This window comes from Oncorhynchus mykiss, chromosome 15 (genome assembly GCF_013265735.2).
Source record: "Oncorhynchus mykiss isolate Arlee chromosome 15, USDA_OmykA_1.1, whole genome shotgun sequence".
Lineage (NCBI taxonomy): Eukaryota > Metazoa > Chordata > Actinopteri > Salmoniformes > Salmonidae > Oncorhynchus > Oncorhynchus mykiss.
Window position 1 is genome coordinate 75,245,790 of NC_048579.1, and position 57,500 is coordinate 75,303,289.

The 57,500-nt window shown below is 40.9% G+C and overlaps 1 protein-coding gene across 2 annotated transcripts; it reads left to right on the forward strand.

Moving 5' to 3' along the window:
• Positions 1 to 15,579: 15,579 nt before the first annotated feature.
• Positions 15,580 to 26,818, forward strand: LOC118938859. Of its 2 annotated transcripts, none has more exons than XM_036945396.1 (6): positions 15,580 to 16,221; positions 22,269 to 22,340; positions 22,828 to 22,947; positions 23,360 to 23,413; positions 23,571 to 23,654; positions 26,290 to 26,818. In XM_036945396.1, the coding sequence occupies exons 1-6, from the start codon at positions 16,018 to 16,020 to the stop codon at positions 26,386 to 26,388; spliced, it is 633 nt and encodes a 210-aa protein (XP_036801291.1). In that variant the 5' UTR covers positions 15,580 to 16,017; the 3' UTR covers positions 26,389 to 26,818. The 2 variants fall into 2 exon arrangements, with proteins under 2 accessions (XP_036801291.1, XP_036801290.1); XM_036945395.1 differs by lacking the exon at positions 22,269 to 22,340 and adding an exon at positions 22,113 to 22,184 and having other exon boundaries at positions 15,581 to 16,221.
• Positions 26,819 to 57,500: the final 30,682 nt, after the last annotated feature.

A 57,500-nucleotide genomic window follows, 5' to 3' on the forward strand; every position in this document is an offset into this window, starting at 1 on the left:
TGGCCGTGGAGAGTGGACACCCTGGTCCTGTGGATCCTGGCCGTGGAGAGTGGACACCCTGGTCCTGTGGATCTTGGCCTTGGAGAGTGGACACCCTGGTCCCTGTGGATCCTGGCCGTGGAGAGTGGACACCCTGGTCCCGTCGATCCGGGCAGTGGAGAGTGGACACTCTGGCCCTGTGGATCCTGGCCGTGGAGAGTGGACACTCTGGCCCCTGTGGATCCGGGCCATGGAGAGTGGACACCCTGGCCCCGTCGATCCGGGCCGTGGAGAGTGGACACCCTGGCCCTGTGGATCCGGGCCGTGGACAGTTCCATAAGGACACCTTCCTTAAATGTGAGCAGCCATTTTGCTGCATTGGAATCCACCGTTGTACACATGTTATTTGTAGTTGTCTCCATTGGCGATCTGACAAGTTATCACACTCTCTTATCCAGAGACACTTCCAGTAGCGAATCACTACATTTTTTTTGTACTTTTTCATACAAAGAAGCATCACTATTGGATCTATTGGCAACATTTTGGTCCAATAAGCTCAGAGATTATAATGTTGTCTTTCCCCCTAGAACTCAACAACCCCCCCGGGGCATTCCCACAGCACACGCTGAAAACATTCACGGGTTTCACAACACACTGCGTGCCCTTGGTCCCATACTCCACCAGTACCATATATTTACAATACAAAAGCCATGTGTACGTGTGTGTATAGTGCATATGTCATTGTGTGTGTGTGTGTGTGTATGCACAGTCCCCGTTGTTCCATAAGGTGTATATTTATCTGTTTTTAAATCTGATTCTACTGCTTGCATCAGTTACCTGATGTGGAATAGAGTTCCATGTAGTCATGGCTCTATGTAGTACTGTGCACCTCCCGTAGTCTGTTCTGGACTTGGGGACTGTGAAGAGACCTCTGGTGGCATGTCTTGTGGGGTATGCATGGGTGTCTGAGCTGTGTGCCAGCATGGGTGTCTGAGCTGTGTGCCAGTAGTTTAAACAGACAGCTCGGTGCATTCAACATGTCAATACCTAGTGATGAAGTACATCTCTCCTTCCCTTTGAGCTGGAAGACAACATGCGTGTTATTAATGTTAACTGTGTACATCCAAGGGCCAGTCGTGCTGCCCTGCTCTGAGCCAGTACCTTTCTGTGGTACCTGCCCACACGACTGAACAGTTGTCCAGGCGCGACAAAACCAGGGTCTGTAGGACCTGCCTTGTTGACGGTGTTGTTAAGAAGGCAGAGTAGGGCCTCATCATGGACAGACTCCGCCCCCATATTAGCTACTGTTGTATCAACATGCTTTGACCATGACATTTTTACAATCCAGGGTTACTCTAAGCAGATTAGTCACATCAATTTTAGTTGAGGTTTATGGTATAGTGAATTATTTATCCCAAATACAACTGTTTTAGTTTTAGAAATATTTAGGACTAACTTATTCCTTGCCACCCACTTTGAAACTAACTGCAGCTCTTTGGTAAGTGCTGCAGTCATTTCAGTCGCTGTGGTAGCTGACGTGTATAGTTGTTGAGTCATCCGCATACACAGACACGCTGGATTTAATCAAAGCCAGTGGCATGTTGTTAGTCAAGATTGAAAAATGTGAGGGGCCTAGACAGCTGCCCTGGGTAATTCCTGATTCTAACTGGATTATGTTGGTGTGAGGCGGGTGAGGCCGGCATGGCGGGTGAGGCCGGCATGGCGGGTGAGGCCGGCATGGCGGGTGAGGCCGGCATGTCGGGTAAGGCCGGCATGGCGGGTAAGGCCGGCATGGCGGGTGAGGCCGGCATGGCGGGTGAGGCCGGCATGGCGGGTGAGGCCGGCCTGGGTGGTGAGGCCGGCCTGGCGGGTGAGGCCGAGATGGCGGGTAAGGCCGGCATGGCGGGTAAGGCCGGCATGGCGGGTAAGGCCGGCATGGCGGGTAAGGCCGACATGGCGGGTAAGGCCGACATGGCGGGTAAGGCCGACATGGCGGGTAAGGCCAGCATGGCGGGAGAGGCCGGCATGGCGGGTGAGGCCGGCATGGCGGGTGAGGCCGGCATGGCGGGTGAGGCCGGCATGGCGGGTGAGGCCGGCATGGCAGGTAAGGCCGGCATGGCAGGTAAGGCCGGCATGGCAGGTGAGGCCGGCATGGCAGGTGAGGCCGGCATGGTGGGTGAGGCCGACATGGCTGGTCAGCAGTGTGTGTGTGTGTGTATATTTTCATTTTCCTAGGTGGCAGTGGATGGATGGTAGACTGGAAGCTGAATCATTGTATCAAAGGCAGCTCAATACCTGCAACATAACTGATACCTACTGATAAGTATTGCTATATCCTGCCATTGCATTGCATTCAATTCATTGCACTTACCACTCTTATTGCTATACTAGAGCATAATAACTATGTGTGTTGGCCAGTAGAGCTGACAGTCAAGTCTATAGTGTCTAGAGTTTGCATGCTGCTTCCTGTGCTTTTGAGCAGGGGTCCTACTGTGGTTTCCATGGTGGCTAAGCCGGTGCCTGAACAGGGGTCCTTCTGCAACTGAGGCATGGTTTCAAGGGTGTCTAAGCCGGTGCCTGAACTAAACTAAGGCACCTTCATTGGACAGCATGTAGAGTCTCTCATCACAAACATAGATTACAAGACTCAGATACATTGAGAACAAGACTTGTACATATTGACGTGTACAAGAAGAGTACAGCACATCATAAAGACTATATACAGGTTTATAATACCTAATAAGGACAATATAAAGATATATATTACATCATAAAGACAATATAAAGGTATATAATACACTAGACAATATAAAGGTACATAATACACTAGACAATATAAAGGTATATAATACACTAGACAATATAAAGGTATATAATACACTAGACAATATAAAGGTATATAATACACTAGACAATATAAAGGTATATAATACACTAGACAATATAAAGGTATATAATACACTAGACAATATAAAGGTATATAATACACTAGACAATATAAAGATATATATTACATCATAAAGACAATATAAAGGTATATAATACATCATAAATACAATATAAAGGTATATAATACACTAGACAATATAAAGGTATATAATACATCATAAATACAATATAAAGGTATATAATACATCAGACAATATAAAGGTATATAATACACTAGACAATATAAAGGTATATAATACACTAGACAATATAAAGGTATATAATACACTAGACAATATAAAGGTATATAATACACTAGACAATATAAAGGTATATAATACACTAGACAATATAAAGGTATATAATACACTAGACAATATAAAGGTATATAATATATCATAAAGACAATATAAAGGTATATAATACACTAGACAATATAAAGGTATATAATACACTAGACAATATAAAGATATATATTACATCATAAAGACAATATAAAGGTATATAATACATCATAAATACAATATAAAGGTATATAATACACTAGACAATATAAAGGTATATAATACACTAGACAATATAAAGGTATATAATACACTAGACAATATAAAGATATATATTACATCATAAAGACAATATAAAGGTATATAATACATCATAAATACAATATAAAGGTATATAATACACTAGACAATATAAAGGTATATAATACATCATAAATACAATATAAAGGTATATAATACACTTTACAATATAAAGGTATATAATACACTAGACAATATAAAGGTATATAATATACTATACAATATGAAGGTATATAATACATCAGACAATATAAAGGTATATAATATACTATACAATATAAAGATATATATTACATCATAAAGACAATATAAAGGTATATAATACATCATAAATACAATATAAAGGTATATAATACACTTTACAATATGAAGGTATATAATACATCAGACAATATAAAGGTATATAATATACTATACAATATAAAGATATATATTACATCATAAAGACAATATAAAGGTATATAATACATCATAAATACAATATAAAGGTATATAATACACTTTACAATATAAAGGTATATAATACATCAGACAATATAAAGGTATATAATATACTATACAATATAAAGATATATATTACATCATAAAGACAATATAAAGGTATATAATACACTAGACAATATAAAGGTATATAATACACTAGACAATATAAAGGTATATAATACACTAGACAATATAAAGATATATATTACATCATAAAGACAATATAAAGGTATATAATACATCATAAATACAATATAAAGGTATATAATACACTTTACAATATGAAGGTATATAATACATCAGACAATATAAAGGTATATAATATACTATACAATATAAAGATATATATTACATCATAAAGACAATATAAAGGTATATAATACATCATAAATACAATATAAAGGTATATAATACACTTTACAATATAAAGGTATATAATACATCAGACAATATAAAGGTATATAATATACTATACAATATAAAGGTATATAATACATCATAAATACAATATAAAGGTATATAATACACTTTACAATATAAAGGTATATAATACATCAGACAATATAAAGGTATATAATATACTATACAATATAAAGATATATATTACATCATAAAGACAATATAAAGGTATATAATACACTAGACAATATAAAGGTATATAATACACTAGACAATATAAAGGTATATAATACACTAGACAATATAAAGATATATATTACATCATAAAGACAATATAAAGGTATATAATACATCATAAATACAATATAAAGGTATATAATACACTAGACAATATAAAGGTATATAATACATCATAAATACAATATAAAGGTATATAATACACTTTACAATATAAAGGTATATAATACATCAGACAATATAAAGGTATATAATATACTAGACAATATAAAGGTATATAATACACTAGACAATATAACGGTATATAATACATCATAAATACAATATAAAGGTATATAATACACTAGACAATATAAAGGTATATAATACATCAGACAATATAAAGGTATATAATATACTAGACAATATAAAGGTATATAATACACTAGACAATATAAAGGTATATAATACATCAGACAATATAAAGGTATATAATACATCAGACAATATAAAGGTATATAATATACTAGACAATATAAAGGTATATAATACACTAGACAATATAAAGGTATATAATACATCAGACAATATAAAGGTATATAATACATCAGACAATATAAAGGTATATAATATACTAGACAATATAAAGGTATATAATACACTAGACAATATAAAGGTATATAATACACCAGACAATATAAAGGTATATAATACACTAGACAATATAAAGGTATATAATACACTAGACAATATAAAGGTATATAATACACTAGACAATATAAAGGTATATAATACACTAGACAATATAAAGGTATTTAATACAGGAAGGAATAGTCCAGTCTCGTCTATGTGGCTACCGAGTGGTGCAGAGGTCTAAGGCACTGCATCTCAGAGCTTGTGATGTCATTACAGACCCTGGTTCGATTCCAGGCTGTATCACAACTGGCTGTTCCTGTGAGTCCCAAAAGGACGGAGCACAATTGGCCCAGCGTCGTCCAGGTTTGGCCTGGGTAGACCGTCATTGTAAGTAGGAATTTGTTCTTAACTGACATGCTTGGTTAAAAAAGGAGTACGGTGCTTTTGGCCTACACTTTAACAGCCAATCAGAACACGCTGTGACTTCCTACATGTTAAACAACAGGTTTTAGGCCCTTATTAGGATTACATAGCAGATATCAACAAACCAAATCAGAACGTCGTGTGTTGATCAGTTGATTGGGACTTCCTCACGGTAACGTGGCCATGACGACGGCACTAGAAGCCATTCCAATGGTCTACTTCAGAGCCAAAAACAAGTCCATAATGCCAACAACAACCTGTTGTCAGAGTCTTTGCCAACTCAGAAGTGGGCAGCTATGTGGCTGTATAGCAACATTAAAACTCGGCCGACTGACGCATGTGAATCACTCTAAAAGCCCCCCCCACACACACACATAATTCTCAAGATGAAAGTTGACTGAGGGTCCACCACCATACAGGTTGTTACCACCACATCTTCCTGCTACACCAGCACTGCTTTAAGACCGAGCCAATATATATCTATAAAATACATCATAAAGACAATATGAAGATATATAATACACTAGACAATATAAAGGTATATAATACACCAGACAATATAAAGGTATATAATACACCAGACAATATAAAGGTATATAATACACTAGACAATATAAAGGTATATAATACACTAGACAATATAAAGATATATAATACACTAGACAATATAAAGGTATATAATACACTAGACAATATAAAGATATATAATACACTAGACAATATAAAGGTATATAATACATCATGAAGACAATATAAAGGTATATAATACACCAGACAATATAAAGATATATAATACACTAGACAATATAAAGGTATATAATACACTAGACAATATAAAGGTATTTAATACACTAGACAATATAAAGGTATATAATACACTAGACAATATAAAGGTATATAATACACTAGACAATATAAAGGTATATAATACACTAGACAATATAAAGGTATATAATACACTAGACAATATAAAGGTATATAATACACTAGACAATATAAAGGTATTTAATACACTAGACAATATAAAGGTATATAATACACTAGACAATATAAAGGTATATAATACACTCGACAATATAAAGGTATATAATACATCATAAAGACAATATAAAGGTATATAAAATATCATAAAGACAATATAAAGGTATATAATACACTATACAATATAAAGGTATATAATACACCAGACAATATAAAGATATATAATACACTATACAATATAAAGGTATATAATACATCATAAAGACAATATAAAGGTATATAATACACTTTACAATATAAAGGTATATAATACACTAGACAATATAAAGGTATATAATACACTAGACAATATAAAGGTATATAATATATCATAAAGACAATATAAAGGTATATAATACACTAGACAATATAAAGGTATATAATACACTAGACAATATAAAGATATATAATACACTAGACAATATAAAGGTATATAATACACTAGACAATATAAAGGTATATAATACATCATAAAGACAATATAAAGGTATATAATACACTATACAATATAAAGGTATATAATACACTAGACAATATAAAGGTATATAATACACTAGACAATATAAAGGTATATAATACACTAGACAATATGAAGATATATAATACACTAGACAATATAAAGGTATATAATACACTAGACAATATAAAGGTATATAATACATCATAAAGACAATATAAAGGTATATAATACACTATACAATATAAAGGTATATAATATATCATAAAGACAATATAAAGGTATATAATACACTAGACAATATAAAGGTATATAATACACTAGACAATATAAAGGTATATAATACACTAGACAATATAAAGGTATATAATACACTAGACAATATAAAGGTATATAATACACTAGACAATATAAAGATATATAATACACTAGACAATATAAAGGTATATAATACACTAGACAATATAAAGGTATATAATACACCAGACAATATAAAGATATATAATACACTAGACAATATAAAGGTATATAATACACTAGACAATATAAAGGTATTTAATACACTAGACAATATAAAGGTATATAATACACTAGACAATATAAAGGTATATAATACACTAGACAATATAAAGGTATATAATACACTAGACAATATAAAGGTATATTATACACTAGACAATATAAAGGTATATAATACACTAGACAATATAAAGGTATATAATACACTAGACAATATAAAGGTATATAATACACTAGACAATATAAAGGTATATAATACACTAGACAATATAAAGGTATTTAATACACTAGACAATATAAAGGTATATAATACACTAGACAATATAAAGGTATATAATACACTAGACAATATAAAGGTATATAATACACTAGACAATATAAAGGTATATAATACACTAGACAATATAAAGGTATATAATACACTAGACAATATAAAGGTATATAATACACTCGACAATATAAAGGTATATAATACATCATAAAGACAATATAAAGGTATATAATACACTAGACAATATAAAGGTATATAATACACTAGACAATATAAAGGTATATAATACACTCGACAATATAAAGGTATATAATATATCATAAAGACAATATAAAGGTATATAATACACGTTACACTATAAAGGTATATAATACACTAGACAATATAAAGGTATATAATATATCATAAAGACAATATAAAGGTATATAATACACTAGACAATATAAAGGTATATAATACACTAGACAATATAAAGGTATATAATACACTAGACAATATAAAGGTATATAATACACTAGACAATATAAAGGTATATAATACACTAGACAATATAAAGGTATATAATACACTAGACAATATAAAGGTATATAATACACTAGACAATATAAAGGTATATAATACATCATAAAGACAATATAAAGGTATATAATACACTAGACAATATAAAGATATATAATACACTAGACAATATAAAGGTATATAATACACTAGACAATATAAAGGTATATAATACACTAGACAATATAAAGGTATATAATATATCATAAAGACAATATAAAGGTATATAATACACCAGAAAATATAAAGGTATATAATACACTAGACAATATAAAGGTATATAATACACTAGACAATATAAAGGTATATAATACACTAGACAATATAAAGGTATATAATACACTAGACAATATAAAGGTATATAATACACTAGACAATATAAAGGTATATAATACACTAGACAATATAAAGGTATATAATATATCATAAAGACAATATAAAGGTATATAATACACTAGACAATATAAAGGTATATAATACATCATAAAGACAATATAAAGGTATATAATACACTAGACAATATAAAGATATATAATACACTAGACAATATAAAGATATATAATACACTAGACAATATAAAGGTATATAATACACTAGACAATATAAAGGTATATAATACACTAGACAATATAAAGGTATATAATATATCATAAAGACAATATAAAGGTATATAATACACTAGACAATATAAAGGTATATAATACACTAGACAATATAAAGGTATATAATACACTAGACAATATAAAGGTATATAATACACTAGACAATATAAAGGTATATAATATATCATAAAGACAATATAAAGGTATATAATACACTAGACAATATAAAGGTATATAATATATCATAAAGACAATATAAAGGTATATAATACACTAGACAATATAAAGGTATATAATACACTAGACAATATAAAGGTATATAATACACTAGACAATATAAAGGTATATAATACACCAGACAATATAAAGGTATATAATACACTAGACAATATAAAGGTATATAATATATCATAAAGACAATATAAAGGTATATAATACACTAGACAATATAAAGGTATATAATACACTAGACAATATAAAGGTATATAATATATCATAAAGACAATATAAAGGTATATAATACACTAGACAATATAAAGGTATATAATACACTAGACAATATAAAGGTATATTATACACTAGACAATATAAAGGTATATAATACACTAGACAATATAAAGGTATATAATACACTAGACAATATAAAGGTATATAATACACTAGACAATATAAAGGTATATAATACACCAGACAATATAAAGGTATATAATACACTAGACAATATAAAGGTATATAATATATCATAAAGACAATATAAAGGTATATAATACACTAGACAATATAAAGGTATATTATACACTAGACAATATAAAGGTATATAATACACTAGACAATATAAAGGTATATAATACACTAGACAATATAAAGGTATATAATACACTAGACAATATAAAGGTATATAATATATCATAAAGACAATATAAAGGTATATAATACACTAGACAATATAAAGGTATATAATATATCATAAAGACAATATAAAGGTATATAATACACTAGACAATATAAAGGTATATTATACACTAGACAATATAAAGGTATATAATACACTAGACAATATAAAGGTATATAATACACTAGACAATATAAAGGTATATAATACACTAGACAATATAAAGGTATATTATACACTAGACAATATAAAGGTATATAATACACTAGACAATATAAAGGTATATAATACACTAGACAATATAAAGGTATATAATACACCAGACAATATAAAGGTATATAATACACTAGACAATATAAAGGTATATAATACACCAGAAAATATAAAGGTATATAATACACTAGACAATATAAAGGTATATAATACACTAGACAATATAAAGGTATATAATACACTAGACAATATAAAGGTATATAATATATCATAAAGACAATATAAAGGTATATAATACACTAGACAATATAAAGGTATATAATACACTAGACAATATAAAGGTATATAATACACTAGACAATATAAAGGTATATAATACACTAGACAATATAAAGGTATATAATACACTAGACAATATAAAGGTATATAATACACTAGACAATATAAAGGTATATAATACACTAGACAATATAAAGGTATATAATATATCATAAAGACAATATAAAGGTATATAATACACTAGACAATATAAAGGTATATAATACACTAGACAATATAAAGATATATAATACACTAGACAATATAAAGGTATATAATACATCATAAAGACAATATAAAGGTATATAATACACTAGACAATATAAATATATATAATACACTAGACAATATAAAGGTATATAATACACTAGACAATATAAAGATATATAATACACTAGACAATATAAAGGTATATAATACATCATAAAGACAATATAAAGGTATATAATACACTAGACAATATAAAGGTATATAATACACTAGACAATATAAAGATATATAATACACTAGACAATATAAAGGTATATAATACATCATAAAGACAATATAAAGGTATATAATACACTTTACAATATAAAGGTATATAATACACTAGACAATATAAAGGTATATAATACACTAGACAATATAAAGGTATATAATACATCATAAAGACAATATAAAGGTATATAATACAAAAGAAAATATAAAGATATATAATACACTAGACAATATAAAGGTATATAATACACTAGACAATATAAAGGTATATAATATATCATAAAGACAATATAAAGGTATATAATACAAAAGAAAATATAAAGATATATAATACACTAGACAATATAAAGGTATATAATACACTAGACAATATAAAGGTATATAATACACTAGACAATATAAAGGTATATAATATATCATAAAGACAATATAAAGGTATATAATACACTAGACAATATAAAGGTATATAATACACTAGACAATATAAAGGTATATAATACACTAGACAATATAAAGGTATATAATACACTAGACAATATAAAGGTATATAATACACTAGACAATATAAAGGTATATAATACACTAGACAATATAAAGGTATATAATACACTAGACAATATAAAGGTATATAATACACTAGACAATATAAAGGTATATAATACACTAGACAATATAAAGATATATAATACACTAGACAATATAAAGGTATATAATACACTAGACAATATAAAGGTATATAATACACTAGACAATATAAAGGTATATAATACACTATACAATATAAAGGTACATAATACACTAGACAATATAAAGGTATATAATACACTAGACAATATAAAGGTATATAATACACCAGACAATATAAAGGTATATAATACACTAGACAATATAAAGGTATTTAATACAGGAAGGAATAGTCCAGTCTGGTCTACCGAGTGGTGCAGAGGTCTAAGGCACTGCATCTCAGAGCTTGTGATGTCATTACAGACCCTGGTTCGATTCCAGGCTGTATCACAACTGGCTGTTCCTGTGAGTCCCAAAAGGACGGAGCACAATTGGCCCAGCGTCGTCCGGGTTTGGCCTGGGTAGACTGTCATTGCAAGTAGGAATTTGTTCTTAACTGACATGCTTGGTTAAAAAAATAAAAAGAGTACGGTGCTTTTGGCCTACACTTTAACAGCCAATCAGAACACACGCTGTGACTTCCTACATGTTTAACAACAGGTTTTAGGCCCTTATTAGGATTACATAACAGATATCAACTATCCAAATCAGAATGTTGTGTGTTGATCAGTTGATTGGAACTTCCTTATGGTAACGTGGCCAGGACAACAGCACTAGAAGCCATTCCAATGGTCTACTTCAGAGTTCAACAAGTTCATAATGCCAACATCAACCTGGTCTTCTTTAGAGCCAACAACAACCTGGTCTACTTTAGAGCCAACAACAACCTGGTCTTCTTTAGTGACAACAAAAACCTGGTCTACTTTAGAGACAACAACAACCTGGTCTACTTTAGAGACAACAACAACATGGTCTACTTTAGGGCCAACAACAACCTGTTCTACTTTAGGGCCAACAACAACCTGGTCTACTTTAGAGACAACAACAACCTGGTCTACTTTAGAGACAACAACAACCTGGTCTACTTTAGGGCCAACAACAACCTGGTCTACTTTAGAGACAACAACAACCTGGTCTACTTTAGAGACAACAACAACCTGGTCTACTTTAGAGACAACAACAACCTGGTCTACTTTAGAGCCAACAACAACCTGGTCTACTTTAGAGACAACAACAAGTCCATAATGACAACAACAACCTGGTCTACTTTAGAGACAACAACAAGTCCATAATGACAACAACAACCTGGTCTACTTAGAGACAACATCAACCTGGTCTACTTAGAGCCAACAACAACCTGGTCTACTTTAGAGACAACAACAACCTGGTCTACTTTAGAGACAACAACAACCTGGTCTACTTAGAGACAACATCAACCTGGTCTACTTAGAGCCAACAACAACCTGGTCTACTTTAGAGACAACAACAACCTGGTCTACTTAGAGACAACAACAACCTGGTCTACTTTAGAGACAACAACAACCTGGTCTACTTTAGAGACAACAACAACCTGGTCTACTTTAGAGACAACAACAACCTGGTCTACTTAGAGACAACAACAACCTGGTCTACTTTAGGGCCAACAACAACCTGGTCTACTTTAGAGCCAACAACAACCTGGTCTACTTTAGAGACAACAACAACCCTGGTCTACTTTAGAGCCAACAACAACCTGGTCTACTTTAGAGCCAACAACAACCTGGTCTACTTTAGAGCCAACATCAACCTGGTCTACTTTAGAGACAACAACAAGTCCATAATGCCAACAAAATCCCTGGTCTACTTTAGAGCCAACAACAACCTGGTCTACTTTAGAGCCAACAACAACCTGGTCTACTTTAGAGCCAACAACAACCTGGTCTACTTAGAGCCAACAACAACCTGGTCTACTTAGAGACAACAACAACCTGGTCTACTTAGAGCCAACAACAACCTGGTCTACTTTAGAGACAACAACAACCTGGTCTACTTTAGAGACAACAACAACCTGGTCTACTTTAGAGACAACAACAACCTGGTCTACTTTAGAGACAACAACAACCCTGGTCTACTTTAGAGACAACAACAACCCTGGTCTACTTTAGAGACAACAACAAGTCCATAATGCCAACAACTACCTGTTGTCAGAGTATTTGCCAACTCAGAAGTGGGCAGCTATGTGGCTGCATAGGAACATTGAAATGAGGCCGACTGACTGACGCATGTGAATCACTCTAAAAGCCCCCCAACACACACACACACTTCATTCTCATAGGAAAGTAGATTACGGGTCCACAACCCCACACCTTGTTACCACAACATCTTTCTGCTACACCAGCACTGCTTTAAAACCCGGCTGACGTTATGACCGAGTCATCACTGTCTCTGTCTCTGAGGCTGAGCAGGCCGAGCAGGCCACCAACATCACTGTCTCTGTCTCTGAGGCTGAACAGGCCGAGCAGGCCACCAACATCTCTGTCTCTGTCTCTGAGGCTGAACAAGCTGAGCAGGCCACCAACATCTCTGTCTCTGTCTCTGAGGCTGAGCAGGCCGAGCAGGCCACCAACATCACTGTCTCTGTCTCTGAGGCTGAACAGGCCGAGCAGGCCACCAACATCACTGTCTCTGTCTCTGAGGCTGAACAGGCTGAGCAGGCCACCAACATCTCTGTCTCTGTCTCTGAGGCTGAGCAGGCCGAGCAGGCCACCGACATCTCTGTCTCTGTCTCTGAGGCTGAACAGGCTGAGCAGGCCACCAGCATCACTGTCTCTGTCTCTGAGGCTGAGCAGGACGAGCAGGCCACCAACATCACTGTCTCTGTCTCTGAGGCTGAGCAGGCCGTGCAGGCCACCAACATCACTGTCTCTGTCTCTGTCTCTGAGGCTGAGCAGGCCGAGCAGGCCACCAACATCTCTGTCTCTGTCTCTGAGGCTGAGCAGGCCGAGCAGGCCACCAACATCACTGTCTCTGTCTCTGAGGCTGAACAGGCCGAGCAGGCCACCAACATCACTGTCTCTGTCTCTGTCTCTGAGGCTGAACAGGCTGAGCAGGCCACCAACATCACTGTCTCTGTCTCTGAGGCTGAGCAGGCAGAGCAGGCCACCAACATCACTGTCTCTGTCTCTGAGGCTGAGCCAGCCGTGCAGGCCACCAACATCAATGTCTCTGTCTCTGAGGCTGAACAGGCCGAGCAGGCTACCAACATCACTGTCTCTGAGGCTGAACAGGCAGAGCAGGCCACCAACATCACTGTCTCTGTCTCCGAACAGGCCGTGCAGGCCACCAACATCACTGTCTCTGTCTCTGAGACTGAACAGGCAGAGCAGGCCACCAACATCTAAACATCTTAACGAGTTAGATCTAATCGTTCTCCACACCACAATATCCACAATCAATTATCAATCAATCAATATTTGGCAGTGATATTTAATTCAGGTGTTTGCATTGTAAACAGTTCTGGGTGTGAGCTGATTGTGCAACTACATTCTTGTTTCATTACAACTATTTGTTGAAGAAAAGCACGTTACTTGTGGTTTCATCAGCAAATAGAATCTAGGACGCCGTATTCAAAGCAAACGCCTTCAAATGTCATGACCTGGTTAAATCGTCCCCGAGTCCACACACACCTTTCGCTTGTTTCACGTTGTAACTGCAACCCTGATACGTGAAGACATGATAAACGTACATACACTGTCTGTTATGATGCGCAATGTAGTTGTTTGGTGTTTTGTCCTGCACTGTACAGAGTACAGCTTCTCAGGACCCGGACACCAGAGTGGATCCACAGGAATGAACAAAGGGATAGAATATCTGCCCACCTCAGGTTTCAACGGGACACCAACCATTCTGTTGTCAGGTTGCACATTCCAGAGAGCAGAATGACAACATGCAGTGAAAGAGGGAGGGAGGGAGGGAGGGAGGGAGATGTGTGCACGTTTAGGTGTGTTTGTGTGTGTGTGTGTAATGTTACATCATCAGGAGGAGCTATGGCAGCGTATAAAGGTTAGTAGTGACTGTAGAGAGGAATGCCAGACCCACAGAGATTTCACCTGCGGAGAACAGAGCAGACCTGACTGACTCACCTGCTGAGAGGACGGGAAGAAGAAGGGAATCATTTGCTCAGTCAGTCTTTCAATCAGTCAGTTAGTAGAGTAGGAAACTCAGTGAGTCGATTGTACATCAGTGATTCAGAGATTCAGTGAATCAGATCCTGTATGTGCTGTAGGTCAGATATTTGGCAGGTCATTTGAATCAGGTGATTCAAACAGAAATTGAACGAACCAGGTGACCAGGTGATTCAGATAGAGACAAGGTGAGCAGTTGACCCAGTCGAAGCAGGCACCAGTTGATCCAATCGAAGCAGGCACCAGTTGATCCAGTCGAAGCAGGCACAAGTTGAACCAGTCGAAGCAGGCACCAGTTGATCCAGTATAAATATGCCCAGTTTGTCCAGTGTGGTCCCGTTCTCTCTGCTGCTGGTTCTCCTTCTGGCTGTTATGGGTCAGGACTGTGCTACTTCCCGGGTCCAGAGGGAGGCCCGGTCCAGAGCCCGGTCCAGGGTGTGTGGGAAGAACAGGTTCTCTCACTGTGTGGACCTGGCCAAACTGCAGGAGCTGATCCAGGAAGTCCAGAAAGACTTCGTAAGTACTGACCAACTGTAGTTACACATACTGTCTTCATCAGTAGACTACTGTATATATCTCTACACATACTGTCTTCATCAGTAGACTGCTGTATATCTCTATATATACTGTCTTCATCAGTAGACTACTGTATATCTCTATATATATACTGTCTTCATCAGTAGACTACTGTTTATCTCTATATATATACTGTCTTCATCAGTAGACTACTGTATATCTCTCTCTCTATATATTGTCGTCATCAGTAGACTACTGTATATCTCTCTCTATATATATACTGTCTTCATCAGTAGACTACTGTATATCTCTATATATACTGTCTTCATCAGTAGACTACTGTATATCTCTATATATACTGTCTTCATCAGTAGACTACTGTATATCTCTCTCTATATATATTGTCTTCATCAGTAAACTACTGTATATCTCTATATATACTGTCTTCATCAGTAAACTACTGTATATCTCTATATATACTGTCTTCATCAGTAGACTACTGTATATCTCTATATATACTGTCTTCATCAGTAGATTACTGTATATCTCTATATATATTGTCTTCATCAATAGACTACTGTATATCTCTATATTTACACTGTCTTCATCAGTAGACTACTGTATATCTCTCTCTATATACTGTCTTCATTAGAAAACTACATATACTGTCAGTTGAAGTGGGAAGTTTACATACACTTTAGCCAAATACATTTAAAATCAGTTTTTCACAATTCCTGACATTTAATCTGTGTAAAAATGTCCTGTCTTAGGTCAGTTAGGATCACCACTTTATTTTAAGAATGTGAAATGTCAGAATAATAGTAGAGAGAATTATTTATTTCAGCTTTTATTTATCTCATCACATTCCCAGTGGGTCAGAAGTTTACATACACTCAATTAGTATATGGTAGCATTGCCTTTAAATTGTTTAACTTGGGTCAAACATTTTGGGTAGCCTTCAACAAGCTTCCCACAATAAGTTGGGTGAATATTGGCCCCATTCCTCCTGACAGAGCTGGTGTAACTGAGTCAGGTTTGTAGGTCTCCTTGCTCGACATGCTTTTTCAGTTCTGTCCACATATGTTCTATAGGATTGAGGTCAGGGCTTTGTGATGGCCACTCCAATAACTTGACTTTGTTGTCCTTAAGCCATTTTGCCACAACTTTGGAAGTATGCTTGGGGTCATTGTTCATTTGGAAGACCCATTTGCAACCACGCTTTAACTTCCTGACTGATGTCTTGAGATGTTGCTTCAATATATCCACATAATTTTTCCGCCTCATGATGCCATCTATTTTGTGAAGTGCACCAGTCTCTCCTGCAGCAAAGCCCCTCCACAACATGATGCTGCCACAACCCGTGCATCATGGTGGGGATGGTGTTCTTCGGCTTGCAAGCCTCCCCCTTTTTCCTCCAAACATAACGATGGTCATTATGGCCAAACAGTTCTATTTTTTCTACAGCCATGACATCATTTTCTGGAATTTTCCAAGCTGTTTAAGGGCACAGTCAACTTAGTGTATGACCCACTGGAATTGTGATACAGTGAATCATAAGTGAAATAATCTGTCTGTTAACAATTGTTGGAAAAATTACTTGTGTCGTGCACAAAGTAGATGTCCTAATCGACCTGCCAACTGTATACTGTCTTCATCAGCAGACTACTGTATATCTCTCTATATATACTGTCTTCATCAGTAAACTACTGTATATCTCTCTCTATATATACTGTCTTCATCAGTAGACTACTGTATATCTCTCTATATATATACTGTCTTCATCAGTAGACGACTGTATATCTCTCTATATATACTGTCTTCATCAGCAAACTACTGTATATCTCTCTATATATACTGACTTCATCAGTAGACTACTGTAGTATATCTCTATATATACTGACTTCATCAGTAGACTACTGTATATCTCTCTATATATACTGACTTCATCAGTAGACTACTGTAGTATATCTCTATATATACTGACTTCATCAGTAGACTACTGTATATCTCTCTATATATATACTGTCTTCATCAGTAGACTACTGTATATCTCTCTATATATATACTGTCTTCATCAGTAGACGACTGTATATCTCTCTATATATACTGTCTTCATCAGCAAACTACTGTATATCTCTCTATATATACTGTCTTCATCAGTACACTACTGTATATATATCTATATATACAGTATACTGTACATCAGGAACTCTCCCCCAAAGACAATGTAGGATTCCATCCCCAACTACAACATTTTCTGTCAAGACAGAACTGCTGAAGGGGGTGGCATTGCAATCTGCTGTAGAGATAACCTGCAGAGTTCTGTCATGCTATCCAGGTGCCCAAACAGTTAGAGCTTTTACCTTTCCATCCTGCCCTGCCTTTCTAAAGTCTTCGAAAGCCAAGTCAACAAACAGATCACTGACCATTTCCAATCCCACCGTACCTTCTCCGCTATGCAATCTGGTTTCCGAGCTGGTCACGGGTGCACCTCAGCCACGCTCAAGGCTCTAAACGATATCATAACCGCCATAGATAAAAGACAGGAACTGTGCAGCCGTCTTCATCGACCTGGCCAAGGCTTTCGACTCTGTCAATCACCGTATTCTTATCGGCAGACTGAACAGCCTTGGTTTCTCTAATGATTGCCTCGCCTGGTTCACCAACTACTTCGCAGACAGAGTTCAATGTGTCAAATCGGAGGGCCTGTTGTCTCTGGCAGTCTCTATGGGGGTGCCACAGGGTTCAATTCTCGGGCCGACTCTTTTCTCTGTATATATCAATGATGTTGCTCTTGGTGCGGGTGATTCTTTGATCCACCTCTACGCAGACGACACCATTCCATACACATCTGGCCCTTCTTTGGACACTGTGCTAACAAACCTAAAAACGAGCTTCAATGCCATACAACACTCCTTCCATGGCCTCCAACTGCTCTTAAATGCTAGTAAAACGAAATGCATGCTCTTCAACCGATCGCTGCCCACACCCACCTGCCCGTCTAGCATCACTACTCTGGACGGTTCTGACTTAGAATATGTGGACAACTACAAATACCTAGGTGTCTGGCTAGACTGTAAACTCTCCATCCAGACTCACATTAAGCATCTCCAATCCAAAGTTAAATCTAGAATCGGCTTCCTATTTCGCAAACAAAGCCTCCTTCACTCATGCTGCCAAACATACCCTCGTAAAACTGACTATCCTACCGATCCTTGACTAAGGTGATGTCATTTTCAAAATAGTCTCCAACACTCTGCTTAGCCATTTTGATGCATTCTATCACAGTGCCATCCGTTTTGTCACCAAAGCCCCATATACTACCTACCACTGCGACCTGTATGCTCTCGTTGGTCTTTGCTAGGTAAAGCTCCGCCTTATCTCAGCTCACTGGTCACCATAGCAACACCCACCCGTAGCACGCGCTCCAGCAGGTACAGTGCCTTGCGAAAGTATTCGGCCCCCTTGAACTTTGCGACCTTTTGCCACATTTCAGGCTTCAAACATAAAGATATAAAACTGTATTTTTTTGTGAAGAATCAACAACAAGTGGGACACAATCATGAAGTGGAACGACATTTATTGGATATTTCAAACTTTTTTAACAAATCAAAAACTGAAAAATTGGGCGTGCAAAATTATTATTAAGTTAATACTTTGTAGCGCCACCTTTTGCTGCGATTACAGCTGTAAGTCGCTTGGGGTATGTCTCTTTCAGTTTTGCACATCGAGAGACTGAAATTTTTTCCCATTCCTCCTTGCAAAACAGCTCGAGCTCAGTGAGGTTGGATGGAGAGCATTTGTGAACAGCAGTTTTCAGTTCTTTCCACAGATTCTTGATTGGATTCAGGTCTGGACTTTGACTTGGCCATTCTAACACATTCTAACCATTCCATTGTAGATTTTGCTTTATGTTTTGGATCATTGTCTTGTTGGAAGACAAATCTCCGTCCCAGTCTCAGGTCTTTTGCAGACTCCATCAGGTTTTCTTCCAGAATGGTACTGTATTTGGCTCCATCCATCTTCCCATCAATTTTAACCATCTTCCCTGTCCCTGCTGAAGAAAAGCAGGCCCAAACCATGATGCTGCCACCACCATGTTTGACAGTGGGGATGGTGTGTTCAGCTGTGTTGCTTTTAAGCCAAACATAACGTTTTGCATTGTTGCCAAAAAGTTCAATTTTGGTTTCATCTGACCAGAGCCCCTTCTTCCACATGTTTGGTGTGTCTCCCAGGTGGCGTGTGGCAAACTTTAAACTACACTTTTTATGGATATCTTTAAGAAATGGCTTTCTTCTTGCCACTCTTCCATAAAGGCCAGATTTGTGCAATATACGACTTGATTGTTGTCCTATGGACAGAGTCTCCCACCTCAGCTGTAGATCTCTGCAGTTCATCCAGAGTGATCATGGGCCTCTTGGCTGCATCTCTGATCAGTCTTCTCCTTGTATGAGCTGAAAGTTTAGAGGGACGGCCAGGTCTTGGTAGATTTGCAGTGGTCTGATACTCCTTCCATTTCAATATTATCGCTTGCACAGTGCTCCTTGGGATGTTTAAAGCTTGAGAAATCTTTTTGTATCCAAATCCGGCTTTAAACTTCTTCACAACAGTATCTCGGACCTGCCTGGTGTGTTCCTTGTTCTTCATGATGCTCTCTGCACTTTTAACGGACCTCTGAGACTATCACAGTGCAGGTGCATTTATACAGAGACTTGATTACACACAGGTGGATTGTATTTATCATCATTAGTCATTTAGGTCAACATTGGATCATTCAGAGATCCTCACTGAACTTCTGGAGAGAGTTTGCTGCACTGAAAGTAAAGGGGCTGAATAATTTTGCACTCCCAATTTTTCAGTTTTTGATTTGTTAAAAAAGTTTGAAATATCCAATAAATGTCGTTCCACTTCATGATTGTGTCCCACTTGTTGTTGATTCTTCACAAAAAAAATACAGTTTTATATCTTTATGCTTGAAGCCTGAAATGTGGCAATAGGTCGCAAAGTTCAATGGGGTCGAATACTTTCGCAAGGCACTGTATATTGCACTGGTCATCCCCAAAGCCAACACTTCCTTTGGCCGCCTTTCCTTCCAGTTCTCTGCTGCCAATGACTGGAACGAATTTAAAAAATCACTGAAGTTGGAGACTTATATCTCCCTCACTAACTTTAAACGTCAGCTGTCAGAGCAGCTTACCGATCGCTGCAGCTGTACACAGCCCATCTGTAAATAGCCCTTACAACCAACTACCTACCTCATCCCCATTGTGTTTTTTGTTTTTCTGCTCTTTTGCACACCAGTATTCCTACTTACACATCCTTAACTGCGCATATGCTGTATCACTCCAGTGTTAATTGCTAAATTGTAATTTATTTAACCACTATTGGCCTATTTATTGCCTTACCTTACCTTACTTCATTTACACACACTGTACACAGATCTTTCTATTGTGTTATTGACTGTACGTTTGTTTATGTGTTTATTGTTGTTGTTGTTGTTTATGTCACAATGCTTTTGCTTTTTGAGTGGTAAAATCATGGGTACCCTTCCCAATGGTTTACCAGAGATAGATTCTATTTTTGATGGGTCATTACACTCCCAATGGTTTACCAGAGATATATTCTATTTTTGATGGGTCATTGCACTCTCAATGGCTAACCAGAGATATATTCTATTTTTGATGGGTCATTGCACTCTCAATGGCTAACCAGAGATAGATCATATTTTGATGGGTCATTGCACTCTCAATGGCTAACCAGAGATAGATCATATTTTGATGGGTCATTACACTCCCAATGGCTAAACAGAGATAGATTCTATTTTGATGGGTCATGTGTGAATGAGTCTGTATAGTGGATTGACATACTGTACCTGTTGTTTCCTTCACTAGACAAACACGTCTCATGATGACAGGATCCTGTTAAAGACAGTCACCTTTGACCATATCAAGAAGCACAAGAAGGTAAGGACTGACACAGAAGAAGACAGGCCACCCCTCAGAGCCTGGTTCCTCTCTAGGTTTATAATCTCCACCTGGTACAGCCAGACAAACACGTCTCATGATGACAGGATCCTGTTAAAGACAGTCACCTTTGACAAGATCAAGAAGCACAAGAAGGTAAGGACTGACACAGAAGAAGACAGGCCACCCCTCAGAGCCTGGTTCCTCTCTCTAGGTTTATAATCTCCACCTGGTACAGCCAGAAGAGGACAGGCCACCCCTCAGAGCCTGGCTCCTCTTTAGGTTTCTCATTTCTACCTGGTACAGCCAGAAGGGGACAGGCCACCCCTCAAAGCCTGGTTCTTCTCTAGGTTCCTGACTTGTAGGGACTTTTGCCACTGTGCTTTTGCCTCTGCATAGCTTGCTCATCTGGGTTTTACACCGGGTTTCTGTAAAGCACTTTGTGTGACATCGACTGATGTGAAAAGGGCTTTATAAAAAATACATTTGATTGATTGATCTGTTGGTGCTCTGGGATCCTGCATGAGTCTGAGACGAATGAGTGCAATGAAGAAGTTCCATCGACACCATGTCCATCGTGCTCGACCTCGGCAGCACATTTACTAAACACAATGTCCATTCTCCTGTTCTCTCCCATGTCCAGTACCACGGCTGTGTCCTGCTCAAAATCATTGACTTTTATCGGGAAGTTCTCCAGAGACAAGACAGAAATTATCCTGACCTCGGGGGCCTGCTGGATGAAGTGAAGGAATGCATTCACCCAGTAAGTGTCTCAAACATTATAACTGCCTCCCAAATGGCACCCTAGGGTCCATAGGGCTCTGGTTAAAAGTAGTGCACCATATATGAAATAGGGTGCCATTTGTTTTGGGGACACTTCCTATGTGAATTGCGTGAACCGTCTCTCTGTGACGGTAGAGCCTCAAACACAGACAGGATTTCCTGTGGCCCTTTTTTTGTGTTTCAGGGATTATGTTACACTGCTCTGTAACCCAGCTAGTGTCTGTGTAGAAGACTCTCACACTAAATCTGTCAAAGCAATTTATGACAACATCTGACAAAGTACATGTTTTTGTGTTTTTTTTAAATAGATACGATTGTTTGATTGGCTGATTGTTTGATTGGCTGATTGTTTGATTGGCTGATTGTTTGATTGGCTGATTGATTGATTGCAGGTAAAGATCTGTGAAAAGCTATACCAGGAAGCTGCTGGGAAGCCAGTGAATGAGGTAAACACAGGACGGCGCTGACAATCAAACACAAAAAGCACGTTAAAACAAGCTTCAACCGCAATTAAACAACCACACGGGGACACGTCAGCATGAGGTAATGAACGATAACCTAATATATATATATATTTAAACGTATTGTGTTTTATTTCCCCAGTCTAAGATAGAGGAAGATTTGGAGCTGCTGTCGAAGGATGCAGCCATACTGCAGCTGCAGAGACTGAAGGCAGCCAGTAAAAAGGTGTGGTTCCACGTTACCTCTTAATCACCAGTGATCACACATCAATAACACTCGAGATGGGTTACAGAGAACATCACGGTGTGTTACAGATACACACTGTGCAAGCACGCGTCATGGACTGGCCTTAATAGCTTGTTTCTAGGTTCCTCAATCAATCCATTTTTATTTTAGAAGGCCCTTTTGTTTTTTACATCAGAAGTACTGTTGTCACAAAGGTCTCGACAGTTACCCAGCCTAAACTCAAAGGTCTCTACAGTTTCCCAGCCTAAAGGTCTCTGTAGTTACCCAGCCTAAACCCAAAGGTCTCTGTAGTTTCCCAGCCTAAAGGTCTCTGTAGTTACCCAGCCTAAACTCAAAGGTCTCTGTAGTTTCCCAGCCTAAAGGTCTCTGTAGTTACCCAGCCTAAACCCAAAGGTCTCTACAGTTACCCAGCCTAAACCCAAAGGTCTCTATAGTTACCCAGCCTAACGGTCTCTGAAGTTTCCCAGCCTAAAGGTCTCTGTAGTTACCCAGCCTAAACTCAAAGGTCTCTGTAGTTTCCCAGCCTAAAGGTCTCTGTAGTTACCCAGCCTAAACCCAAAGGTCTCTACAGTTACCCAGCCTAAACCTAAAGGTCTCTGTAGTTACCCAGCCTAAACCCAAAGGTCTCTACAGTTACCCAGCCTAAACCTAAAGGTCTCTACAGTTACCCAGCCTAAACCTAAAGGTCTCTACAGTTACCCAGCCTAAACTCAAAGGTCTCTGTAGTTTCCCAGCCTAACGGTATCTGTAGTTACCCAGCCTAAACCCAAAGGTCTCTATAGTTACCCAGCCTAACGGTCTCTGTAGTTTCCCAGCCTAAACTCAAAGGTCTCTGTAGTTTCCCAGCCTAAAGGTCTCTGTAGTTTCCCAGCCTAAACCCAAAGGTATCTGTAGTTACCCAGCCTAAACCCAAAGGTCTCTATAGTTACCCAGCCTAACGGTCTCTGTAGTTACCCAGCCTAAACTCAAGGGTCTCTGTAGTTACCCAGCCTAACGGTCTCTGTAGTTTCCCAGCCTAAACCCAAAGGTCTCTATAGTTACCCAGCCTAAACTCAAAGGTCTCTGTAGTTTCCCAGCCTAAAGGTCTCTATAGTTACCCAGCCTAAACTCAAAGGTCTCTGTAGTTTCCCAGCCTAACGGTCTCTGTAGTTACCCAGCCTAAACCCAAAGGTCTCTACAGTTACCCAGCCTAAACTCAAAGGTCTCTGTAGTTTCCCAGCCTAACGGTCTCTGTAGTTACCCAGCCTAAACCCAAAGGTCTCTACAGTTACCCAGCCTAAACTCAAAGGTCTCTGTAGTTACCCAGCCTAAACTCAAAGGTCTCTATAGTTACCCAGCCTAACGGTCTCTGTAGTTTCCCAGCCTAAACTCAAAGGTCTCTGTAGTTTTCCAGCCTAAAGGTCTCTGTAGTTACCCAGCCTAAACCCAAAGGTCTCTACAGTTTCCCAGCCTAAAGGTCTCTGTAGTTACCCAGCCTAAACTCAAAGGTCTCTGTAGTTACCCAGCCTAAAGGTCTCTGTAGTTACCCAGCCTAAACCCAAAGGTCTCTACAGTTACCCAGCCTAACGGTCTCTATAGTTACCCAGCCTAAACCCAAAGGTCTCTATAGTTACCCAGCCTAACGGTCTCTATAGTTACCCAGCCTAAACCTAAAGGTCTCTGTAGTTACCCAGCCTAAACCCAAAGGTCTCTATAGTTACCCAGCCTAAAGGTCTCTATAGTTACCCAGCCCAACGGTCTCTATAGTTACCCAGCCTAAACCCAAAGGTCTCTGTAGTTACCCAGCCTAAACCTAACGGTCTCTATAGTTACCCAGCCTAAACCCAAAGGTCTCTATAGTTACCCAGCCTAAACCTAACGGTCTCTATAGTTACCCAGCCTAAACCCAAAGGTCTCTACAGTTACCCAGCCTAACGGTCTCTATATTTACCCAGCCTAAACCCAAAGGTCTCTATAGTTACCCAGCCTAACGGTCTCTATAGTTACCCAGCCTAAACCTAAAGGTCTCTATAGTTACCCAGCCTAAACCCAAAGGTCTCTATAGTTACCCAGCCTAAAACTAACGGTCTCTATAGTTACCCAGCCTAAACCCAAAGGTCTCTATAGTTACCCAGCCTAAACCTAAAGGTCTCTGTAGTTACCCAGCCTAAAACTAAAGGTCTCCATAGTTACCCAGCCTAAACCTAAAGGTCTCTATAGTTACCCAGCCTAACGGTCTCTATAGTTACCCAGCCTAACGGTCTCTACAGTTACCCAGCCTAACGGTCTCTATAGTTACCCAGCCTAAACCTAAAGGTCTCTGTAGTTACCCAGCCTAAACCTAAAGGTCTCTGTAGTTACCCAGCCTAAACCTAAAGGTCTCCATAGTTACCCAGCCTAAACCTAAAGGTCTCTATAGTTACCCAGCCTAACGGTCTCTATAGTTACCCAGCCTAACGGTCTCTACAGTTACCCAGCCTAACGGTCTCTACAGTTACCCAGCCTAACGGTCTCTACAGTTACCCAGCCTAACGGTCTCTATAGTTACCCAGCCTAAACCCAAAGAGCAAAGCAGAAGCACAGACAGGTTCCTCCAGCTAACACCATCTCGTCTGTTCCATCTCTGGTTGTGCAGGTGGTTGAGCTGTCCGAGAGGGCGACTCTGGACAAGGCCATGGTAGAGCTACAGGGTCTAGAGGACTACATTCAGGGGAGGGGCCTCCGCAGGAACTGAGGAAATAATCGGACCGCCAGGAACAACACACACACACACACACACAGACACACGCGTTACCGTGACTACATATACACAGTCCTGCGTTACAGTGACTACATTTACCGTCTTGATGTCACATTTACTGGTTTTACCCTCGTGAGCTGTCGTTGCTTGTAGCCATATTCCCTTAGACATGTTCTGACACGTCCCCTGTTGTTTGTCTATTTCTTCATCTACTTTGGATAACTGTAAACAATTTGATTGACTTGGAATTTTGAACTTGAACCAATATTCAGTTGGGGAGAATGTTTGTGTCCACTGTTGCTGCTAGTACTACATGTTATATTACTACTAGTACTACATGTTATATTACTACTAGTACTAAATGTCCTGTTACTACTAGTACTACATGTTCTGTTACTACTAGTACTGCATGTTCTGTTACTACTAGTACTACATGTTATATTACTACTAGTACTACATGTTATATTACTACTAGTACTAAATGTCCTGTTACTACTAGTACTACATGTTCTGTTACTACTAGTACTGCATGTTCTGTTACTACTAGTACTACATGTCATATTACTACTAGTACTACATGTCCTGTTACTACTAGTACTACATGTTCTGTTACTGCTAGTACTACATGTTATGTTACTACTAGTACTACATGTTATATTACTGCTAGTACTGCATGTTCTGTTACTACTAGTACTGCATGTTCTGTTACTACTAGTACTACATGTTATGTTACTACTAGTACTATATGTTCTGTTACTACTAGTACTACATGTTCTGTTACTACTAGTACTACATGTTATGTTACTACTAGTACTACATGTTCTGTTACTACTAGTACTGCATGTTCTGTTACTACTAGTACTGCATGTTCTGTTACTACTAGTACTGCATGTTCTGTTACTACTAGTACTACATGTTTTGTTACTACTAGTACTACATGTTATGTTACTACTAGTACTGCATGTTCTGTTACTACTAGTACTGCATGTTCTGTTACTACTAGTACTGCATGTTCTGTTACTACTAGTACTGCATGTTCTGTTACTACTAGTACTACATGTTCTGTTACTACTAGTACTACATGTTATGTTACTACTAGTACTACATGTTCTGTTACTACTAGTACTGCATGTTCTGTTACTACTAGTACTGCATGTTCTGTTACTACTAGTACTGCATGTTCTGTTACTACTAGTACTACATGTTTTGTTACTACTAGTACTACATGTTATGTTACTACTAGTACTGCATGTTCTGTTACTACTAGTACTGCATGTTCTGTTACTACTAGTACTGCATGTTCTGTTACTACTAGTACTGCATGTTCTGTTACTACTAGTACTACATGTTCTGTTACTACTAGTACTGCATGTTCTGTTACTACTAGTACTGCATGTTCTGTTACTACTAGTACTACATGTTCTGTTACTACTAGTACTACATGTTCTGTTACTACTAGTACTACATGTTATGTTACTACTAGTACTACATGTTCTGTTACTACTAGTACTGCATGTTATGTTACTACTAGTACTACATGTTCTGTTACTACTAGTACTACATGTTCTGTTACTACTAGTACTACATGTTCTGTTACTACTAGTACTGCATGTTATGTTACTACTAGTACTACATGTTCTGTTACTACTAGTACTGCATGTTATGTTACTACTAGTACTACATGTTCTGTTACTACTAGTACTATATGTTATGTTACTACTAGTACTACATGTTATGTTACTACTAGTACTATATGTTATATTACTGCTAGTACTACATGGTCTGTTACTGCTAGTACTACATGGTCTGTTACTGCTAGTACTACATGTTCTGTTACTGCTAGTACTGCATGTTCTTGTGTACTGTGTATATATTCCATATGGTTCTCTGGAGTGTTGCTCTCCTACAGGACTATATTACTGCTAGTACTACATGTTCTTGTGTACTGTGTATATATTCCATATGCTTCTCTGGAGTGTTGCTCTCCCACAGGACTATATTACTTTATTTGAAGTAAAGCCATAGGAAAACGTGTGTTTTCTCCAGATTGTCTGTACTTTCAGTGAAAGGTCTAATCTGTGACAGTGAATGCAGCCATTCAACTGTAGATTTATCACGCCAGCATATCAATGGATGTTTTTTCATTCTTTTTTTAATGAAAACCCTGTCTGTAAAAAAAAACACACAAAAAAACCACACTGAGGCCAATGAATGTATTACGTCTGTATTTAAACCTGTGTATCAATAAAAAGAGACGCCTGCAACACCTGACTCAGTACGGCTCAGTATCCTACAACCTAGTGGAAAACCCTTCTCCTGTGGACCTGTGTGCAGAGAGGGAGAGACCGGGAAGAGAGGGAGAGACCGGGAAGAGAGGGAGAGACCGGGAAGAAGGGGGTATCCCAGTTTGTACTCAAGAGATTCTATAAATCAGTTCGTATGTTAAATTCTATGGTTGTATGTGAAATTCTACCTACGGAGTAGGACCTGGTATCTACACTGGAACCAATCTACTATTCTAAACAGGATGAAGCTAAGAACTAGGACAAGGACAAAGATTCCAAAGATTCCAAAGATGATTTAATCACTCGAAGATTCCAATTCCGGGCAGAGGCCTGATGGAAGTTCCGGAGTGGAGTTTCCCTGTTTCCTCCCTCCATTGTTATTTCTATTCAAAGGTTGCACCTGCGTGTCATGCCATTGTTATGAAAGCTATAGTGCGATAGTGGTGGCCTAAAAGTTGTGACAAGTCATTCATTGGGGAAGTTGTCAAAATATTTAGTAGGAAAACAACTTTGCCCGCATTATCGTGTCGTCAAATTTACTTTAGACAGATGGCAATGTTGTCATAATAAAAGCTAGCGACTTTTGTCTAAAATAGCTAGCAATGCTAACGTTAGCTAGTTTTTGAAAAAATCAAGTGTGCTCCCGCTCAATCTTAGCTAGCTAGCTAACGTTATACTGCATTTTATTTATCTCCTGTTGAATAGCATTGTATTTCCAAGCCACTGTAATGCACTTTTGATGAAATCTTCATCAGCGCTCATAGACGATGCGTTGAAGGAGAATGCTCACTCGGGCATCAGTCCAAAAACAAACGTTGAAATATTATGACAAAATATACAACCTGTGAATTGTTCAGGTCACTGCTCCTGTAGACTGTAGGCTGCGGACTGGTTCAATATCAGTATTGACTCGGGCAGTGGATTGTACTGTACAGTGAGTCTGCCATCTACAGTACAGAGCAGGAGAATCAGTCAGAGCCAGGCAACAGAGTTAGAGCTCAAAAAAGACTGCAAATGAGGACGTGAAAAGGGTCTGTTTAGTTTGTCTTTGTGTGTGTGTGTGTGTGTGTGTGTGTGTGTGTGTGTGTGTGTGTGTGTGTGTGTGTGTGTGTGTGTGTGTGTGTGTGTGGGTGTGTGTGTGTGGGTGTGTGCGTGTGTCCGTGCATTGGGTTTGTGCGTGTGTGCGTGTGTGTGTCCGTGCATTGGGTTTGTGTGTGTGTGTGTGTGTGTGTGTGTGTGTGTGTGTGTGTGTGTGTGTGTGTGTGTGTGTGTGTGTGTGCGTGTGCGTGCTTGCGGGCGTGCGTGCGTGTGCGTGCGAGCGTGCGTGTGTGTGTGTGTGCGTGCTTGCTTGCGTGCGTGTGTAAGTGTGCGTGCGCGCGTGTTTATGTGTGTGTCCACAGGGAACTAGTGGAAACCAATCTATCAAGATGGAACAATGCATGAAGATATTAATTACTAACTGCAACACTGATCACCCTGCCCTCACAGGTATTGAGGTCACAAGTACAGTACACATGGAGCAGGCTTCACACAGGTACTGAGGTACAGTACACATGGGGCAGGCTTCACACAGGTACTGACGTACAGTACACATGGGGCAGGCTTCACACAGGTACTGACGTACAGTACACATGGAGCAGGCTTCACACAGGTATTGAGGTCACACGTACAGTACACATGGAGCAGGCTTCACACAGGTATTGAGGTCACACGTACAGTACACATGGGGCAGGCTTCACACAGGTATTGTGTGTGTGTGTGTGTGTGTGTTGCAGGCTTCACGTTGGTGCTGCGATGGCTATTGTAGCCTACATCACCAAACTTCCTGTTGTTAATGACAACGTCCTGTTTTCAGAATCACCAAACTCAAGTCCAGTTGTCAATGATAAACATCCAGTATGGAACGTGGCAGAATTGTGAAAAGTCATGGCTCATGTGGAATTTCTAAATGTCCAGGCCAGTCCCCTTCTGCCTGTACCTGGTGGAGATTAGAAACCTAGAGAGGAACCAGGCTCTGAGGGGTGTCCAGTCCCCTTCTGGCTGTACCAGGTGGAGATTAGAAACCTAGAGAGAGGAACCAGGCTCTGAGGGGTGGCCAGTCCCCTTCTGGCTGTACCAGGTGGAAATTATAAACCTAGAGAGGAACCAGGCTCTGAGGGGTGGCCAGTCCTCTTCTGGCTGTACCAGGTGGAGATTAGAAACCTAGAGAGGAACCAGGCTCTGAGGGGTGGCCAGTCCTCTTCTGGCTGTACCAGGTGGAGATTAGAAACCTAGAGAGGAACCAGGCTCTGAGGGGTGGCCAGTCCTCTTCTGGCTGTACCAGGTGGAGATTATAAACCTAGAGAGGAACCAGGCTCTGAGGGGTGGCCTGTCCTCTTCTGGCTGTACCAGGTGGAGATTATAAACCTAGAGAGGAACCAGGCTCTGAGGGGTGTTCAGTCCTCTTCTGGCTGTACCAGGTGGAGATTAGAAACCTAGAGAGGAACCAGGCTCTGAGGGGTGGCCAGTCCTCTTCTGGCTGTACCAGGTGGAGATTATAAACCTAGAGAGGAACCAGGCTCTGAGGGGTGGCCTGTCCTCTTCTGGCAGCAATTAGAAATTAGTACAAGGAGGTGTGCTCTCTCTGCTAAGCAATTAGCAATTAGTACAAGAAGGTGTGCTTTCTCTGCTAGGCAATTAGCAATTAGTACAAGGAGGTGTGCTCTCTCTGCTAGGCAATTAGCAATTAGTACAAGGAGGTGTGGTAATGTCTCAATACTCTGGATCGATGAACTCCTCAACAGTCATTGGGTCTGGCACGTGAGACTACAGGGGCTCTGCCCTGCATTGTGGTAGTGTCTTAATGCTATGGCCACTGCCCTATAAAGGAAATCCAGCATTATACTGGGTGAATGACAGATGCGAGTCTTTTTCAGAAGGATTTAAACAGGTACAGCCTACCCAGTGGGCAAAACTGGTTGATATGATGTCCTTTTTAACCCGTTTTGTTCTCTGCTTAGGGTTCCACCTGATCCAAAGGATACGTGTAAAGTCATGAGCTTTAAAATGCCTCTCTTATCAATACCCATGTTTACTTGACAATACATGTAAGTCTAACCCTTTAGCCTTAGCCTGACAACACCTTAGTTACTGTGTTGTGGAAGGAGTTGGTTGGTTTTTACGAGGTGTCTTCATAGCTCAGAAAAACCCTTCCTCTCTTCTCGTCACTTCTGATAAGCGTCTATCTGTCAGGGCTTACGATAAGAGTCACCCGGGCCGCCAGACCACAGGCTCAGCTGTATAGAGACCGCAGTCAACTCGGGTGGTGTTTCTTAGTAAGCAACCCAACCCCAGGGCTGCTAGGATGTAGCGCACAAAGGGGCTTCACAGCACAAACCACCTGTGTGTTTTTACCTTGTACCGTTCAGGGCCCTGAAGGTACACTAAATGGACTGTGTCTATCTAAAATGAAACCAAGAATGAACGAATGCAGAACCTACAACTTATGTCCTGTATGTCTGCATTGACACTCAGTATTTGATGGTACACTGGATTAGACCTGGCGCGGCAGTTATGGAGACATGCCACCAACAGCATAGCAACAGAACTCTGCTGTTCTAAAAATGGAAAAACCGTTGCTTGTCTTTCAGTGACACTTCTACGGAATTCTACTGTTCTAAAAATAGAAAACTGTTGCTTGTCTTTCAGTGACACTTCTACATCTCTCTCTCGCTCTCTCTCTCTCTCGCTCTCTCTCTCTCTCTCTCCTTGCAGACTGAAAGTGGTGGGCGAGCAAGTATCTCAGCAGTTTCAGTCTCACTTTGTCCACATTAAATGCACTCTGATACAACCAAGGCATGGTAGTCAGTGCAGGACTCAGTGTATACGTTCCTCATCATGAAGTTAGGTCCCATACGTTCACAATACCGCACGGTAACAGATCTCATCGACTTTATACAACAGACATTCACAATACCGCACGGTAACAGATTCTTATCTTCTTATCTAAGAGAGATTCAAATCCAAACAAAACTCCGGAGAGACGATAAGCAGACCAAAAATAAAACTTTCACATGCCCCTTTTCTTCACAGCATGTGTAACCGTGTTGAGATTACAGTACGATAGTCTGTGGTGAACCCACAGACGTTTAGTCCAATAGAAACTAACAGCAAATGATGTTGTTGGTTGCTTTTCTGCAATGTTTCACAGCGGTGAGTGGTTCTTCCTGCTTCGAGACGTTCTCATGTGATTTAACTCACGGCATCACATCCCTTCAGGTGGACTGTTAAGATCCTTTGAACAGTAGCCTAGTGGTTAGAGGGTTGGGCCAGTACCTGAAAGGTTGCTGGATCGGCTCCCAGAGCTGTCAAGGTAAAAAATATGTTGTTCTGCCCCTGAACGAAGCAGTTAACCCACTGTTCCTAGACCAGTTAACCCACTGTTCCTAGACCAGTTAACCCACTGTTCCTAGACCAGTTAACCCACTGTTCCTAGACCAGTTAACCCACTGTTCCTAGACCAGTTAACCCACTGTTCCTAGACCAGTTAACCTCACTGTTCCTAGACCAGTTAACCCACTGTTCCTAGACCAGTTAACCTCACTGTTCCTAGACCAGTTAACCCACTGTTCCTAGACCAGTTAACCCACTGTTCCTAGACCAGTTAACCCACTGTTCCTAGACCAGTTAACCCACTGTTCATAGACCAGTTAACCCACTGTTCCTAGACCAGTTAACCCACTGTTCCTAGACCAGTTAACCCACTGTTCCTAGACCAGTTAACCCACTGTTCCTAGACCAGTTAACCCCACTGTTCCTAGACCAGTTAACCCACTGTTCCTAGACCAGTTAACCCACTGTTCCTAGACCAGTTAACCCACTGTTCCTAGACCAGTTAACCCACTGTTCCCAGACCAGTTAACCCACTGTTCCCAGACCAGTTAATCCACTGTTCCTAGACCAGTTAACCCACTGTTCCTAGACCAGTTAACCCACTGTTCCTAGACCAGTTAACCCACTGTTCCTAGACCAGTTAACCCACTGTTCCTAGACCAGTTAACCCACTGTTCCTAGACCAGTTAACCCACTGTTCCTAGACCAGTTAACCCACTGTTCCTAGACCAGTTAACCCACTGTTCCTAGACCAGTTAACCCACTGTTCCTAGACCAGTTAACCCACTGTTCCTAGACCAGTTAACCCACTGTTCCTAGACCAGTTAACCCACTGTTCCTAGACCAGTTAACCCACTGTTCCTAGACCAGTTAACCCCACTGTTCCTAGACCAGTTAATCCACTGTTCCTAGACCAGTTAACCCGCTGTTCCTAGACCAGTTAACCCACTGTTCCTAGACCAGTTAACCCCACTGTTCCTAGACCAGTTAACCCCACTGTTCCTAGACCAGTTAACCCACTGTTCCTAGACCAGTTAACCCACTGTTCCTAGACCAGTTAACCCACTGTTCCTAGACCAGTTAACCCACTGTTCCTAGACCAGTTAACCCACTGCTCCTAGACCAGTTAACCCACTGTTCCTAGACCAGTTAACCCACTGTTCCTAGACCAGTTAACCCACTGTTCCTAGACCAGTTAACCCACTGTTCCTAGACCAGTTAACCCACTGTTCCTAGACCAGTTAACCCACTGTTCCTAGACCAGTTAACCCACTGTTCCTAGACCAGTTAACCCACTGTTCCTAGACCAGTTAACCCCACTGTTCCTAGACCAGTTAATCCACTGTTCCTAGACCAGTTAACCCGCTGTTCCTAGACCAGTTAACCCACTGTTCCTAGACCAGTTAACCCCACTGTTCCTAGACCAGTTAACCCCACTGTTCCTAGACCAGTTAACCCACTGTTCCTAGACCAGTTAACCCACTGTTCCTAGACCAGTTAACCCACTGTTCCTAGACCAGTTAACCCACTGTTCCTAGACCAGTTAACCCACTGTTCCTAGACCAGTTAACCCACTGTTCCTAGACCAGTTAACCCACTGTTCCTAGACCAGTTAACCCACTGTTCCTAGACCAGTTAACCCACTGTTCCTAGACCAGTTAACCCACTGTTCCTAGACCAGTTAACCCACTGTTCCTAGACCAGTTAACCCACTGTTCCTAGACCAGTTAACCCACTGTTCCTAGACCAGTTAACCCACTGTTCCTAGACCAGTTAACCCCACTGTTCCTAGACCAGTTAATCCACTGTTCCTAGACCAGTTAACCCGCTGTTCCTAGACCAGTTAACCCACTGTTCCTAGACCAGTTAACCCCACTGTTCCTAGACCAGTTAACCCCACTGTTCCTAGACCAGTTAACCCACTGTTCCTAGACCAGTTAACCCACTGTTCCTAGACCAGTTAACCCACTGTTCCTAGACCAGTTAACCCACTGTTCCTAGACCAGTTAACCCACTGCTCCTAGACCAGTTAACCCACTGTTCCTAGACCAGTTAACCCACTGTTCCTAGACCAGTTAACCCACTGTTCCTAGACCAGTTAACCCACTGTTCCTAGACCAGTTAACCCACTGTTCGTAGACCAGTTAACCCACTGTTCCTAGACCAGTTAACCCACTGTTCCTAGACCAGTTAACCCACTGTTCCTAGACCAGTTAACCCACTGTTCCTAGACCAGTTAACCCCACTGTTCCTAGACCAGTTAATCCACTGTTCCTAGACCAGTTAACCCGCTGTTCCTAGACCAGTTAACCCACTGTTCCTAGACCAGTTAACCCCACTGTTCCTAGACCAGTTAACCCCACTGTTCCTAGACCAGTTAACCCACTGTTCCTAGACCAGTTAACCCACTGTTCCTAGACCAGTTAACCCACTGTTCCTAGACCAGTTAACCCACTGTTCCTAGACCAGTTAACCCACTGTTCCTAGACCAGTTAACCCACTGTTCCTAGACCAGTTAACCCACTGTTCCTAGACCAGTTAACCCACTGTTCCTAGACCAGTTAACCCACTGTTCCTAGACCAGTTAACCCACTGTTCCTAGACCAGTTAACCCACTGTTCCTAGACCAGTTAACCCACTGTTCCTAGACCAGTTAACCCACTGTTCCTAGACCAGTTAACCCCACTGTTCCTAGACCAGTTAACCCACTGTTCCTAGACCAGTTAACCCACTGTTCCTAGACCAGTTAACCCACTGCTCCTAGACCAGTTAACCCACTGTTCCTAGACCAGTTAACCCACTGTTCCTAGACCAGTTAACCCACTGTTCCTAGACCAGTTAACCCACTGTTCCTAGACCAGTTAACCCACTGTTCCTAGACCAGTTAACCCACTGTTCCTAGACCAGTTAACCCACTGTTCCTAGACCAGTTAACCCACTGTTCCTAGACCAGTTAACCCACTGTTCCTAGACCAGTTAACCCCACTGTTCCTAGACCAGTTAATCCACTGTTCCTAGACCAGTTAACCCGCTGTTCCTAGACCAGTTAACCCACTGTTCCTAGACCAGTTAACCCCACTGTTCCTAGACCAGTTAACCCCACTGTTCCTAGACCAGTTAACCCACTGTTCCTAGACCAGTTAACCCACTGTTCCTAGACCAGTTAACCCACTGTTCCTAGACCAGTTAACCCACTGTTCCTAGACCAGTTAACCCACTGTTCCTAGACCAGTTAACCCACTGTTCCTAGACCAGTTAACCCACTGTTCCTAGACCAGTTAACCCACTGTTCCTAGACCAGTTAACCCACTGTTCCTAGACCAGTTAACCCACTGTTCCTAGACCAGTTAACCCACTGTTCCTAGACCAGTTAACCCACTGTTGTTTTAAATAAGAATGTGTTCTTAAATGACTTGCCAAGTTAAATAAAGGTAACATAAAAAAATACAAAATAAATTGATTGAATGAATTAATCAATACGGACAATATCTATTCACATGCAGTACAGGCCTACACAGTCATTTATCAATGACCTGTTATTCCCGCTGTAGGGTGACAGACTGTGTCAATATGATGATAATGGCATCGTCAACTCTGTGGTTGAAGGTTGGGATACGTGCATGATACATCCCAGGGTGGCACAGCGGTCTAAGGCACTGCATCTCAGTGCAAGATATGTCACTACAGACACCCTGGTTCAATTCCAGGCTGTATCACAACTCGGCTGTGATTGGGAGTCCCATATGGCGGCGCACAATTGGTCCGGCGTCGTCCGGGTTTGGTCGTCATTGTAAATAAGAATTTGTTCTCAACTGAAATTGGACTAGTTACATTTTTTTTTTTTTTTTTTACAAATAAATAAACATCAACACAGTCTCATTAGAATATGTCAAAATAGGGACAATGAACAATTGTAGTCATACTGCACGTCGCCCATGTTGACATATCAGTTATGTATGATTTATGATGGCAGATGCTTGGTTTCTATACACGTCTACCTTACATGACCTTTAACCTTCCCCCTCTCTCCTCATCTACATAATCGGGGAGACAGTTGCACCCTCTGCGGTGTTTCCGCGAGAGTTTTACCCATGTGTCACTTCCTTTGCAATGTCAGCAAAGAGTGTGTGGGAGAGTAACGCTCTTCTCACAGAACAGCTAACAGTGTTAAATGTACACTAAGTATCGTCTAAATTATAGATTGATAGGTCAACTTCGAGACGTCAATAAATCGATTGTAATGATCTCATTATTTGTGATATTTAACCATTGTTTTATTTTTTATTTTTTTATTTCATCTTTATTTTAGCATTAATACTGGAGTGATATGCAGATGATGATGTGCAAGTAGAGATACTGGGGTGCAAAAGAGCAAGAGGATAAATAACAATATGGGGATGAGGTAGTTGGGTGGGCTATTTATAGATTGGCTGTGTACAGGTACAGTGATCGGTAAGCTGCTCAGACAGCTGATGCTTAAAGCTAGTGAGGGAGATATAAGACTCCAGCTTCAGTGATTTTTTAAATTCGTTCCAGTCATTGGTAGCAGAGAACTGGAAGGAAAGGCGGCCAAAGGAAGTGTTGGCTTTGGGGATGACCAGTGAAATATACCTGCTGGAGCGAGTGCTATGGGTGGGTGTTGCTATGGTGACCAGTGAGCTGAGTTAAGGCGGGGCTTTACCTAGCATAGACTTATAGATGACCTGGAGCCAGTGGGTTTGGCGACTAATATGTGTTGAGGGCCAGCCAATGAGAGCATACAGGTTGCAGTGGTGGGTCGAATATGGGGCTTTGGTGACAAAATGGATGGCACTGTGATAGACTACATCCAGTTTGCTGAGTAAATGACATCGCCAAAGTCAAGGATCGGTAGGAAAGTCAGTTTTACGAGGGTATGTTTGGCAGTATGAGTGAAGGAGGCTTTGTTGCGAAATTGAAAGCCGATTCTAGATTTAACTTTGGATTGGAGGATCTTAATGTGAGTCTGGAAAGAGAGTTTACAGTCAAGCGTATAGACACCTAGGTAGTTGTAGTTGTCCACATATTCTAAGTCAGAACCGTCCAGAGTAGTGATGCTAGTCGGGGCAGAAGGGTGCGGGCAACGAATCGGTTGAAGAGCATGCAGTAAGTTTTACTTGCATTTAAAAGCAGTTGGAGGCCTCGAAGGGAGAGTTGTATGGGATTGAAGCTCGTTTGGAGGTTTGTTAGGACACAGTGTTCAAAGAAGGGCCAGATGTATATGGAATGGTGTCGTCTGCGTAGAGGTGGATCAGAGAATTACCAGCAGCAAGAGCGAATTGAACCCTGTGGCACCCCCATAGAGACTGCCAGAGGTCCGGACAACAGGCCCTCGGATTTGACACATTGAACTCTGTCTGAGAAGTAGTTGGTGAACCAGGCGAGGCAGTCAATAGAGAAACCAAGGCTGTTCAGTCTGTCGATAAGAATGCGTTGATTGACAGAGTTCAAAGCCTTGGCCAGGTCGATGAAGACGACTGCACAGTACTGTCTTTTATCAATGGCTGTTATGATATCGTTTAGGACCTTGAGCGAGTCTGAGGTGCACCCGTGACCAGCTCGGAAATTGCATAGCGGAGAAAGTACGGTGTGATTCGAAATGGTCAGTGATCTGTTTGGCTTTCGAAGATTTTAGAAAGGCAGGGCAGGATGGACATAGGTCTATAACAGTTTGCGTCTGGAGTGTCTCCCCCTTTGAAGAGGGGGATGACCGCTGCAGCTGTCTAATCTTTGGGGATCTCAGACGATACGAATGTGAGGTTGATTTAGGGGTTGCCACAATTTCGACGGATAATTTTAGAAAGAGAGGTTCCAGATTGTCAAGCCCAGCTGGTTTGTAGGGATCCAGATTTTGCAGCTCTTTCAGAACATCAGCTGTCTGGATTTGTGTGAAGGAGAGGCGGGGGGGGGGGGGGGGGGGGGCTTGGGCAAGTTGCTGCAGGGGGTGCTGAGATGTTGGCCGGGGTAGATGTAGCCAGGTGGAAAGCATGGCCAGCCGTAGAAAAATGCTTATTGAAATGATCTATTATCGTAGATTTATCGATGGTGACAATGTTTCCTATACTCAGTGCAGTGGGCAGCTGGGAGGAGGTGCTCTTGTTCTCCATGGACTTTACAGTGTCCCAAAACCTTTTGGAATTAGCGCTCCAGGATGCAAATTTCTGTTTTAAAAAGCTAGCCTTAGCTTTCCTAACTGACTGAGTATATTGGTTTCTGTCTTCCCTGAAAAGTTGCATATCGCGTGGGCTATTCGATGCTAATGCAGAACGCCACAGGATGTTTTTGTGCTGGTCAATGACAGTCAAGTCCGGGGTGAACCAAGGGCTATATCTGCACTTAGTTCTTCATTTTTGAATGGGGCATGCTTATTTAAGATGGTGAGGAAAACACTTTTAAAGAGCAACCAGGCATCCTCTACTGGCGGGATGAGTTCAGTATCCTTCCATGATACCCGGGCCAGGTCGATTAGAAAGGCCTGCTCACTGAAGTGTTTTAGGGAGCATTTGACAGTGATGAGGGGTGGTGGTTTGACCGTGGACCCATTACACACACAGGCAATGAGGCAATGATCGCTGAGATCCTGGTTGAAGACAGCAGAGGTGTATTTAGAGGGAAGTTGGTCAGGATGATATCTAAGAGGGTGCCGATGGTTACGGATTTAGGGTTGTACCTGGTATGTTCCTTGATAACTTGTGTGAGATTGAGGGCGTCTAGCTTAGATTGTAGGACGGCCGGGCCGTGTTAAGCATGTTCCAGTTTAGGTCACCTAACAGTACGAGCTCTGAAGCTAGATGGGGGGCAATCAATTCACATATGGTGTCCAGGGCACAGCTGGGGGCTGAAGGGGGTCTATAACAAGCGGCAACAGTGAGAGACTTGTTTCTGGAAAGGTGGATTTTTAAAAGTAGAAGCTCGAATTGTTTGGGCACAGACCTGGATAGTATGACAGAACTCTGCAGGCTATCTCTGCAGTAGATTGCAACTCCGCACTCTTCAAATCAAATCAAATCAAATTTTATTTGGCAGTTTTATCTTGTTAGAAAGTGATATAGTTAGGGATGGACATTTTAGGATTTTTGGTGGCCTTCCTAAGCCAAGATTCAGACACGGCTAGGACATCCGGGTTGGCGGAGTGTGCTAAAGCAGTGAATAGAACATACTTAGTTAACATGCATGAAACCAAGGCTTTTACGGTTACAGAAGTCAACAAATGAGAGCGCCTGGGGAATGGCAGTGGAGCTAGGGGCTGCAGGATTAACCTCTACATCACCAGAGGAACAGAGGAGGAGTAGGATAAGGGTACGGTTAAAGGCTATGGTCGTCTAGTGCGTTCAGAACAGAGAGTAAAAGGAGCAGATTTCTGGGCACGGAAGAATAGATTCAAGGCATAATGTACAGACAAAGGGTATGGTAGGATGTGAATACAGTGGAGGTAAACCTAGGCATTGAGTGACGATGAGAGAGGTTTGATAGAGGTATCGCGCTGTGCAGACTGACAGGAATTGAACGGGCTGAGGCTGGCTGATGTCTGAGTTAAGGGTGATGACCGCTAGCAGTGGCTAACTGACCACTAGCTAGTAGCTAGTTAACTGGCTAGCTCCTGATGGGGGTTCTGGTTCTAAAGCATAAAAAAAATAGTAGATCCGTACCACAATGAGTGAGGCGGGTTGCAGGAGAGTATGTTCAGTCCATAAGATGGAAATTGAGATTTTAAAAAAGATATTAAAAGAAAAATATCTATATGGGACGGGACAAGACAAACAGACGTCCTACTGCTACGCCATCTTGGATCATGGATCATTGTAGTTATATATCACGTAGATTAGTTGGTTTCATTGTGTTGTGACCGCAATCATTAGATGAATTGACCAGGCAAACGATCCCTTATAGCCTGGTTCCTCTCTGGGTTTCTCTGGGTTTCTTCCTAGGTTCTGGCCTTTCTAGGGAGTTTTTTTCCTAGCCACCGTGCTTCTACACCTGCATTGCTTGCTGTTTTGGGGGTTTTAGGCTGGGTTTCTGTACAGCACTTTGAGACATCAGCTGATGTACGAAGGGCTTTATAAATACATTTGATTGATTGATGAATTGTCCACATAGGACATACAGTATATCATTAACTTACTAGTTGGTGGACTATTGAATGACTAATGAAATGCATTCTGAATGGGGTTTTGTCAGTGTATGTATAGGTTTGTATGTATGCATTGGGGTTTGTATGTCTGTATAGTGCATGTATATATTAGTTTCAGCAACATCAGAGTTCTCGGTTTCAGTATCGAATGTAAAGGTCGCTGGAGTTGGTTATTCCCCGCCCCCCCCCCCTTGTGATTGGAAATCTCTAACCACAGCTGAGTAAACTCTGTCTGTTACATGCATTCACACACAAACACATGTATTTCACACGTTCTATTCTAGGCAGTGAAGGTTGAACTGTCAGTAGGACCATGAACCATAGGAGGGATGTAACACCTCTTGTAAAAGACAAGACTTACTGTCAAGCCAGGTACCGGCCTATAAGAGGTAGAGGTAAAATAGAACACACCGTGGGGATTTCCAAGAGACAGACAGACAGACAGACAGACAGACAGACAGACAGACAGACAGACAGACAGATGAAAACACTGCCCTCTGGTGTCTCATTCTCAAAAACCATATGTTCCCATCATTAGCATCTCCATCACAGCCCTGTAACCCACAATTCCAAATATTTTTTTGAGTTACAGTTCATATAAGGAAAATCAGTCAATTTAAATAAATAAATTAGGTCCTAATCTATGTAAGATGCAGCCCTGGATGGGCCTGGGAGAGCATAGGCCCACCCACTTAGGAGCCAGGCCCAGCCAATTAGGAGCCAGGCCCACCCACTTAGGAGCCAGGCCCACCCACTTAGGAGCCAGGCCCACCCACTCAGGAGCCAGGCCCACCCACTTAGGAGCCAGGCTCAGCCAATTAAGAGCCAGGCCCACCCACTTAGGAGCCAGGCCCAGCCAATTAGAAGCCAGGCCCAGCCAATTAGGAGCCAGGCCCACCCACTTAGGAGCCAGGCCCACCCACTCAGGAGCCAGGCCCACCCACTTAGGAGCCAGGCTCAGCCAATTAGGAGCCAGGCCCACCCACTTAGGAGCCAGGCCCAGCCAATTAGGAGCCAGGCCCACCCACTTAGGAGCCAGGCCCAGCCAATTAGAAGCCAGGCCCAGCCAATTAGGAGCCAGGCCCACCCACTTAGGAGCCAGGCCCAGCCAATTAGGAGCCAGGCCCAGCCAATTAGGAGCCATGCCCACCCACTTAGGAGCCAGGCTCAGCCAATTAGAATCTGTTTTTTTTTCCCCTCACAAAAGGGCTTTATTACAGACAGAAATACTCCTCGGCACCCTACTCTCCCCCCTCTGACAATCCCGCATGTGGAGTAACTGGGCTGGAGTGGTTTCACGTGGTCTGTGCTTGTGAGACGGGTTGGACGTATCGCCAAATTCTCTAAAACTATATTGGTGGCGGCTTATGATAAGATAAATGAACATTAAATTATCTGGAAACAGCTCTGTGGCATTGTGTTGCGTGACAAAACTGCAAATTTTTAGAGAGGCCTTGATGGAATATCAGACCTGGGTTCAACCCTGATGGAATATCAGACCTGGGTTCAACCCTGATGGAATATCAGACATGGGTTCAACCTTGATGTAATATCATACATGATTTCAGCCCTGATGTAATATCAGACATGGGTTCAACCTTGATGTAATATCATACATGATTTCAGCCCTGATGTAATATCAGACATGGGTTCAACCCTGATGTAATATCAGACATGGGTTCAACCTTGATGTAATTGTCCGACGGCACAAGGTGCACCTGTCTAATGATCACACTGTTAATTATTAATCAGCTTCTTGATATGCCACACCTGTCAGGTAGATGGATTATCTTAACTAAAGGATAAAATGCTCACTAACAAATATGTAACCAAATTTGTTCACAAACTTTGAGAGAAATTAGCTTTTAGTGCTGAAGGAACATTTACGGGATCTTTTATTTCAGCTCATGAAACATGAGACCAGCACTTTTCACATTGCCTTTATGATATGGAATATCAGACCTGGGTTCAACCCTGACGGAATATCAGACCTGGGTTCAACCCTGACGAAATATCAGACCTGGGTTCAACCCAGATGGAATATCAGACCTGGGTTCAACCCAGATGGAATATCAGACCTGGGTTCATCCCAGATGGAATATCAGACCTGGGTTCAACCCAGATGGAATATCAGTCCTGGGTTCAACCCAGATGGAATATCAGACCTGGGTTCAACCCTGATGGAATATCAGACCTTGGTTCAATCCTGATGGAATATCAGACCTGGGTTCAACCCTCACAGAATATCAGAGCTGGGTTCAACCCTGATGGAATATCAGACCTGGGTTCAACCCTGATGGAATATCAGACCTGGGGACAACCCTGATGGAATATCAGACCTGGGTTCAACCCTGATGGAATATCAGACCTGGGTTCAACCCTCACAGAATATCAGAGCTGGGTTCAACCCTGATGGAATATCAGTCCTGGGTTCAACCCAGATGGAATATCAGACCTGGGTTCAACCCAGATGGAATATCAGACCTGGGTTCATCCCAGATGGAATATCAGACCTGGGTTCAACCCTGATGGAATATCAGACCTTGGTTCAATCCTGATGGAATATCAGACCTGGGTTCAACCCTCACAGAATATCAGAGCTGGGTTCAACCCTGATGGAATATCAGACCTGGGTTCAACCCTGATGGAATATCAGACCTGGGGACAACCCTGATGGAATATCAGACCTGGGTTCAACCCTGATGGAATATCAGACCTGGGTTCAACCCTGATGAATATCAGACCTGGGTTCAACCCTGATGTAATATCAGACATGGGTTCAACCTTGATGTAATATCATACATGATTTCAGCCCTGATGTAATATCAGGCCTGGGTTCAACACTGATGTAATATCAGACATGGGTTCAACCCTGATGCAATATCAAATCTGGGTTCAACCCTGATGTAAAATCAGACCTGGGTTCAACCCCCTGATGTAATATAGCTAGATAGAAGTATTAGATCCAGAGAAATATAGAACTGAAGTCTGTCCTATTGATCCCCTCATCAGTAATATAGAACTGAAGTCTGTCCTATTGATCCCCTCATCGGTAATATAGAACTGAAGTCTGTCCTATTGATCCCCTCATCAGTAATATAGAACTGAAGTCTGTCCTATTGATCCCCTCATCAGTAATATAGAACTGAAGTCTGTCCTATTGATCCCCTCATCAGTAATATAGAACTGAAGTCTGTCCTATTGATCCCCTCACCAGTAATATAGAACTGAAGTCTGTCCCATTGAAACCACATGTTTGACTCCAATCCATGTATTATATTACAGCCAAATAGAATGAGTCCGTCCTCCTAAATCTCTTACCACCAGCCTCCACTGGTGTCAGTACTATTAATACTGGCAGCTGGCTCTGGTTGATGTTGATCAGTTTGAGGAGCAAGGGTTCCACCTTGTGGACAAATCTAGAACATCAGGAAGACACGTTTTCAGAGACAGACACCCACACACACGATCTAATGCAGTAGTTCCCTGACCTTTTCCTGTTACTGTACCACCAACTGAATGTGTTACTCTCTACCCGGAGTACCCCTGGAGTACCCCCTCTTGTGCATTGTTACCAGTAGGCCTATGGTCTAATGAGTCTTCTCAAGTAACCCCCGGTGGATAGACCAAGTACCCCCAGGGGTCCTAGTAAACCAGGTTGGGATCCTCTGGTTTAATGGATCTGATTGGGAACCACTGGTTTAATGGATCTGAATGGGAACCGCTGGTTTAATGGATCTGAATGGGAACCGCTGGTTTAATGGAACCACTGGTTTAATGGATCTGAATGGGAACCACTGGTTTAATGGATCTGAATGGGAACCACTGGTTTAATGGAACCACTGGTTTAATGGATCTGAATGGGAACCACTGGTTTAATGGAACCACTGGTTTAATGGATCTGAATGGGAACCACTGGTTTAATGGATCTGAATGGGACCACTGGTTTAATGGAACCACTGGTTTAATGGATCTGAATGGGATCCGCTGGTTTAATGGATCTGAATGGGACCACTGGTTTAATGGAACCACTGGTTTAATGGATCTGAATGGGAACCACTGGCTTAATGGAACCACTGGTTTAATGGATCTGAATGGGAACCACTGGTTTAATGGATCTGAATGGGAACCACTGGTTTAATGGATCTGAATGGGAACCACTGGGTTAATGGATCTGAATGGGAACCACTGGTTTAATGGATCTGAATGGGAACCCCTGGTTTAATGGATCTGAATGGGAACCACTGGTTTAATGGATCTGAATGGGAACCACTGGTTTAATGGATCTGAATGGGATCCTCTGGTTTAATGGATCTGAATGGGAACCTCTGGTTTAATGGATCTGAATGGGAACCACTGGTTTAATGGAACCACTGGTTTAATGGATCTGAATGGGATCCTCTGGTTTAATGGATCTGAATGGGAACCTCTGGTTTAATGGATCTGAATGGGAACCACTGGCTTAATGGATCTGAATGGGACCACTGGTTTAATGGAACCACTGGTTTAATGGATCTGATTAGTGAACCCCTGGTTTAATGGATCTGAATGGGAACCACTGGTTTAATGGATCTGAATGGGAACCACTGGTTTAATGGATCTGAATGGGAACCACTGGTTTAATGGATCTGAATGGGAACCACTGGTTTAATGGATCTGAATGAGAACCACTTGTTTAATGGATCTGAATGGGAACCACTGGTTTAATGGATCTGAATGGGAACCACTGGTTTAATGGATCTGAATGGGAACCACTGGTTTAATGGATCTGAATGGAACCACTGGTTTAATGGAACCACTGGTTTAATGGATCTGAATGGGAACCACTGGTTTAATGGATCTGAATGGGAACCACTGGTTTAATGGAACCACTGGTTTAATGGATCTGAATGGGAACCACTGGTTTAATGGATCTGAATGGGAACCACTGGTTTAATGGATCTGAATGGGAACCACTGGTTTAATGGATCTGTAAAATGCAGAAATAAACCTCTTACGAATTTGAAGCCTCTAATTCAGATTTAATGAAGAGCTCCTTAGTCGTACAGTCAAAGATGAAGAGATGCAAACTCTATCTCTCTCTCTACTTAGTGTGTGAGTCAGACTTGGCCCTCTGATTAATTCTAATGGGTTGTAAATGATGCTTTTAGTAGGCTAGCTAGCTCTACTCATACAGGACTAATGAACCCGTACAGGGAAACAAGATGAAATGGAACCAGACAGTGACCTAGACAAGACACGTTCTTTACTGCACTTAAAACACAGTCTTTCACAGTCTCTCACAGTCTCTCACAGTCTCTCACAGTCTCTCACAGCCTCTCACAGTCTCTCACAGTCTCTCACAGTCTCTCACAGCCTCTCACAGTCTCTCACAGTCTCTCACAGTCTCTCACAGTCTCTCACAGTCTGATGTAACAGAAGCAGCGTGTTTTGTCGTTGAGAAAGTTGTTTCCATCACTTCCTGGAAAGACGCCCAATGGAACTAGGAAAGACAATGGCTGAGTCTCAAATGACACCTTATTCCCTATACACGTAGTGCACTCCTTTTGACCAGGCCACCATAGAGCTCTGGCTAACACGAGTGCACTATGTAGGGAATTGGGTGGCAATTGGGACGAACACTGTATTCTCACTGATTATCTCTGACGTACATTACCAGTACATTACATATACATTACAGTACATTACATATACATTACAGTACATTACATATACATTACAGTACATTACATATACATTACAGTACATTACAGTACATTACATATACATTACAGTACATTACATATACATTACAGTACATTACATATACATTATAGTACATTACATATACATTATAGTACATTACATATACATTACAGTACATTACATATACATTACAGTACATTACAGTACATTACATATACATTACAGTACATTACATATACATTACATATACATTACAGTACATTACAGTACATTACATATACATTACAGTACATTACATATACATTACAGTACATTACATATACATTATAGTACATTACATATACATTACAGTACATTACATATACATTATAGTACATTACATATACATTACAGTACATTACAGTACATTACATATACATTACAGTACATTACATATACATTACAGTACATTACATATACATTATAGTACATTACATATACATTACAGTACATTACATATACATTACATATACATTACAGTACATTACAGTACATGACATATACATTACAGTACATTACAGTACATTACAGTACATGACATATACATTACAGTACATTACAGTATATTACATATACATTACAGTACATTACAGTACATGACATATACATTACAGTGCATTACAGTATATTACATATACATTACAGTACATTACAGTACATGACATATGCATTACAGTACATATACATTACAGTACATTACAGGACAATAAAGTACATTACCAGTACATCACATATCCATTACTGTACATGACATATACATTACAGTACATTACAGTACATTACAGCACATTACAGTACATTACATATACATTACATATACATTACAGTACATTACAGTACATTACATATACATTACAGTACATTACATATACATTACAGTACATTACAGTACATGACATATGCATTACAGTACATATACATTACAGTACATTACAGGACAATAAAGTACATTACCAGTACATCACATATCCATTACTGTACATGACATATACATTACAGTACATTACAGTACATTACCAGTACATTACATATACATTACAGTACATTACCGTACAATAAAGTACATTACCAGTACATTGCAGTACATTACATATACATTACAGTACATTACAGTACATTACAGTACAATAAAGTACATTACCAGTACATTGCAGTACATACCAGTACTTTGCCAGTACTTTACCAGTACATTATGTCTTTCTTCTTTATCAATAACAGCGGACTCCATAAACTGGTTCAGTAGTACAGCATTAAGTATTTATTTCAGAATTCAAATCTGACACTGTCAGTATGTTAACATTTATATTTATATATATATATATAAATGTTATAACTAGGATATTTGAGTACGTCATATTAGAATGTCTCTTCATATCAAAGTTCCTCATTGTGTTGAATTATCTTCCTTCCTTCTGCCGTCCTCTCTCTACGTCCTCCACCATTCTCTCTTCATCCCACCACCCCTTCTTCACCCTCCAGCTCTCCTCCCCTCCCACCCTTAGGCAGGTAGCCTAGCGGTTAAGAGTGTTGGTCGCTGGTTCAAATCCCTGAGCCTGCAAGGCAAAAATAAATCTTCCGTTCTGCCCTTGTGCAAGGCCCTTAACCCCTAACAAACAACTGGGCCGATGGTGTCGTTTTGAGAGAGGTTGGGTTAAATGCGGACAACACATTTCAGTTGCGCAACTGACTAGGTGTCTCCTTTTCCCCCACTCCCACTCCCACAATCTCTAGACTCACTCTCCGGCCCCTACCACCCTCTCTTGGGGACTGGTTTCTTTAGTCTCATATGATCAATATTTCCATAGTCAATAATTAAAAAGATTACGTAATTTATCTAAAAAAAATTACAAATTAAACGAATGCAAATCGACTCTCACAAATTTACACAAACACTCGACATGAACTCCCAGGGTGAGTGGGTTCATTTGGCCAGAGTTCAAGTGGTCCAAATTTGGAATCCTGTCCCCTTTCCCATCCCATTCCCCCCTCCAGCCTCCATCACACCTCTGCCAAGACCAGGAAGGAAATCTCTGAAGCTCTAAAGCCCCCCCCCCCCTGCGTCTATCCTTATCCCATCAGCAGATGCCAAGGATTTGTTTTTAAACACAGAGCGCCCTCATCACCCATCCCACCCCACACGAGAATAGCCCTCTTAAATAACTCCTGGTATATCTTGATTTGACGGAGATGGAGGTATTTTGGGCGAGCAGGGAGAAAGTTCAGTGCCAATCAGCTGAGGCTATAAAGGACTCACATGTTAATATGTCACCATGTGTGGAGTATAAATTAGTACGTCAGTTTGGGTGACTCTCGGACGGAAACCCTACTGGTCTGTCCGTACCTGTAAACAGACTCCGGTATCATACCTCTTCTTGGTACCCTACTGCTGCTATACATTAACATCCTATTCATCAGCTCAGTCTAATATATCACTGCTGCTGCTCAGTCTAATATATCACTGCTGCTGCTCAGTCTAATATATCACTGCTGCTCAGTCTAATATATCACTGCTGCTGCTCAGTCTAATATATCACTGCTGCTGCTCAGTCTAATATATCACTGCTGCTACTCAGTCTAATATATCACTGCTGCTGATCAGTCTAATATATCACTGCTGCTGCTCAGTCTAATATATCACTCAGTCTAATATATCACTGCTGCTGCTCAGTCTAATATATCACTGCTGCTGCTCAGTCTAATATATCACTGCTGCTCAGTCTAATATATAACTCAGTCTAATATATCACTGCTGCTACTCAGTCTAATATATCACTGCTGCTGCTCAGTCTAATATATCACTGCTGCTGCTCAGTCTAATATATCACTGCTGCTGCTCAGTCTAATATATCACTGCTGCTGCTCAGTATAATATATCACTGCTGCTCAGTCTAATATATAATTCAGTCTAATATATCACTGCTGCTACTCAGTCTAATATATCACTGCTGCTGCTCAGTCTAATATATCACTGCTGCTGCTCAGTCTAATATATCACTGCTGCTGCTCAGTCTAATATATCACTGCTGCTCAGTCTAATATATCACTGCTGCTGCTCAGTCTAATATATCACTGCTGCTGCTCAGTCTAATATATCACTGCTGCTGCTCAGTCTAATATATCACTGCTGCTGCTCAGTCTAATATATCACTGCTGCTGCTCAGTCTAATATATCACTGCTGCTGCTCAGTCTAATATATCACTGCTGATCAGTCTAATATATCACTGCTGCTCAGTCTAATATATCACTGCTGCTGCTCAGTCTAATATATCACTGCTGCTGCTCAGTCTAATATATCACTGCTGATCAGTCTAATATATCACTGCTGCTCAGTCTAATATATCACTGCTGCTGCTCAGTCTAATATATCACTGCTGATCAGTCTAATATATCACTGCTGATCAGTCTAATATATCACTGCTGATCAGTCTAATATATCACTGCTGATCAGTCTAATATATCACTGCTGATCAGTCTAATATATCACTGCTGATCAGTCTAATATATCACTGCTGATCAGTCTAATATATCACTGCTGATCAGTCTAATATATCACTGCTGCTGCTCAGTCTAATATATCACTGCTGCTGCTCAGTCTAATATATCACTGCTGATCAGTCTAATATATCACTGCTGCTCAGTCTAATATATCACTGCTGCTGCTCAGTCTAATATATCACTGCTGCTGCTCAGTCTAATATATCACTCAGTCTAATATATCACTGCTGCTCAGTCTAATATATCACTGCTGCTGCTCAGTCTAATATATCACTGCTGCTCAGTCTAATATATCACTGCTGCTCAGTCTAATATATCACTGCTGCTGCTCAGTCTAATATATCACTGCTGCTGCTCAGTCTAATATATCACTGCTGCTCAGTCTAATATATCACTGCTGCTGCTCAGTCTAATATATCACTGCTGCTCAGTCTAATATATCACTGCTGCTGCTCAGTCTAATATATCACTGCTGCTGCTCAGTCTAATATATCACTGCTGCTGCTCAGTCTAATATATCACTGCTGCTCAGTCTAATATATCACTGCTGCTCAGTCTAATATATCACTGCTGCTGCTCAGTCTAATATATCACTGCTGCTGCTCAGTCTAATATATCACTGCTGCTGCTCAGTCTAATATATCACTCAGTCTAATATATCACTGCTGCTGCTCAGTCTAATATATCACTGCTGCTGCTCAGTCTAATATATCACTGCTGCTGCTCAGTCTAATATATCACTGCTGCTGCTCAGTCTAATATATCACTACTGCTGCTCAGTCTAATATATCACTGCTGCTGCTCAGTCTAATATATCACTGCTGCTGCTCAGTCTAATATATCACTACTGCTGCTCAGTCTAATATATCACTGCTGCTGCTCAGTCTAATATATCACTGCTGCTCAGTCTAATATATCACTGCTGCTGCTCAGTCTAATATATCACTGCTGCTGCTCAGTCTAATATATCACTGCTGCTGCTCAGTCTAATATATCACTGCTGCAGCTCAGTCTAATATATCACTGCTGCTGCTCAGTCTAATATATCACTGCTGCTGCTCAGTCTAATATATCTCTGCTGCTGCTCAGTCTAATATATCACTACTGCTGCTCAGTCTAATATATCACTGCTGCTGCTCAGTCTAATATATCACTGCTGCTCAGTCTAATATATCACTGCTGCTGCTCAGTCTAATATATCACTGCTGCTGCTCAGTCTAATATATCACTGCTGCTCAGTCTAATATATCACTGCTGCTGCTCAGTCTAATATATCACTGCTGCTCAGTCTAACCCCTATTCTATATATTATTAACTAACCCCTATTCTATATAGTATTAACTAACCCCTATTCGATATATTATTAACTAACCCCTATTCTATAGATGTATTTTAACTAACCCCTATTCTCTATATTATGAACTAACCCCTATTCTATATATTATTAACTAACCTCTATTCTATATATTATTAACTAACCCCTATTCTATACATTATTAACTAACCCCTATTCTATATAGTATTAACTAACCCCTATTCTATACATTATTAACTAACCCCTATTCTACATATTATTAACTAACCCCTATTCTATAGATGTGTTATTAACTAACCCCTATTCTATATATTATTAACTAACCCCAATTCTATATATTATTAACTAACCCCTATTCTATATATTATTAACTAACCCCAATTCTATATATTATTAACTAACCCCTTAATATAAACATTTATTTATTTTCAGTTTTTTTTGGTAGAGGTGGAATTGAGGTGCTTAGTCAGAGGGACTGGGATGTGCTAGAATGTTGCTCTCTAGGGGTTGTATATCTGGGGTTGTATAATAGGGTAGTGGTGGTATTGAACCCTGGGGTTGTATAATACGGTAGAGGTGGTATTGAACCCTGGGGTTGTATAATAGGGTAGAGGTGGTATTGAACCCTGGTCTCTGGGGTTGTATAATAGGGTAGAGGTGGTATTGAACTCTGGGGTTGTATAATAGGGTAGAGGCGGTATTGAACCCAGGTCTCTGGGGTTGTATAATAGGGTAGAGGTGGTATTGAACTCTGGGGTTGTATAATAGGGTAGAGGCGGTATTGAACCCCGGTCTCTGGGGTTGTATAATAGGGTAGAGGTGGTATTGAACCCCTGGTCTCTGGGGTTGTATAATAGGGTAGAGGTGGTATTGAACTCTGGGGTTGTATAATAGGGTAGAGGTGGTATTGAACCCTGGTCTCTGGGGTTGTATAATAGGGTAGAGGTGGTATTGAACTCTGGGGTTGTATAATAGGGTAGAGGTGGAATTGAACCCTGGTCTCTGGGGTTGTATAATAGGGTAGAGGTGGGTATTTAACCCTGGTCTCTGAGGTTGTATAATAGGGTAGAGGTGGTATTGAACCCCGGTCTCTGGGGTTGTATAATAGGGTAGATGTGGGTATTGAACCCCGGTCTCTGGGGTTGTATAATAGGGTAGAGGTGGTATTGAACCCTGGTCTCTGGGGTTGTATAATAGGGTAGAGGTGGTATTGAACTCTGGGGTTGTATAATAGGGTAGAGGTGGAATTGAACCCTGGTCTCTGGGGTTGTATAATAGGGTAGAGGTGGGTATTTAACCCTGGTCTCTGAGGTTGTATAATAGGGTAGAGGTGGTATTGAACCGGTCTCTGGGGTTGTATAATAGGGTAGATGTGGGTATTGGACCCCGGTCTCTGGGGTTGTATAATAGGGTGGAGGTGGTATTGAACCCCCGGTCTCTGGGGTTGTATAATAGGGTAGAGGTGGTATTGAACTCTGGGGTTGTATATTAGGGTAGAGGTGGTATTGAACTCTGGGGTTGTATAATAGGGTAGAGGTGGGTATTGAACCCCGGTCTCTGGGGTTGTATAATAGGGTAGAGGTGGTATTGAACTCTGGGGTTGTATATTAGGGTAGAGGTGGTATTGAACTCTGGGTTTGTATAATAGGGTAGAGGTGGTATTGAACCCCGGTCTCTGGGGTTGTATAATAGGGTAGAGGTGGGTATTGAACCCTGGTCTCTGGGGTTGTATAATAGGATAGAGGTGACATTGAACCCCGGTATCTGGGGTTGTATAATAGGGTAGGGGTGGTATTGAACCCAGGTCTCTGGGGTTGTATAATAGGGTAGAGGTGGTATTGAACTCTGGGGTTGTATAATAGGGTAGAGGTGGGTATTGAACCCTGGTCTCTGGGGTTGTATAATAGGGTAGAGGTGGTATTGAACCCCGGTCTCTGGGGTTGTATAATAGGGTAGAGGCGGTATTGAACTCTGGGGTTGTATAATAGGGTAGAGGTGGTATTGAACTCTGGGGTTGTATAATAGGGTAGAGGTGGGTATTGAACCTCGGTCTCTGGGGTTGTATAATAGGGTAGAGGTGGTATTGAACTCTGGGGTTGTATATTAGGGTAGAGGTGGTACTGAACTCTGGGGTTGTATAATAGGGTAGAGGTGGTATTGAACCCCGGTCTCTGGGGTTGTATAATAGGGTAGAGGTGGGTATTGAACCCCGGTCTCTGGGGTTGTATAATATGGTAGAGGTGGTATTGTACCCCGGTATCTGGGGTTGTATAATAGGGTAGAGGTGGGTATTGAACCCCGGTCTCTGGGGTTGTATAATAGGGTGGAGGTGGTATTGAACCCCCGGTATCTGGGGTTGTATAATAGGGTAGGGGTGGTATTGAACCCAGGTCTCTGGGGTTGTATAATAGGGTAGAGGTGGTATTGAACTCTGGGGTTGTATAATAGGGTAGAGGTGGGTATTGAACCCTGGTCTCTGGGGTTGTATAATAGGTTAGAGGTGGTATTGAACCCCGGTCTCTGGGGTTGTATAATAGGGTAGAGGAGGTATTGAACTCTGGGGTTGTATAATAGGGTAGAGGTGGTATTGAACTCTGGGGTTGTATAATAGGGTAGAGGTGGGTATTGAACCCCGGTCTCTGGGGTTGTATAATAGGGTAGAGGTGGTATTGAACTCTGGGGTTGTATATTAGGGTAGAGGTGGTATTGAACTCTGGGGTTGTATAATAGGGTAGAGGTGGTATTGAACCCCGGTCTCTGGGGTTGTATAATAGGGTAGAGGTGGTATTGAACTCTGTGGTTATATAATAGGGTAGGGGTGGTATTGAACCCCGGTCTCTGGGGTTGTATAATAGGGTAGAGGTGGGTATTGAACCCCGGTCTCTGGGGTTGTATAATAGGGGAGATGGTGGTATTGAACCCCGGTATCTGGGGTTGTATAATAGGGTAGGGGTGGTATTGAACCCTGGTCTCTGGGGTTGTATAATAGGGTAGAGGTGGTATTGAACCCCGGTCTCTGGGGTTGTATAATAGGGTAGAGGCGGTATTGAACTCTGGGGTTGTATAATAGGGTAGAGGTGGTATTGAACCCCGGTCTCTGGGGTTGTATAATAGGGTAGAGGTGGTATTGAACCCAGGTCTATGGGGTTGTATAATAGTGTAGGGGTGGTATTGAACTCTGGGGTTGTATAATAGGGTAGAGGTGGTATTGAACTCCGGTCTCTGGGGTTGTATAATAGGGTAGAGGTGGTATTGAACCCTGGTCTCTGGGGTTGTATAATAGGGTAGAGGTGGGTATTGAACCCCGGTCTCTGGGGTTATATAATAGGGTAGGGGTGGTATTGAACCCCGGTCTCTGGGGTTGTATAATAGGGTAGAGGTGGTATTGAACCCCGGTCTCTGGGGTTGTATAATAGGGTAGATGTGGTATTGAACTCTGGGGTTGTATAACAGGGTAGAGGTGGTATTGAACCCCGGTCTCTGGGGTTGTATAATAGGGTAGAGGCGGTATTGAACTCTGGGGTTGTATAATAGAGTAGAGGGTGGTATTGAACTCTGGGGTTGTATAATAGGGTAGAGGTGGTATTGAACCCCGGTCTCTGGGGTTGTATAATAGGGTAGAGGTGGGTATTGACCCAGGTCTCTGGGGTTGTATAATAGGGTAGAGGTGGTATTGAACCCAGGTCTCTGGGGTTGTATAATAGGGTAGAGGTGGTATTGAACTCTGGGGTTGTATAATAGGGTAGATGTGGTATTGAACCCCCGGTCTCTGGGGTTGTATAATAGGGTAGAGGTGGTATTGAACTCTGGGGTTGTATAATAGGGTAGAGGTGGTATTGAACCCAGGTCTCTGGGGTTGTATAATAGGGTAGAGGTGGTATTGAACCCCGGTCTCTGGGGTTGTATAATAGGGTAGAGGTGGTATTGAACCCTGGTCTCTGGGGTTGTATAATAGGGTAGAGGTGGTATTGAACCCAGGTCTATGGGGTTGTATAATAGTGTAGAGGTGGTATTGAACTCTGGGGTTGTATAATAGGGTAGAGGTGGTATTGAACTCTGGGGTTGTATATTAGGGTGGAGGTGGTACTGAACTCTGGGGTTGTATAATAGGGTAGAGGTGGTATTGAACCCAGGTCTATGGGGTTGTATAATAGGGTAGAGGTGGTATTGAACTCTGGGGTTGTATAATAGGGTAGAGGTGGTATTGAACTCTGGGGTTGTATAATAGGGTAGAGGTGGTACTGAACTCTGGGGTTGTATAATAGGGTAGAGGTGGTATTGAACTCTGGGGTTGTATAATAGGGTAGAGGTGGTATTGAACTCTGGGGTTGTATATTAGGGTGGAGGTGGTACTGAACTCTGGGGTTGTATAATAGGGTAGAGGTGGTATTGAACCCCCGGTCTCTGGGGTTGTATAATAGGGTAGAGGTGGTATTGAACTCTGGGGTTGTATAATAGGGTAGGGGTGGTATTGAACCCCGGTCTCTGGGGTTGGATAATAGGGTAGAGGTGGTATTGAACCCAGGTCTCTTGTGTTGTATACATGTACCTAGACTACCAGACTGGGGCATGCACACTATCCCATATTCATCTGTGGTATAACTGTCACATCTGAGAATTCCAAAGGTGATGTAATTAGTCACAATATCAATATATCAAGAGGACAAGTAATTTAAAGATATGCCGATGTATAACAACCATTTTTAACACCATTTCTGCTGTGAGTAAGAGCATGGTGACATGTTGAGTTGAGATACTCTGAACAATTTAGGATTTAGTTGTCTATAGAGGGAAACATAGATATTGGGAGTGTTGATGACATTTTGAAGGCGAAATGCTGTCTCCAGACCCTCAACAATCAAGACCATTTTCTTGGAAAGTAGACTGAAGAGAAACGGTTACCATCTAGAGAGCAACATTCTAGCACATCCCAGTCCCTCTGACTAAGCACCCCTTATTTAAAACCAGTCCCAGCGAGGGACACAACACTGGACATGAGTGTATGTTTCAGTCTGGTCTTTCAACAGAACACTGACGAAGTCCCAACTTCCCTCTCAATGTTCCTGAACGTTCCCTGTCTCCTCGGAATACCCAGAGCGTTGCAATACCCAGAACCCAGTGCCTGGAATCTCTAATGCCTCAGAATAAACACACATACTGTAAAAGACAGAGAGGAGGAGAGAGAAGAGAGAGAAGGAGAGGAAGAGAGAAGGAGAAGAGGAGAGACAAGGAGAGGAAGATAGAGAAGGAGAGGAGGAGAGAGAAGGAGAAAAAGAGAGAAGGAGAAGAGGAGAGACAAGGAGAGGAAGAGTGAGAATGAGAGGAGAGAGAGAAGGAGAGGAGGAGAGAGGAGGAGAGAAGGAGAGAGAATGAGCAGAGGACAGAAGGAGAGGAAGATAGAGAAGGAGAGGAGGAGAGAGATGGAGAGGAGGAGAGAAGAGGAGAGAAGAGTGAGAAGGAGAGGAGGAGAGGAGGAGAGAGAATAAGAGGAGGAGAGAGAAGGAGAGAAAGAGAGATAAGAGGAGGAAGCAAGAGAATGAGAGAAGGAGAGCGAAGGAGAGGAGAGCGAGAAGGAGCAGTGGAGATAAGAAGAGTAGGAGAGCGAAGGAGAGGAAGAGAGAAGGAGAGGAAGAGAGAGAAGGAGAGGAGGAGAGAGAAGGAGAGGAGGAGAGAGGAGGAGAGAAGGAGAGGAGAGAGAGAAGGAGAGGAGGATAGGAGTAGAGAAGGGGGGAGGAGAGAGAAAGAGAGTAGGAGAGAAGGAGAGGA

What these genes read in the sequence shown, in the direction of transcription:
- LOC118938859 (XM_036945396.1), top strand. Translation starts at nt 16,018, where the DNA reads ATGCCCAGTTTGTCCAGTGTGGTCCCGTTCTCTCTGCTGCTGGTTCTC. An exon ending in AGATCAAGAAGCACAAGAAG is followed by an intron (nt 22,341 to 22,827) that starts GTAAGGACTGAC and finishes TCCCATGTCCAG; the next exon opens with TACCACGGCTGTGTCCTGCT. An exon ending in TGAAGGCAGCCAGTAAAAAG is followed by an intron (nt 23,655 to 26,289) that starts GTGTGGTTCCAC and finishes CTGGTTGTGCAG; the next exon opens with GTGGTTGAGCTGTCCGAGAG.